General features: G+C 40.4%; 6 protein-coding genes across 8 annotated transcripts in view; 3 read left to right on the plus strand and 3 right to left on the minus strand.

Annotated features, from left to right (window-relative positions):
* LOC137968247 (uncharacterized) overlaps positions 1-349 on the minus strand; it is a 411-nt gene extending 62 nt beyond the window's left edge. The window contains exon 1 of the mRNA XM_068814859.1: positions 1-349. This exon is cut by the window's left edge and continues 62 nt beyond it. Coding sequence (XP_068670960.1) covers positions 1-349 — 349 coding nt within the window.
* A 3,653-nt stretch (positions 350-4,002) lies between these two features.
* LOC137968249 (uncharacterized) lies at positions 4,003-11,602 on the plus strand. Its single transcript, XM_068814860.1, has 3 exons — positions 4,003-5,280; positions 6,679-7,293; positions 9,636-11,602. The coding sequence occupies exons 1-3, from the start codon at positions 4,142-4,144 to the stop codon at positions 11,470-11,472; spliced, it is 3,591 nt and encodes a 1,196-aa protein (XP_068670961.1). The 5' UTR covers positions 4,003-4,141; the 3' UTR covers positions 11,473-11,602.
* Positions 11,603-17,495: 5,893 nt separating this feature from the next.
* On the minus strand, positions 17,496-24,195 carry LOC138012628 (neuroligin-4, Y-linked-like). Of its 3 annotated transcripts, XM_068859451.1 has the most exons (3): positions 24,106-24,195; positions 23,943-24,002; positions 17,496-21,839 (listed from the first exon to the last, which is right to left on the minus strand). In XM_068859451.1, the coding sequence occupies exon 3, from the start codon at positions 21,702-21,704 to the stop codon at positions 19,929-19,931; it is 1,776 nt and encodes a 591-aa protein (XP_068715552.1). In that variant the 5' UTR covers positions 21,705-21,839; positions 23,943-24,002; positions 24,106-24,195; the 3' UTR covers positions 17,496-19,928. The 3 variants fall into 3 exon arrangements, with proteins under 3 accessions (XP_068715552.1, XP_068715554.1, XP_068715553.1); XM_068859453.1 differs by lacking the exons at positions 23,943-24,002; positions 24,106-24,195 and adding an exon at positions 23,371-23,479; XM_068859452.1 differs by lacking the exons at positions 23,943-24,002; positions 24,106-24,195 and adding an exon at positions 22,041-22,915.
* Positions 24,196-24,808: 613 nt separating this feature from the next.
* Positions 24,809-36,428, minus strand: LOC138012629 (tetraspanin-31-like). Its single transcript, XM_068859454.1, has 5 exons — positions 36,269-36,428; positions 33,309-33,476; positions 31,582-31,797; positions 29,101-29,235; positions 24,809-27,503 (listed from the first exon to the last, which is right to left on the minus strand). The coding sequence occupies exons 1-5, from the start codon at positions 36,341-36,343 to the stop codon at positions 27,429-27,431; spliced, it is 669 nt and encodes a 222-aa protein (XP_068715555.1). The 5' UTR covers positions 36,344-36,428; the 3' UTR covers positions 24,809-27,428.
* A 903-nt stretch (positions 36,429-37,331) lies between these two features.
* On the plus strand, positions 37,332-50,567 carry LOC138013120 (speckle-type POZ protein B-like). Its single transcript, XM_068860101.1, has 7 exons — positions 37,332-37,464; positions 42,230-42,439; positions 43,914-44,065; positions 45,062-45,189; positions 48,672-49,028; positions 49,746-49,888; positions 50,255-50,567. The coding sequence occupies exons 2-7, from the start codon at positions 42,273-42,275 to the stop codon at positions 50,400-50,402; spliced, it is 1,095 nt and encodes a 364-aa protein (XP_068716202.1). The 5' UTR covers positions 37,332-37,464; positions 42,230-42,272; the 3' UTR covers positions 50,403-50,567.
* Positions 50,568-56,189: 5,622 nt separating this feature from the next.
* Positions 56,190-65,000, plus strand: part of LOC137967468 (uncharacterized) — a 9,935-nt gene continuing 1,124 nt past the window's right edge. The window contains exons 1-6 of the mRNA XM_068813984.1: positions 56,190-56,429; positions 58,352-58,445; positions 58,895-59,025; positions 59,881-59,968; positions 60,531-60,661; positions 63,043-63,154. Of these exons, the coding sequence (XP_068670085.1) occupies positions 56,260-56,429; positions 58,352-58,445; positions 58,895-59,025; positions 59,881-59,968; positions 60,531-60,661; positions 63,043-63,154 (726 nt within the window). The 5' untranslated portion in view covers positions 56,190-56,259. The remainder of the gene's footprint in view (positions 56,430-58,351; positions 58,446-58,894; positions 59,026-59,880; positions 59,969-60,530; positions 60,662-63,042; positions 63,155-65,000) is intronic.

Here is a 65,000-nt window from a genome sequence, read left to right on the forward strand (position 1 = left end):
CCAGGTCTGCCGCCGATGCGACCGCAGCCCCCCACGAATGCCATCCCAGCTGGTTCCTTTCTTTTTCCACAGTTCTTTTCCACGTTTCTCTCGGCCGGCCTCGCCTCCTTTTACCTTCAGGTGCCCACGTTAGATTAGTCCTCGAGATGTTACTACGACTAGTCCTCAATATGTGTCCTATCCATCGCCATCTTCTCACTCGTACAAGGGCTGATACCGGCGTACTACCTGTTGCTTCATAAAGCTCTTTGTTGCTAAGATGGTTAGGCCAGAATCTCCTCAGCACTCTCAGGCATGTGCAGTGAAACACATCCAGTTTGTTGAGATCAGCTGTTGTCACTCTCCACATTTCGGCTCCATACAGTAGCACGGACAGCACATTTGAGTTCAGGATGCGCAGCTTGGTCTTCTGGGTGAATCTGCCTGACCTCCAGATGTTCTGAAGTCTGGTGAAGGCAATTCTAGCTAGTGCTAGTCACCTCTTGATGTCCACTTCTGTGCCACCAAATTTGTCAAGTACTGAACCTAGGTACACGAAGGATTCCACATCTTCCACTGCCCCATAATGTCCCAAAGTCGCTCTCTGATGATGCAGTCAAATGCCTTTGAAAAGTCAACGAAGTTAATGTACACTGGTGCTTGCCATTCCTGGCAATGCTCCAGGCTGCTCCGTAGAGCAAATATTTGCTCAGAAGCTCCCCTTCCAGATCGAAACCGTGCCTGCTCCTGCCTTATCATCTCGTACACACCGCTCTTCACTCTGTCAATAAGCACCCTGCATAAGATTTTGCTTGGTACGGAGAGCAGGGATATATCGCGATAGTTATCACATTCAGTGAGGTCTCCTTTCTTCGGCACTTTCACTATGAGTGACTTCTTCCAGTCCTCTGGTACACATTGATCTTTCCAGATGGAGTTCAAAAGTAAGTGGAGTTGCTTCACAGCATCGTTCTCAGAGCACTTGAGCATCTCAGCACTGATGGCATCAATCCCCGGACTCTTGCCATTCTTCAGACGGTGGATAGCTCTCTTGATCTCAGCAATTGAGATGCCACCAGTCTCGATGCTTGTGATGACTTCAGGTGCTTGATCTATTCCTGGCAGTGGTATGTCAGGTCGTGGTACATTCAAAACTTCCTCAAAGTGCTCCCTCCACCTTTCTAAGACTTCGTCTTCATTTACAAGCCACTTGCCTTTGTCCAGCTATCTTTCTAATGAGCTGGTACAGGTCACCACTACAGTTGTTTCTGGCCGCTGTTTCAGCTTCTTCTGCTAAATTGTTCAACCTTCTCCGCTTGTCTGCCCGGGCACTGGTTTTCATCTCCTTGTCCCTCACTGCATATGCAGCAGTAGCTCTCTCCTTCAGGCGGGCAGATCGTGTACGTCCTATCTTCTCCTTTAACCTTCGTCGCTCTTCAATCTTCCTGTAGGTCTCGCCACTGATCCAGTCATTCTTCACTCTTCTCTTCTCTCCCAACACCTTCTTGGCACTCTCATTGTAGACCTTCTTGAATTGTCTCCACCTCTCTTCAATGTCTTCTACGTCATCTGTCGCCAACACCTGGAATCGGTTACACACTTCCAGCCGAAATGCTTCTTTGACACAGGGATCTTGAAGCTTTGTGGTGTCGAAGATGATCCTCTCCTTACTCTTCCTCTTTGTACTACATAGCTTCAGCCTAACCTTTCCCATAACCATGTGATGGTCTGAGTTGGCGTCTGCCCCTCTCATTGCTCGAGTGTCCATCAGTGAACCTCTGTATCTACCATTGATGATGATGTGGTCGATTTGATTCTGATCCCTTGCATTCGGGGAGGTCCACGTGATCTTATGAATGTCTCTTGCTTGAATAGAGAGCCACCGATCACCAAATCGTTGTTGCCACAGAACGTCGCCAACCTCTCTCCGTTCTCGTTCATTCTTCCAAGTCCATGTTGCCCCATCACCTTCTCCCATCCTTCATTGTCCTCTCCGATTTTGGCATTCAGGTCCCCCATTACAATTAGTACATCATGCCTGGGTGTGGCTTCTGCCTCTCGCTGCAGCTGCTCATAAAATTCTTCCTTGGATTCGTCCTCTGCGTCATTGGTGGGCGCGTACACCTGGATGATGGTGAGTTTTGCAAAGCGTGAGATAAAGCGTGCACTCATGATTCTCTCATTGACAGGGTTCCACTTCAACAGTGTTCTTCTTGCTTCCCTCTTCAGAATGAGTCCTACTCTTCTATGATGCTCCTCTTCTGCTCCTGAGTACAAGAAGCTCTCACCTATTGCTGTTTTCAGTTCTCCAAAGCCAGTCCATCGTACTTCGCTCAGACAAGAGATTATGAAGGTAAGAGAAGTAATCCCTCATACTGGCCCTATTCCCATCGTAATCCCTGTTAAGTTATTTTTAGATCTCCTGCGAGATCCGGTATTCCCACGAGGGTTAACTGATAGCCAATCACATGTCCTCATTTTTACAAATGTTGACAGCTGAGCGAATTCCCACGCAATGATTCGCGATTTACCATCAAACAAAAATGGCGGAGGATGTTGAGACAAACGCGTATATACATTTTGTGGACGAACGTGACTTGTTGACTACACAGAGTTAAGCGATTGCAATGACTTATGTTTTGAAACCTGTATCTTGGAAGGAACGAGTTATGTAACCGACAGGATTTTGTACAGAATGGCAAATGGAAGACTATGGTCGATAAGTACGATCTCTCTGACTCTCGGTTTCCTTTGCGGGATTAAAATATGATGACTTAATTCTTATATGGTGATAAAGTAGACAGATAGAGCTCTACAACAGTACCAAACATGAAAGGAAAACTTGAATAAAGCGTCCGATAAAAATTTTTGAACCCGTGTTATCGGATTCAAGTGAATTTGCAAAGCACGCATGTTAAATATAGCTGTCTCCTTAAAAAAATATTTAACACGGTTTCGTATATGGCACAACCTTCAGTGTGGTATCATTGAAAACTAGACAGTTAAGCGATTTCAGTTATAGATGTTTGAAACCTGTATCTTGAAAGGATGGAGTTTTATAAGCGACAGAATTTTGTAAACATTGGCAATTCGCAGACTACAGTCAACAAGTAATATATCGCTGACTTGGTTAACGCGTTCTTGATTTTCTTCGCGGGATTAAAATCTGACGACTTAATTCTTACATATTCATAAATTAGACTGATATCAGACATGAAAGGAAAACTTGAACAGACAGTGCGATAAAAATGTATGAACAAGTGGTATCGCATGGAAGTCAATTTGCAAAGCACGCATGTTAAATATACCTGCATCTTTCAAAATTATTAAACTCGGTTTCGTAACTAAAATATAATCTTTGAATTGAAATATCCATTTATTGAATATTGCTACAATTGGCTTGCCATACGAGTGTTGTGAATTTGGATTCCGTGATAAATAAAGTATTGTATTGTATTGTATTGTATTGTATTATCATAAACAAAAAAACAAATGGCTTCTCAGATTTACAATAAATAGTGTTGATGTCACTATTGATGCGTGCTTTAAAATATATCCGTAAATATATCCGTGAATCATAGGTTAACCACGAATAAAGGATTCTTTTCAGTCTTTTGTTATGGCAGCTGGCACATTTTCATGACAAAAAGATAGTATTTTTAAATTCTCTTATTCCTAACGTCAACATTTAAATCGCGCCAAATGGAGCATAACGAGCTTTCATTTTTCCAAAGGTGTAGGTGAACATTCAAAAGACTGGGAAGACAGTTGGTAAACAGATGTGTTCGTAGTTCCTTTTATCACGAGTAACTAAACATCACACAATAGTGCGTTGATTACCAGTCTAGTAATTAAAAAACCCTCAGCATCAGTTATTTGTTTCAAGTCTTTGTATAGGTTTTATGCGAACACCACGAAAATGCGTCGAAAAACACATTACGAAACAGCTATAAAGGGACGGTCTGGTTTGCGTGCGTCAGCATTCGCGTGACGTCAGCAATATAGTTCACATTTCTATGACTTGACCGCAGAATATCGTTTTAATATTGCTGACTTTGTGCTTCTGAAAGGTGCTTGAACCAGCTTTATTTAGCGCAGTTACCCTACTATCGCATCAAAGTAAAACAAGCTTTGAAGGTACACGTTTCCAAGAGAAGCACTGATGTCGGAGTCTCAACTGCAGAAGTTCTTATTCTTGGCATTTTTGCCTTTGGCTTGCTCAGTGACAGTCTCAACAAAGTACGGAGCTATCGAAGGCTTCAAAGCTTCGTATCCGAATGTCTCAGGTCCGTTCAAAGATGTCAGCAAATTTTTAGGCGTTCCTTTTGCTGCACCGCCGACTGGCGAGTTAAGGTTTAAAGCGCCACAACCTCTTCCAGCATGGAAACCGAATGTTCGCGAGGCCAAGAAGCATGGAAATGTATGCATGCAAGCCAAGCTTTTCGATTATGCCATGAGAATGTTCGCCTCGAATTTTTCTTACAGTGAAGATTGTCTGTATCTTGATGTCTATTCCCCAAACGTCAGCTCGAGTTTACCGGTGATGGTTTATATTCATGGTGGAGGATATCAGCTTGGATCGGCCATTACCTCTCAGAGCGACATTCTCGCCCTTCAGGGAGTAGTAGTCGTGATAATTCAATATCGCCTCGGTCCGTTTGGATTCTTGACGACAGGAGATTCCGCAGCTCCTGGAAATTTCGGAATGCTGGATCAGGTGGAAGCACTTAAGTGGGTCAAGGAGAACATTGCCAATTTTGGCGGAAATCCAAACAAAGTGACAATATTTGGGGAAAGCGCTGGTGGATCTAGTGTTGGCCTTCACCTGTTATCTCCTCTGTCTAAAGATCTTTTTCACCAAGCAATTGCAGAGAGCGGGGTGGATTTGAGCCCCTTCGCGACTCAGCCAAGTTCTTTTGGCCTTCGCTTCACTAAAGAACTTTCTGATAAGCTAAGCTGTCCAAGCAGCAATCACAACGTTATGGTGGATTGCATACGTGGGAAAACAGCCACGGAGGTTCAGAGTGCCGCAGAGTTAATCCCTCAAAGATTTACTCGTAAAATTAACTTTGCACCGGTCGTGGATAGCAATTTTCTTTATGATACACCAACGAATTTGAGACAACAAGGAAAATTCACAAAAGTCCCGCTTATGATCTGTTTTACTAGCCATGAGGGTTCTTTCTCTCTCGCTACTTTAGTTAACGATTCATTTCATCTCATGCAGAGCGTAAGCAACGGAGTGAAGCCAGCTTTGTTCAACTCATTTCTGACAAGCTTCGCGGACTCTGAAACTAACAGGTAAGAAAATTCTAGTCCACAGAGACTGAGATTCTTCCAGTGATTTTTCCGAGTGAGCACAGGGTCGTTTCCAAAGAGTGCCGAAACACTTTTGTCCCCAAAGTACTATCCCCTTGATTGGCGTTGCTTCCAGGGAACTTAATTATGTAACGCAACGGTCATAGTTTCAAATCTTTTCCGAGTTTGTCCGTGCAGTCATTGATTAATTCATTTCTTTCAACGATCCGCGCTTATTTTAAGAGCTTGTCTTTTGACTTGTTTTAGACCAAGAAAACGAAATAATTACAAATTGTATTTTAATTGCCCTAAAGTTCTTCGTCCTCAAGGGGAATTTGTGGCAAACGAAATACACCCAAAAAGAGTTTCGCCCGCTCGTAATAACAAAACTAAGAGCGAGCAAAATTTGAAGTCTACTGATCCATATACATATACAGAGAGTGAGGGATAATCGGCGACCTTTGCTCCAAGTTCGTGATTACAATTCTTGCACAAATCATCGAGAAGCTGAGCCTTAATTACTGACGGTTTATTGTTTGTTTGACTCTTAACGGCATTTTCCTTAACGTTACAATCACTTTGAACTGAAGAACATCGGAGTTAGAGTTACTTATTGGGGAGCGGCGCTTATTTACTTTTTTGTCCCAAATGCGGCTATTATTCGAGGGCGGCGCTTGTTCGGGGGCGACGCTTATTCTAGTAAATACGGTATATCAATTGCTTTCTATAAAACCATATCAAAGAAGAGTCCGGGCGACCACCGCCCGCCTTATCAGTACGGGTGAATAAGCTATCAGGCGAAATGACCTCAATCCTTTGCAAAGAAAACTTTAAAAAATTCCCTGAAAAAAACTAAAATCTATGACAATATGCATGATCACTATGATGGTGATGAAAAGGAACACCTACTTATGGCGACTCGACATTATCGCATCTTTCTCCACTTTACCGTCGGATTTTACGGCAGCTTGGTGTAGCTGATATCTCCGAGCATTTACGCCTTCCAACCACGATATGCCACAGAGGATAAATCACAACACCGGGAACTCCATGCCCTATTCTTTGCAAATAGTGCGGGTGCAGTGGGTTCTTTTGCGTCCAACAGGGTTATGATCATTAAAGGCTTGTGAGACGGGGCCTACGATTTATCGTCCTTTTCCCGGAGAAGCCCAGAGAGTCTAACCATTCAGTTCAGATGTCATTCATTACAAAGGCAGCACTTTGCCTTCAATTATTCAAAGACCCCGAGTGTTAGTTCGGTCGGAGCGGAGTTTTGATCCGCTGCGACCTCAGTCCCTCGCAGTAGTCCGAGTCATGGTCCCAAAATTTATCTCTTTCTTGTGGCAGCCGTGGTAAATAAGACATTTCTTAATTTTCTTTCTTCTTTTTTTTTTTTAATAGGAAGGGTACTGCTCACTTACTGGGAAATGCTTTGGAATTCATGTACACCCCATGGCCCGACAACAATGACAAATTCGCACTTAGAAGTCAGCTTGTAGATATGATTGGTGATTACCTGTTCTTTGCACCCAGTCATGAAGTCGCCGATATTCACAGCCAGTTCGCACCCGTGTACATGTACGAGTTTGCCCATCAGGCAACGTTGAGTACTTTTCGTACGGAGCCTTGGATGGGTGTAGCTCATGGAGAAAACGTGCCGTTTGATTTTGGGATTCCGTTGCTTCCGATGTTTTCTGCCCTCACCAGCGAAGCTGACCGGAACGTTAGTTTACTGATAATGGCCATTCATGTGAATTTCGCTAGATCCGGCGACCCCACGCTCGGCAATATTCCCTGGGAGAGATACAACTCATCTCACAGAGCTTACCTGAAAGTTGACCCAAATCCCAAGATGGCAGAGTCGTTTAATCCTCGCCGAATGGCATTCTGGAATGATTACTATCCGAAATTAACTCAAGTTCGGATTGAAAGCGACAAAGAAGTGATCAGCGGTGCCAGCAGGGGTGTTACCATCAGTGGTGTGATCGTCAGCTTTACCTTAGCTATCGTTCTAATGTGAGCAGACTTGCAGAATCTTGTTCAAAGCAATCCTTTTCACGGGGCTTCCCTGTCATATAATGAAGTTTATCAGCCGTAGCATACAGTCTGTGAAATAGAGGCAATGTTTCCCATTTTTCCCCTTGTCAAAACGTATTGCATTATGGGATGGGGCAATAGCGAATTATTTTCCTTTCACTATCCATAATTTTGAACTAATTAAGGACTTGCATTGCCTCGTGTGGTTACGAACGCTGTTCCATTCGCCACATGAAATTACCTAATTTTTAAACTAAAACTTCTGGTCGAATGGAAAGCGCCCTTTGGCAAGTCTATAGAAACGGCGAAGCCATGCATTTCCACGAGTTAGCCACAAGCGCGCAAGCAGAATGGGGCGAGGAGAAGAGCGCTTCCTCGCCCCATTCTTCTCGCCGCCTTCGCCGCCACGCCTGCACTCGCTGATGAAGCTTGCGTTACGTAACATGCAAATTCGTTTTGCGTCAATACGGCTACAGGGCGATTAAAGTATCGAAACACAATCGGGACTTGGGACAAAAGAGTTTTTTTTTTGTTTCATCCCATTTCTAAGCTTTCTCTGAGCCCTTTTCAATTTTTTTTCTTCTCTGTAATTCATATTTTGATTAAAAGCCACTGTAAATTGTTATTTCTGGAGCGCCTTTCTGGGCAAGAGACACTTTCTGTTACTTTTTAAACCAGAAACCTCGAATTGAAGAATGTTATTACTCAAAATGCAAATTCAAAAATTACATGACGTTTTCCGAGCCTACAGGCGTTGAAAGGCTCGGTGAACTTCAAGCTGGGTCGGATGCGATTAGATAATCTTCTGTTCAGTGTGGACAGTATTGGAAAAGCAGCTGTTCGTGTCTGTAACTGTGATTGCAAAGTCAACTTAACTATCCCATCTATACTTGAACCAAATGACACCGATCTCTGCAATCGGGGGAACGCACAGCAGTTCGTAAAACATTTTCCGCACGAAAAGTGAATTCAATGTTTATCAGGAGCATGCCGACCTTGGAATCTGGCTTATTGCCTCAGCCCCCCTCGAAGCATGAGTACCTTTTGTGTAGTCTGTTTTTCATTTCTAAAGGAGACTTGAAATATAACAGAGTGGGGGAGATGAATGTAAGGAGGCAAATTAAAGTCGTGCTACTTAAGCCGTACTCACGAGGCTAAATATGTCGTCGTCGTATTAATGGACATTAAAAAATGACTCTATACTTTCTTTACCGAGAATCAAACCAGTAAAATTCAAGCTATTTTGTTACCTACAGCTGATGATGGAAAGGATTAAAAAGGATTGATATTTGAAACATAATAATCAATTTTTGTTTCTTGTCTGGTCGTGGTGTTTACTAACTGTGAATCGCCATGAACGTGAACAGGTAATTTTGCCCTAAAGTATTTGATATCTTCTTCAAGTCTTACATATGCAGGAGTACATGTGTGAACTACAATACTAAGTTATGTGTTTAACTTAGTCGACCATGAACCGGCAGTAATATTATCGCGACAGTGCCTGTTTGAAGAGGTAGTTTTGTGCGCTTTGTGATAAAAACAAGACTTATGGATGCGCAGTTGTCGGAGGGTTGGTCCAAGAAGCCCAAGAGATTATTATGAAAGGCACCACGAGTCCATCACCCATGATGAACTCTTGACGACACTAAAATTTTGAAGTTCAATTAATGCTGCTAAAATCCCAATATTAATGAAGTCTGAAATTGCGGTGTCAACCTCCCTCGTTGTTGCTGTCTTGTTAGCAGTCCTAATTAAATTAGGTTTTTCAACTCCATCAATTCCGTGTTCCCTAAAAAAAATACACCGGGCGTCCTTCAAATTCTGTGATCCTAATTAATTAACACTTAAACGTCATTCACCTTCTTGATATAAATTGTAGACGAGATAAAATAACTTGTGTTGAGGATCTTGTTTTTTCAGTGCAGCCTCGAGGTTATACTTAGTTCTAATTGGGCCTTAATTGAGAGGTTTTCAAGCGAGTTTAATCACAGTACTATGTTGATATGATAGAATTGTCCCATGTTCTGTGATCGACTTACGCAGTGTTTGTATAGGAGCCATTAAGTTCTTCAACTGCCTTAAATAAACGATTCGTAACATTTTATCTTGATCGCGCTGTTGCATATCTCCGGTCAAAATTCAGATCACCAAGTGCTTCGCAGTTGGTTTCCTGACAAAGCTGAAGGAGGTCATTTGAATATTGAGATGAGGTGAGATCAAGAAAATCTGTTAATGAATAATCAATAACGTTACGTGGCGCAAACCTATCTGTCGTGAAAGTTCCCGCTTTTCATATAATTGTGCGGAAGTCTGTGACTCAGTTCAAGCTCAATCGATTGGCAAAGACACTCATCTGATGCACGGCCGAAGACAAATGCTTTTTGTCGTTGGAAAATGGAATTCTCGGAGGTCATCGCCATTGCTTTTTTCTTGTCCGCTATTGAACTCTGTCGAGTACGATGCAGAAGTGAAGAGGTAATAGTCACTACAAGATATGGACGGATAAGGGGGACAAGTCGTAACATTTCAGGCATCAACATACACATTCAAACTGTGTATAAATTTCTCGGTATTCCATTTGCCGCACCACCGACGGGACAACTACGGTTTAAGCCTCCACAAAAACAATCAGCCTGGAAACCCAAGGTTTATGACGCTTCTTATTTTCGCAACATCTGTATCCAGGATCCAGAGTACAACGCGTTTTTCTGGCCCGGTCTGTCCATTCAACAAAGCGAGGATTGTCTGTACCTAAATGTCTACACTCCAAGTCGAGAGTCGGGATCCGAGGAGCTTTTTCCTGTTATGGTGTACATTCACGGCGGAGGATACGAAGCCGGAACTCCTGCGGTAAGCCCCGGGGATTTGATTCCCCTATGGGGTGTTGTGTTAGTTACTATACAGTATCGCGTAGGTCCGTTTGGTTTTATTACGACCGGAGACTCAGTAGCCCCTGGGAATTATGGGATGCTGGATCAGATCGAGGCTCTGAAATGGGTTCAAGAGAACATCGTTGACTTTGGAGGCAACGCGTCAGAGGTCACCATATTTGGTGAAAGCGCTGGTGGATCCAGCGTTGGCCTCTTGTTATTGTCTGTACGATCTTATGGATTGTTTCACCGCGCCATTTCCATCAGTGGAGTCGATCTCTCGCCGTTTGCCATCGGATCATCAGCAGACCTGGTGAAGCAGAGCCTAAGGGTTGCGAAAACGGTTGGCTGTTCGTTGACCGGCTCCAAAAGTCAAATGATCGATTGTCTACGTTCTGTCGATGCACGTAGGTTTCCAGTAAATGACGTTAACGTGTGGAGACCCATAGTCGATGGCAACTTTCTGCATGACACACCCAGAAGTCTGAGAAATGAGGGAAAGTTCCACAGTCTCCCTTACCTGGCCGGTTTCACGAGCCGTGAAGGGTCGTATTTTTTTCCTAGTCTTGTCAGCAACGTGACCCCCGAAAATTTCCGAGAGTACACCGAGAAAATATTTTATAGCATTGGCAGCAAATACGGACAAAAGTTAGATGACAGTGGTAGTCTTCCAAAGTCACTTCTTGACGCCATAACTTTGCTATACACACCATGGCCGGATAAACTGGATCCCATCAAAATCAAAGAAGGGATATCCGATGAAGTCGGGGACTATACTATGGTAGCCCCAACTCACGCAGATCTGGTCCTGCACAGCGAAAAGGCGCCTGTGTATATGTACGAGTTTGCCCATCGTTCAAACCTTAATCCAAGCCCCTCGTGGAAAGGAATCGCTCATAAAGATGACACTCCATATCAATTTGGTTTTCCGTTGATGAATTTGACAGTCCTGCAAAAGTACGACGAGGTCGACCGAAACGTAAGCGACATGGTTATCACGCTGTTTACAAACTTTGCCAAATATGGAAATCCCACGCCGCAACCGGTACGCGGTGTAAAATGGGAAGGATTTAATTCCACCCACAGGGCCTATTTTCGTATTTACTCGACGCCGGAAATGGCCATCAACTTCCGGCCAACAAAGGTAGCGTTCTGGAATGAGTATTACGAGAGAATGTTGAAAGAGGGCTCCAACACTTGCCAATCAAGATCCAGAGCATCTGTAGGATATCTGAGTTTGCTCTGTTTGATTGTATGTCTACTATTTTTCTTTTCGAGCGAAGTTTGACCGGAAGAAACGTAGTTGTTTAAAGTGGTACTACGACCAAAAAAAAAAAATTTTCTTTGGATTTCAAAACTATGTTAACTACACACTAACTGACCCAAGTTTTAAGTTCTGATTTCAAAAAGACACCTGTTTATTTTAACTGCATGGAATTTTCTTATTTATTGGTCCGCCATTACTAACTTTAAAATCTTGAGAGAGCTGGTTCGAGGAGAAAATGACGTCAAAGACTCACTAGTTTAAGAATGCAATGCGTGTGTACGCGGCTGAATTAATATGCGCAGCACGGGAGTTCCGGGCTTTCAGACTTTTAAACCCGTGTTTTGCATGTATAATAATTGCGTTTACACACTGTAATTTTAAGCTAGTGAGTAAATGGCGTCATTTTCTCTAGATCCAACCCTCTGAGGTCTAATCGGTCAGTTTTGAACGTCAGTAATAGCGGAATGGGAAATCCAAAACTTATACTCTTTTGCCAGTTGGGTGTTAAGCAAACCCGTTTGCAAAATCTGAAGAAAAAAAGGAAATTTGTTTTTGATCATAGTACCACTTTAATAGAGTTTACCCGATACTTGTAAGGATGTTTGACTTGGGTGGAAATGAGCCGCCTTTGCTTTTTGAACTCAGCAGCAAACTGAATCGTTGACAGTATTGACATCTGTGAACTCGAAATCTGTGGACAATTGGGTCACACAACAATCCACACCCTTTTCCCACTTTACATCTTACTGTCAATTACCGGCTTGACGTCCTAAAAACTATTTACAATAATTCCTACTTTCCCATTTTGAAAACCTAGAAAATTATTTGAATGAAGTTGGCATTCCCTTCGCGACTTGTAAACACTGAAAATTCCGCCGTGAACGTGCCGTGACCTTAACCTGGCAACGTCAAACGGAAAAGCGTGTCCAAACTTTTCCGCGCGCTTTACCGTCTCGTTGTCTTTGTATGTGTCAGCAATCATCTTAGTTAAGGTGTCTTCAATATTTTATTACAAAATTGTTTTGATGTCGATCATAAATGTGTCTAACCTCCTAAAATGGTTTATCTTTTATATTTTAACATGTTACCAGAATGTTAGCAGTCCTTTCTAGTCAGTCGAGACGCGTGCTTGTTGAGTTTTGGGTAACATTGATACACCATGGGACAGTTCGGATCGCTTAGATCGGCTCCCTGTTTAGAAGGCTAGTGGTTCTCGTAAAATCGTTCGCGATCGCTCTGGTCTGCGACCAGTCGCCCAGATAGAACACGGGCGATCCAAACGATGGAGATCGCCCCAATCGCTGCAAGCATTGATGATCGTCTGTGTAATGTTCTTATGTAATCGCCCCGATCGTAAGGCCGCCATTTGATGTGACGAGAGGAGATCGATATGAAAACCAACCTTAAAGGTTTTCAGTGTTGCGTAAAGGTTTGGCATGCCAAACGAGCTGCACAACAGACCCTATCGAAGCTTGGGAATCTTGGAAACATTTATTCCTGATAATAGCAAATACTCATGTTTCGTTTAAAAAGAAAAGAGTGCGAAATTCATCTTCTGCACCCTGGCTCAACTCTGAAATCAAACGACTAATGGGGGAAAGAGATCGAATAAAACGTGTCACAATTACTACCAAAGACCAAACCAAATGGATAGAGTATAAAAATTGAAGAACCATGTGAATTATTATGCCTTCTTTCAAAAAGGACTCCTACCACTTCTATTTTGAGAGTAATATTGGTAAAGCAAAAGCCACCTGGAATGGAATCGACTCGATATTATAGAGAACTTGACAAAAACAAAACCCAGGTAACGAAATTGGTTATTAATAACAAAGACACCTGTGATCCCTACGAGGTCTGTAATACTTTTGTAATAGTTATTTTACGGACATTGGTCCAACTCTAGCCTCGATCCGTCAGTTTTCGAGATTTTATTAAACCTTCGCTGAGTTGAAACTAATACTGAATGGTAGATGAGGTATCTAAAATTGTAGCCAATTTATCTACAAACAAAGCTGATGGCCTTGACGGTATATCAGCCCGTCTTCCCGAGGCTTCTTTTCCTTTTACAGCTGCCTCCTTGACATACATTTTTAACTCTTTGATTTCCACTGGTATTATCATTTCCCAGTGACTGGAAAACCGCTAGGGTCACTCCGATCTTTAAGGCAGACCCAGCTAATTATAGGCCCATATTAGTTCTTGCAGTCATCGCAAAACTCTTTCGAAAAAGCGATTTTCAATCAGGTATATAAATAATTTGACGTAAATAAATTACTCTCTAAATTTCAATCTCAGTTTAGACCGTTGCACTCCACCTTAACAGCTCTTATTGATATGACTAATAATTGGTATCTCAACATTGACAATACTTTAACAAATGCAGTCCTGTTTATTGATCTAAAAAAGCATTTGACATCATTGACCATGAAATTCTTCTTTCAAAATCAGAGATGTATGGTCTCAGAGGCACTTCTCTCTAAACTTTTTTAGAGACTATCTATCTGATAGAAGGTCGTAAAACACAGGTTACTGTATTGGATAACATCCATTTTGAAACTACTGAACTACATATACGCTGTGGGGTCCCCTAGAGTTCAATACTTGGACAATTATTATTCTTATTATACACCAACGACTTGCCTAACTGTAACCTTTTATCTGATTTAAGTGCACCAGTGTTACACAATCTAAATCTGCTAAATGGGTAATACCCATATAATCTAAATTTAGATCAGTGGGTGCAAGCCATCTCAGATGATCATCCGAGTCATCCAACCATGCATTCACCGTATTTAGGTCTAAGCACCCATTTTGACTAGTGCTGATAAACTGTGTTTAAGTCTAAACGCCCATTCTAAGTAAGCACCCATCTTAAATCGATTATCTTTCAATATTGGTAATGGGTCTCTATGTAAATATTATAAAAGTTTGCCTTCATTCAGCAGCGTGCTTCGATGGTGTGATGGTTATCGATGATTCCTTAAAGCGTGGCTGACGGACTAGGTTCAACCTTTTTGTCATCCATGTCCGTCGATCATCTTAAACAAAAAAATTCCTTTTCTTCCCTTTTTTTTTTTTTTCCTTTTTTTTCCTGACGAGAAAATTTCTAAGTACAGGGTAAACTTCATGTAATTGAAGTGAAAGAGGAAACGCATATTTAATGAGTTGCTTGGGACTCGACACAAAATCTCGCTACCACCTAGTGACTCAGATATTTGTCTTGATGGTCATTCAATAGAAAGAGCTGACTCTTATAAATTTCTTGGTATACGAGTGGATGAAATGCTTTCTTGGGGTCCTCATATTTCTGAGGATAAACGAAAGGTTTAGCTAAGAAACTTCAGCCACTATATATGCCCCCAACAGTGCTCATAACAATCTACAAATCTCTCATTTTGCCACATCTTGATTAATGTAGTGCTCTCTGGGTTGGCATTGATACTCGGCTGGCTTGAGTAATAAAGACGAAAAATTACAAGGCAGAGCTGCTCGCATAATATTCGGAGCTGACTGGGATGTCAGATCCTCTCAGATCCTTTCGGACCTGGACTGGACGAGCTTCGCTGACAGACGTATACCAAACAAATGAAAACTCTCAGGTTCGAAACATTGAACGAACAGTTGCCAGAGTATATAGAGTGGTTTTCAATTGAGTGTCGAAAGTAATTAGTGAATTACTTTGGTTTTCCATTACTTCACTCGGCGATTGGTTGAAAGTTCTCGCGCCACTTTTTCAACCAATCAGAAGTGAAACCAAAACAAATCGTGGCTCGCGCGTTCACATTTTCCCGCGCTTTGTGTCGGCTACGTGTAATTACTTCGAGTTTTGATTGGTTTACTGGATTGTCTCCGTCCTTTTTGAATGGCGAAAGTAATTACTTTGGTTTTGATTTTACGCACTCCAAAGATTCGTGAATACCAATACTATCCACAGATACAATCTACGTGACTCAGAGCTAAATCTATTCATCCCAAGACCGAACTCTGAAGCTCTTTAACAGAGTTTTCGTCACAGGCGTGCCATTACCTGGAGCAGTCTGTCTAGTAAGGCTAAGCAGGCTTGAACTATTTTCTTACATTAGTTGATTAATTAGTTAGTTAGTTAATTAATTAATTAATTAATTAATCATTTTAATATTAAATTAATGAATTAGGTTATGCTGTAAGACTTTTTAACTTAGATTATTGCGAGTTGTTGGTAAATTTAATTTTTAGCTTTTAGGTAAATTAGATTGGCCTTAGATTGTTATTCCACTATTTTTATTGGAAATAGTAGTGGTAATACACGGCTCCAAGGGAAAGCATTTCTTAGTAACATGGACTCCATGGTGAAATACAATTTTTATTTTTATTTTTTTTTTTTTTGACGAGTCAGTCTAGGCTTACGGAAGTTGTGTACAGGCCCGGAAATGCTTCCGGCCCGGAAATGATTCCTGGACCAGAAATAATCCCCAAATTGGACCGCAAATTATCACTGGACCGGAAATGGTTGCCTCATCAGTAATTAAAAATGGAATGGATTCAAGAATTTAGAGAGAAGATTGAACTTAACATATTTTTTTCCTTGTAAAGCAGCAGTCGTTACATTCAAACGCTTAGCAGCTAAATTTTGCAACTTAAAACTTACAATGCAGCAGCTCATTGCAACAGAACAATTTTCCTGTTAACTTTAACATGTATACTTTTTCTATTCTGCGATTACAACGCCCAAAATGTGAAGGAATTGTGCAACACTCGAAGTAAACAAAGTAAATTTTAATTTAAGTCATTTAACACTACAACTAAAAAACAGTTAACCCGGAACAGACTTTCCCCTGAAAATGAGCAGCAACATCATTTAAGCCGAACTTCTGTTTTTTCCTTTTTTTAGCTTTGTGTTCTTTTTCAGATTTGTCATTAGCCCCTATAGTTACACGGTAAATACCAGGATACGAAGCGAAAGAAAGCATAAGGGAAAACAACAAATTTAACCGCGCCATGTTGCCACAGAAACTCGTCTGAATAATGAGTTCTGTTCTCTCCCGTATCGCTTTTGCAAGACAATATCTTTAGTTTTGTTGTCACGCATCCAAAAAAATTTCCACGTGAAGTGAATCTACCGATTCAAGAACAAGTTTGTCGGAATGGCACGCTTAAAGGCAAACTTTTAATTTCGTTTTAAAAGTTCAGTATCATATCTAAACTTTTTAAAACAGAGTTTTGAAATCGTAAAGCAAGAGCGAATTGCGAACGATGATGTATTTTGAAATGAAAGAACATAAATCTCAAAGGTATCATAATCTCCGAAACTGACACGTTAAAAGTACGTTTTCTACACGTCCACAGTGTAGGGTAAGCATCGTAAATGATTCCTTTCTTTTTCATTGTCTTTCTCTTTTTTTGCCCAAAAACATGCAAGCTAATTTGGTTATTAATTTTGTTACAGGATGTTTAGCGGTTTTCATAGCTGCTTTATGCCAGAGGATTTTGTAGTTTGCTCATATATCTGTGGACGTTTCATGGAGTCCATACCATTCCTGAATTTTTTGGGGTATCATTTATTGAGATCATTTCCAGTCAGGGGATCATTTGCGATCCAATTTGGGGATCATTTCCGGTCCAGGGATCATATCCAGGCCGGGATCATTTGAGTCATGTAGCAACTCTCGTAACGTAAAATTAGTTGGCTCGTTACCCTAGCCAAAAACAAAAGACTAAACAATTGAAAAAATGACTTAGACTTCAACAATAGAAGTTGTTTACCATACCAAACAATAGCAGGTTACGAGGGCTGCTACATTACTGGATCATTTGCGGAACTGTGAAGACCGCCCAGCCGGAAATACATGTGATCTCGAAGTTTTTCTTAAACCAGAAACGGCTATGGACAAAATAAAAGGGTTTTTCTTCGCTGTGAATTGATTGAGTCGTCTCCCGCTCGTGCAGCTTTGATAAAAAAGTTGTTTTCTTGGCTTTCTAATTTCTTTTTTTTGGAACTGAGTTAATCATTCTGACTACACTGACACGAGAGATTCAATGTGAAAGTTTATTTAGGATGCGTCAGTCAGTCATCTGATACAATGGATCTAAAACAGTGTACCGCCTAACGAATTACAATGTATCATGTTACAAGAAACGAGAAATTGTGGTACGCCAGATACGAAAAACCACTAAAAAACCACCCTTTAGAAGTGGCCAAAAAAAAATTGTGGAAACGTGTTCCTCATCTAATGCAGCAGCACATGACCCCGAGGAAAGGGTACAACCACATAAGCCTAGACATTATACAATATACAATGCAAAGGAAAAAGAAAAACCAGAAGAAAAACGAGCAAAGAGGACGACCAACTGACCGAGAATGATTCAAATCTCGTGCCAAAGCCCTAAATACCTCTTGAACAACCCCCACAACCACCCGCGAACCTCAAAATCGTGCCCACTGAATATTAATTTCTGACTAATTCATTCACGCCATTCAAACGTCAGAAATTACATTTGTCAAAATAAATCATGCCTGGCCAAAAGTTATGTTCGCTCATTTTAGCCAGAGTAAATCTTAAAAATCATTCCATCATTTCTATCGCGTTTGATTATATAGACATGAGAACTCATTTCCCTTGCATACCGTTTCACTTGCCGGACCAACAGCCACTTTTTCCCCGAAGCAAAAAAAGCTCAAAGATTGCAGCCATTCTTCGTAGAGCCTAAACAAAGATGGCTGCCACGACGTCATGCCGAGTTTTTACTATGAATACCTGAGAGACTTTTGACTGTTTTCTAAATAATCACTAATTAAATGATTCTTGCTCTTAAAGCCTCTCTTTGACCAATAAGCAAGGACCGAGTAGTAAGTATTCTCGGTGGACACGAGAGATTTGAAATTATATTCCATTTTATTACGTGGCAATGATAGGAAAATCGTCGACTAATCCATGCGTTATCTTGATTAAGTCACTTATATTATAAAAGGAAACATGACGTTTTGGGTTTTAAATTCCGAGATAGGTCAACAAGTGGGTTAAACTGGCACCCAATCGCAAAGTGAAACACATGGCAACTATACCATAAAGTCTTGGGTAAACCAGACATCTTTGCCGTAACGAGCTTACTCGCATAATGGCACGGTTCCGAGTTTTTGAGTACCACTCAAATGTGACAAGAAAACTTTCAAGGAACCGTGAGGCGTAAATTGGACAATGATTACAAGATGCTATATAATCGACCGTATAAAGCTGAAACTGGGCTTTGTGGGTTACCTGACAAGCCACTTTATCTTCAGTATTACGAAATTGACCTCGACGAGAAAGGCGTGAAGTAAGCCATGGAAGGCCGGATGAGTCGGGGAAAGCCACCAGATGTTCGGCACAAGGTAGCAACTGGAAGCGAGGAATGTCTCTGATTACCGCGAATCTCTCTCGATTCAGTCTTCTCGTTTTGAGGCTCGTTTCTGACCGACTACGACAAAGACAGCTGCATATTGCAAAATAGATTCATTTAGGTCCTTATATGTTTATATTGCCCATAAACTTTCAAAGTCATTTTACAGTTAGTGTGTATTTTGTAACATCCGATTAAAAGATGAACATATAAATCTGATAATTCTTTTAATCCAAATTCATAAAAAAAACACAGGGATTAGCCTGTGACCCTAAATACTATTTTCAGATAAGGGACTTCGGCCTCAAAGTTGTAACCCTGGAGCTACTAGGGATGTAAAGAGAAATGCGGAAATTTCTCTCCGAAGTCGAATTAAATTCTCCTCCTTGTCATCTTTCCAACGAAACCTTGTGGTCGCCATCTCTATTTGCACCTATCTCGTTCCCAGAGCCCACGTATACTTTATCCACACAGCCGATGTGCATGCCCTGGTTAAATTATTTTCGGGCTGAAATTCGCCACTCTGCAATCGGCCGTTTTTACACAGTACTGAGCTCCTTTCAATGTAGCTTTCACAAGTTCAATTGCAAAACTAAACCATACGTTGCATGACCTCAGAAGACTCTAAGATTATAAAACCAAAATATGTTAAACAAAAAACGTTTTTTTCCATTTCCCAAAAACTTCAAAGTGGCTTAAAAGCTTCAAGGCCTCGTCCACAGGACGACAACATGCAAAAGCAATTTTTTAAAAAGAGTTTGCACGCAAGCGGAAAATTTACTTATTGCTCGTCACCTGCAATTTACAAAAGTTCCCGCTGCTAGCAAGACAAATAAGTTGATCACTGCTAGTCCTCGCAAAATAAACTGACCGAGACCGCGCATGCTTGCAAATGCTCGCAGAGGCCATTCGATACCCCTAAATAATCCAAATGATAAAAAAAAAAAAAAAAATCAAAAGATGGCTCAAAGTTGGTTCTGCAGCCAAGAAGAGTACATGGTATATAACATTGAAGTGAATATGTATATCTAAATGTTCATATCTTACTGATTTACCTCAAAGGATTATTGCTTTGAAGCTGTAATATACTATTAACATATTATTTTAAATTCTTTTAATCAAACAAGGTTCAAAAACAACAAAAGCACGACTAAACTGTACTGCACTGTTGCACTCTGGAATTCACTGCTTCCACGTGACATGGCAGCAACAAACGGACAAGATTTATTTGCCATCAGTTTCTTAGAATAGTCACCCCAGAATGCCATCCTGGCTGGGTAGTAGTTCACTGCCATACCGAGCGGTTCCTCAATGCGCAGGTATGCTCTGTTGCTGGAGTTAAACCTTTCCCATGATGCACCACGCACGGGCTGGGGTGTGGGGTTCCCATATTTGGCGAAGTTCGTGAACAAAGTTATAATCGTCTCGCTCACGTTTCTATCTGCCTCGTCGTAGGTTTGAAGAACGGTGAGGTTCATGAGTGGAAAACCAAACTGATAAGGCGTATCGTCCTTGTGTTGCACGCCCAGCCAATGAGCTGCGGGGTTGAGTTTTGAAAGGTGCGCAAACTCGTACATGTAAGTCGCTTTCACCTCGCTGTGATAAAGCAGGCTCGAATGCGCAGGCTCAGCTACACATGAGTCAGTGACAGTATCAGCGAAACCTCGTCTGACTTTGTTAACGTCGTTCTCATAAGGCCACGGAGTGTTCATAAAGACAACAGCATCTAACAGAGTTTCTGAGATTTTTGAATCCTCCTTCCAAGTTTGTCCGTACTTGTTGAGTATATACGTGAGCGCTTTCTTCGTCTTGAAACGAATATTCTTAGATGTCACGTTATTTATTAGTGTTGAGAAAAAGAAAGAACCCTCTTGACTAGTAAAACCCGCCATCATAGTCACGCGATTGAATTTCCCGGATTTTCTGAGTTCCTCAGGTGTGTCTGTGAGAAAGCTTCCATCCACTACAGGTCGCCAAATATTAGCGTTGTTTCCAATCAGCAGTTTACGAGCTTCTACAGATCGAAGACAATCGATGATTTCAGAGCTTTCATCGGTTGAACACCCAAGATTTGAGGCCAGCTTTTTCGTGTGTGAAATCGCGGCTGTTTTGTCGCCGAAGGCATACGGCGAGAGCTCACAACCACTCATGGCGATTGCATGGTGGAAGAGATTTTTAGACAGTGGTGACATGATTAGGAGGCCGACGCTAGAACCCCCGGCGCTTTCACCGAATATAGTAACTTTTGACTTGTCGCCTCCAAATGCTTGGATATTTTCCTGCACCCATTTCAGAGCTTCGAGCTGATCTAGCATCCCATAATTTCCAGGTGCCATCGAATCGCCGGTTGTAGCAAAGCCAAGCGGACCTAAGCGATATTGTATTGTAACTAACGCAACACCCCACAAAGGGATGACATCTCCTGGCGATACTGCAGGGGTTCCAATCTCGTACCCACCACCGTGAATATAAACCATGACCGGGTACAGGTCTTCCGCGGAAGTGCTATTGCTGCGCACTGGCGTAAAAACGTTTAGGTAAAGGCAATCTTCGCTTTCAGGGTGCGAAAAATCCCGCCAGAAAAGATAGTCGGGAGGTTGAATGCACATACTCCTGTAAAAGGACGCGTTGTAAACGTCTGGTTTCCAAGCACGCGGTTTCTCAGGAGCCATGAAACGAAGGTGCCCTGTAGGCGACGCTGCGTACGGGATCCCGAGAAATTTGTTTACAGATTTTATGGGCTTGTTGATGTTCGGGAAATGGCGGATGACACCTTGTATTGATCCATATTTCGTATCAACGACAGGCTCAGCTGCTGCAGACTGCACCAGAAAATGACCACCTCTTGTAAACACGCAAGAAATAGTCGCCAAAATGACACTCTCATACCACATCGTGATTAGCAATGATCTCGTCGGTTGATAGCTTAGTGTGAGGATCACAGCACTTGAAAGATCGGTGACTTAATAGAGGAAGTTAGCAGGCAACAAATCCGGGTCGAGCACATTGGTTTTCAATAGGTCAGCGCTCTGCGAATAAATGATCGCAAAAATATGCGTATTTGAGTTCAAGACCTCAAGGGGCGGAGTAATGTTAGCTGAGATCAGAAGAAGCAAAGATGTGGCTGATATACTTAACATTGCGTAAGCCGTAAATTAGGAAAGACGATTGAAGACTTAACGGTTGAATACATTTACGCATCGTTTTGTACGGATATTGCCATAACCTACCTGAAATCCTCAAAATGCGGTCACTTTCTGAGTATTTAGAAAAGGCAGATACAAAAGTTAAGGATTAATGGCAAAAATAGAACATATTTGGGAAAAGGATCAAGATTGCGTCTTGGAGTGAACAGTCTTGTCACGGCCTCTTAATAGAATTTGGAGTTGAAGCGGTGAAAGGATTTTGCCCTTCAGAGTTCCGGAGGCAAATGCAAATTTGGTGATGTTATTGTCTTTAAAAACAGCTTACTGCGGAAAAAAATTCGACGATTATTATTAGCATTTTACGAAACTAATTCTTGAACTTTCATATCTGCAATATCTTTCATCGCTTCAATGCAATTAGTAAATCACTGACAACCAAAGTACTGTGTTAAACAATGGAAGCATGTTTCGATCATCCAAGATGATAGTGAAAAAAAAAGAAGAAAAAGCTCATTTCCTGTGATGACTACCTAATAAGTCTTTTGGTGCATAAGTCAGTTTTACTTAATTACTTAATAATAATCCGCGGTAACATCTCACACCGTGATGTATCTAGTACTGAAATTATGCCTTGGGAAAATAGCTTTCACTGGTTCGTTGTGCATTACAAGGGAAACTAAAGATTCTCCGGAGTAATAAGAGTAAAACTCTAAAACAATCACAATATATAGATTATTCCAGGTTTTATGAGTAATTGGCGCAGTTTTTCTATCGGCTTTGACACGACTGAAATGCGACCGTGTAACTTCAGCGCTTTAAATTAAGCCTGTTTGGAATTTTCTCGCTGTTTAAAAGGCGTTTCTTTTGAAATTGAACAGGCTGCAAAGCGAATATCTTTTCCTTAAAAGTAATGTTCATCGACTAGTTATCTGAGAGTCTCTTCGTTCAATACCCACAATTTGTCCGCTACGCAAAATGTCAAGGAAACAGGTGTCGTGAAAATTATCTGTCACGTGGGATTCGTGTATTCCGAAGCCGAACGTTTTTTTACTCACCTTTCTCGTAATCCTATTTAAGGAAAATATTGACAGTTGATAAATAACGAAATACTATATTTTTACCGTATGAACAGGAATTAAAGAGTATTTCTGGAGAATCAAATGACCTTGAAATAAAACACCGAACATTCATGATTTTCACTCCAGAAGAAAAGGACGGTTTTTTCATCTAAAAGCTTTGCATGGCTTTGTGACTTTGCTTATTGTTAAGTCCGAAAAGTTCGATGTCAGTGAACAACAAACTCATGTTTTGGAAGACTTCGTTTGCGAAATCCATCCTTTAGGCAATTTTTAGAGTAAATCCACATGTTTGCAGATAGGCAGATCGCTAATAGATAAAAGTAATCATAATTTACCACATCTTTTCTTTCTTTGGCGTCAACGGGCTTTTCGGCTTAACTCAGCAACTGTTACAAACACACCTTTCAATATTCATTATCCAAAAATATTTGATCCTTAAAGATAACAAGATTAGAGCATAGAATCTGAAATCACGGCATACATGAATGCGAAAATTTCAGGGGTTTTTCTTCCTGAATGCTAATGTTTTTCTGTCAAATTATGTGTACTTCGTTCTCGCAGGTAAATAGGGAGAATTTGCGACAAAAAGATTCAAGCTAGAAAAATACAGGTCACAAAACGATATTTAAAAAACTGATATATTAAAAACGATTTATAATGTTTTCAATATTCTTGCATGAAGTTCTGTGATGTGGAAGGAAAGACCGGCCTGCCGGCAGTTAATGATTCATTCATCATATTCAATCATATGTTGCAATCAACACACATCCGATAAATGTTCAGTATTGTCCGCAGTTTGAAGTGTTACTTGAGTGAAACCAATGCAAAAATTATGACAACACGCATAGCGCAGTTCTTGAAGACCAAAGTACTACTAAGTACTAACGTAACTTCGCGTTTCACTTGCCTTTTAACTGCTCTAAGCTGATTTCCATAATACAACAAGCGACGTTTCGTTTTTCTCTCTCTAGCAACGAATTACAGAGAACCAAATCAGTAAAAGTAATTCAGACACAAACTAGCTAAGGAATAAACTTTTCTTCCGGATTCCGAGTTTTTTTTGTCCATACTTAAATGAAAGGTGTTTGAGGTAGGCGAAGATAAACAACATTTATCTCTTGAGAACGAAAATAACAACTACAACAGTTTGATGCCCAAACAACGGAATTATACCCAACACTGTACTTCAGATTTCAAATACGTGGATGAATTTGAAAGAACTTTTAATAATACAATAGAAGCATGTTGGAATTCAAGGAAGTGGTTAATTAAGGATTTTAAAAGAATGCGCACGATTGATTTACGAGGAGGTTTCATCCTTTCCTACATAGAGAGCATACTCTCACGTTGAGACGAGAAACCGATTGCAACTCGTTTAAAAAGTTTAACAGAAACCTATAATCACGAATACTCGTTGAACACTGCGGGATTGCTTCGAATGGCGATTGGTCAAAATATCTTGCATCTTTCCTTTTTCGCTTATTTTTGGCCACGCGTCACGTTTTCAGTTTGGAGTGGTTGCTTTGTGCTCGCGTTTCACATGTGGAACGTGTTGGGTTGTGCACCTGCGGTGATGGACGGTTGATTGACACAGCCACCTCTAACCGGAACTTCTGCAAGCGTCAAGAAACGGTTAAAAAACAACCTCGTTTTTTGTCGTTTGTCCATCACGACAATGGAGGCAGAGAAGAGAGCCACTATGAACGAGGTTGAGGGAAAAATACCTCATTGCTGGTTGTTGTAATCCCCCGCGCGGAAAAATGAACAACAATCTCAATCGCAAGATAAATATTTATTTCACTATACAAAACAGTTCGTGCGACAAAAACGACCACGATAATCATAAATGAGTAGTTATGAAAACAATGAAACTTTGGGAAAACGAACTACAGTGTAGGCTCTGAGACAAGTACGAAGAAACTCACAGAAAATAGAAAAAGATAGTTACGATTTGTCTCTGGTACGGTTTCTGGGTCGATTAAGAGCGATTTCGGTGGTTTTTGGTTCCTCTTTTTTTCCCTCTATGTATTCTTTTCAAGGTTGGCGACCGAGACGAAGCCGCCAAACGGAATCTCCGAAGGAAAAGGGCCATTAATTCGCTCCCAAGGCTTCGATCACCTAGAAATTCCACGTAGATCACGGACGATACCTCCGCTACCCATTCATCTTCTTCATAGTCGAGCCGCATTCGAGCCGCCAAACTCTGCAAACATTTCCTTCGAGAGCTATCGGATGAGGCTTTATTCACAGGCCGCGTTACCGAAACCGTTGGAAGATCGCTTAGCGACCCGACCTAAAACTCACGATGGGTCACCACTGTGCCTATTGACCCATTGCGGGTCGCTAAGTGATCTTCCGGCTTGTGAATAAAGCCTCATCGGATGGCTCTCGAAGCACATCTTTGCAGAGTTTGGCGGCGAATTCCTTCTCAGTGTACAAGCGGCTCGACTGAAGAAGATGAATGGTTAGCAGAGATATCGTCCGTGTCCTACATGGAATTCCGAGGCGATCGAAGCCTTAGGAGCGAATTTATGGCCCTTTTCTTTCGGTGATTCCGTTCGGCGGCTTCGCCTCGGTCCCCAACATTGGAAAAGAACATATAGAAGGAAAGTAAGAGGAACCCAAAACTACCCAATCGCTCTTAATTAATCGCCCAGAAACCGTACCAGACACAAAGGCACACATACATTCAACTTGGGTTACCTGTGGTATCAGTGGAGCGGTAATTTTTGAGTGATAAACCAATTTTGAAACAAACCAGCATCCTGCCAATCCAAACTCTCCATTTTTCATGGGGCCAGGAATTTCTCGTGACAAAATTCACACAACACAAGACAAAATACACACGAAACAGATGAGACAGTAAATGACATGAAAAAACTGACACCGACTTTGTATCACAATATCAACCATAAAAATTTATGCCTCATGCAACACTAGATTTAACAAGTTACAACTTCTTCGGCAGCGGGAGGAAATAAGGCAGGCGCGGCTCCGAATTCCAAAACAAACATTTAAGTAAGTAAGTAAGTAAGTAAGTAAGTAAGTAATTTTATTTAAACACATATCGCATATGAGCGATAGCTCGTTTAAATGCAAATGTGTCAAAAATTACAATGTGATAATTAAGATAATCTTACATGTACAAGTAATGAGTGAAAAATAAGAAATAAGAATTAAATCGACTGAAATGAATAATAACCTATTACAATAATCAATAATTCAATAAAAGAAAATATTGGTAATTAGACTGTCTATTTACAAAAAATACAGCTGCAGTCATACGATGAAGACAATTGTATGTTTTGCAAGTTCTTCCGAAATGTAGAAAGGGATTCTGACATCCTTATTTTGTCTGGTAGATTGTTCCATTGTTTACTAGCCTGGTACGTGAAAGAATGTTTTTCTGTTCAACATTCTGGCAGTACTGATTTCTTTGCTGATCTTTTAGAAATTGGTGGGCATATGCTAACAATGCAAACATATTCAACAAAGATTTCCCTACATTGCTCATATGAAGAATAATTTCTCAAACCTCCAGGCTCTTGGCAAGTAAATTCATCTAATATTAGAATACGTTTTTTTTTTACTTAATGTATTCAGTATTAGATTTAGAAGAAAAATTATCTGCATTACAGAGAAATTACATTAAGGTGGGAGAGCCATGTGTGCTTACCAACCTAACAAGGAAGCCTGCCAGGGCTATACTGGCAGAGAGTTTCATCTTTCAGAAGATTTTACAAAATAATCAAGCTGCGCAGGGAAGGTGATTATTATTAATTAAGGCAAGACAGCCACTGATCCTCCATGTTGGAATTTTGGATCATGAATGGACAATTACTTTATACAATAAAACAACACCTTAAAAAAAGAAACTAATATAAAAGAGTAAAGGAAGACTTACATAAGCAAGTATAGATATAAAAATTTGAAACACTCTTCAGCTATCATTTCTGCATTCCAACAAATATTACTGTTTTTTGGTTAACAACAAGCACTCAAAGCCGCTGGAATACAAAGTGCAGTAGCTTTCTTTGCTTGGCAAGACAGAGCAAGAACAGGGACTGTGGAGAGGGAGGGGCACCCCCACTTTCCTCCTACACCTTGCCCCTCACCCCACAAACTTCTGTGACCACTACTAAAACCTCCCCCCCCCCCCCCCCCCCCCCAATTTGAAATGTGCTCAGTGGCCCCCGAAGAAAGATATTACACGATCCAAATACGGAGTAAACTAAAATCCCAGCATCATTGTTGAACTAAGACACAGTCTGCCAATGCGTAAATGATCAGGTTGACTTTCAACCGGCCTTCAAAAGAAAGTCTGTGTGAATGATGTAACAGTGATGTAGGCATCAATACTTTGGTAATACTTGACACTCAATAAGATCTTGGGTCATAGAAATGCACTAGGATTGGCTCTTGGATCTTTCAGATGCCGATAGCGGAATGCCATATAAAAGCCAAGAAACTAGAAGAGAATAAGAGTGTTAAACAATCTCTCTAACGACATGTGCAAATTGCACATCTCGAATCATGTGACAGTACCAGAGGGACACCAACATGCAAATGAAAGTTTTCCAATGAGACAATTCCCAAAACATGGTGGCAGGATCTGTATTGGGACAAACAGCCATAAATCTTGAGAGGACAAATGATACATTACTGACAAATCTGGCTTTGAGACTTTTTTCTTTGGGTCGCAATTTTCCTCCACACCCACCAGACTTCATTTGCCAGTATCTTACCCACATATTTGTTTTGTTTTTTCCTTTTCTCTATAATTCCTTTTAGTCCATTTATGACTGTTATATAATTTGCTTTCTTCACCACCAAACCATGCCAATACCAAGATGCAAGACTGGAATATTTAACCAATTGAATCGATGCATGTGTGTTTGTTTGAATACTTTGCATAATAAGTAGTTGAATTGTTTCCTTTGCAAATGAAACACAACCAGCTAATTTCATTCACCTCTGAAGTGTTTTCCAGAGGCAAAAAATGTACAGTCATGAAAATTATGATTGTATCATCGGTTCAAACACCTAAACTCAAATATTCATCGTTGCTAATAGAAATCTCCCTATCCAAAGCAAACAAATATCAGCATTGTTACCCAGAATTTCCCTTTTTCTTTGCTGTGCAAGCCACACAAACTTGGCAGAACTAGCAGTAATTTGGACCGACCACCGTGATGTGAGAGGCATGGGTCTATCGTAGTCTCGATTTTACATCACAAACTGCTTTGCCTTCCTGTTTTCAAAGAAATTTTGCATTACAAAGCAGTTTGTGAGGTAAAATCGTGAATAGACAAATGCCTCTCACATCACGGTTGTGGGTCCAAATTACTGCAAGTTTTGATAACTTTGCACGTCTTGCCCGGCAGATAAAAAGCAAAATTTTGAGGTAAGAATGTTAATTGAATTTAAGTCTCAAGGTTACTTAGCCGAGCATGAATGCTCCACTAATTGGGGAGAGACTACAAATCAAATCAAATGCTGGTTTTTGAGGAGAGAGGAAAAACAGAGTACCCAGGGAAAAACCTCTCGGAGCAGAGCAGAGACTTAACAAACTCAACCCACATATGGCGTCGAATCGGGGAATCAATCCCAGGCGGAATGACTATTCTGGGGGATCTAGGGGGTGAAGGGTACCATAGCTAAAACCTAACCCTAACCCTTTACAAAAATGCTAACTAGGCCTAAACATTATCTTTTAAGCATAGTGTTTACGCCTAAGGTTACAACTTTAGCATTTCTGTAAAGTTTTGGGTTGTTTCAGCCATTGTACCCATCACCTCCTACTCCCACCCCTACCCCCTTTACCCCCTTGAATAGTCATGCCAAACCTGGGCCACATTGGTGGAAGGCGAGTGCTCTCACCACTACGCCACCCCTGTGCTCTCACCACTACACCACCCCTGTGCTCTCACCACTACACCACCCATGCTTTGCTTCTGGTGGAGGGATTAATAATGTAGATGCAAAATGCTTTAGTTTAATAGCAGCACTTTCATGGTTCCCTTATTCGCTTGAGTAAGTGTTACCTGCACTGACAAGGTACTCACCAGAGTAAAGCTAAAGAAGAGGCCAACACCACCAACCGCATTCTTTATGGCATTCAATCCATGTTCTACGAGATATTCATCACATGTTTTACAACGTGGGCATGAATAAATAGTTTTATTTTTGCAACACTTAACCTGAAAATAAAAATAATGAAGAATTATTATTTAATGTTCATTAATTAATTGAAAGCTACATTTACCATAAGCAATTTGTTCTTGTCAAAGACATAAAGTCACTTTTGTGCTTTTTGCTTTAACATTCAAGCAATGTTATGCGTGACCAGTGTCCAAAAGACTGAAATGAACATTCTAATTCCTCTTTGGAGCTTCAGAGATTTCAGTGGAATCTTGAAGATTTTTCTGAAACTTGCTGCAAAAATGCATAATAACTGAACAACAATTCATCAAACGCTTGAAATAGTTTTCTCTTTTTCATTTTATAATAAAACGAAAGTTCATGACTAACTATTTTTATATATCAAGGAAACATCCACAGGAATTCAGAATCCTGAGATCAAAGTTCAAAACTGGCACACAGATTTGGCTTCCCAGAAGGACCTCAGGGTCACTGTTACCACCAGGCTCACTTGGAGCTTGCATATTTCCATCATAGTGGCTAAGGCTAATCGGAAGCTTGGCTTTTTGCGTCGCCACTGCAGCGCCGACATAGGAACTGACTGCAAGAAAAGGCTCTACCTTGCCTTTGTGCGCAGCAACCTAGAATATGCGAGTGAAGTCTGGGCCCCTCAGTCTTCCATCACCAATCTCATGCTGCTTGAGGGGGTTCAGCGGCCCGCCACACATTTTATTCTGGCTGCCATCCGCACCACTAACTCAGGCCTGACTACAAGTCGCGTTTACTGGCTTGACGTCTTTTACCTCTTTCATATTACTTAGAATGTAGAGATCTCTGCTTTATGTGTAAATGTTTAAACAACTTAGTAGATTTCCAGTACCGTAACTATATATCATTTTGCAGTGGGCGCAGGAAAAGATCCGCTCAACTTGACCTAAGACCACTTCGCTTTCGCACAACGCTCTTCAGAAACTCATTTTTTTAACAGAATTGTTCTAATCTGGAACCACATTCCAATCTCTATAAGGCAAGCTTCATCCTATGCGTTACTTAAAAGCCAGTTAAAATTATTCTACTTTAATAAGTTAGAGCAGGACTTTCATCCTCTTCGGCTGTGCACCTGAAAAACGGTGTGCCCCTACTGTAGGTCAATCAACTACATCAACTGCTGTTAATCCATTCTACCATATTTTTTTATCAATTTAGCCATGTCTGTAAATGTAGCATAGCTTGTATTTGTAAATCGTACTTTTGTAACGCTGCTAAATGCTAATGGGGCCAACTTTTTTGGGACTTCGTGTCCGTCAGTTTTGCCCCTCATCTAGTCGTTACGCTTTTTCTTTCATCTCTTAATATGTAATAATAATGTTTGGGAGCAAGATGAAAGCATCTAAATAAATAGATAAATATATTTCAAAACAACTGGCCATGCATGACATAGCTTGACTGTAAGACCTTCAGACACTTCTAGTGCCATGGAAAATTTTCTTCAAGTTCTTTTTCCGTTTTGCCCACCTTGTATTAGAATGGGAGACTTCACTGTTTATAAACAACTCATTTGATATGCAAATTTTGCCAACCACAGAACAAAGAATCGTTTGCTTCGAAAGCCAATAAACCTCTGGTTGGCACACTAATGACAATAGGTGACATAATGGTGAGTATTGCTATTCCAGGGTTTCAATAAGGGTGCATTCGAGTCACTGTATTCCGGAATAGGAATACATGAAATATATGTTAGAAATCCTTCGTTTTTACAGAGATTCACGTTAAAATTGTCAAACATCGGCTAAATTGCTATTTTAAACATATTTTTATTATCCTTGATGCTTTGAAATGCACCAAACATACCGTTTTAATCATCACGCCACATATTCCTATTTAAGAATAGGGTCAATCGAACGCGCCCTAAATGTGAAGTTGGCAGAAGGTTTGAATAGTCAGAGTAACTGACTGCACCAACAAGGGGCCACACGGTCCAGTTCTCTAGGGGGTCTGGTCCATACCATTTTTAAGCAAATGCTCCCAAAATCCACTTAATTTTGTCATTGTCAAAATGAGCTTAATTTTAGGTTCAAAAAATCCATTTTAATTATCTGGCCCCAGTTGTTCAAACGATGGAAAGTGCTATCTGCCGGATAAATCACTATCCACTGGATAACTCAATCGGTTTTGCTAGTGTTTATCCTCTGGATAGTGATTTATCCCGTGGATAACACTATCCATCATTTGAACAACTGGGGCCTGTTCTGTAACCAACTCCTGTAAGTGAAGAAGCTGACACTTTTTGTCAGCTGCCGCCACTGAAATTGAAATGATGGCAAGCGAAACGGACGAGGGGTGGGGGGGGGGGGGGCGGGGGAGGGGAGGACTTCTCCTTAGCTTTTAAATTGAAAGTGACTCACATCAACACAACTTGGGTGACCATCTATTCCAGTTTGGATAGTGGCATTCTCAAATCCACAACAATTCCCAAAGTTTTGTACTTCTTCCTTAGACTTATCACTCAATGATCTCCAGCCTTTCTTCAGCAATGCTTGCTGTTGACTTGATGTTATGGCAAGAGCAGCCACGGACACAGAGAAAAGAATGAAAAATATGATGACCATAACAGCCATGTACTGAGTTTTAGTTAAAGATGACAACACCTGAATCTCCTTTTACAATCACTGAAAACATGCAACTACTGATGTTAACACTGTAATGCGAATGTGGGAAGGATGATAATAAACTAGTTACTTGGTAAAGAACAAGAGGACGGCTGAAAAATCAGAGTCCTTGACCCACTTGGATGCTCTACCTATTGAGCTACATGTTCTGAAGTGTCACACACTTCAAATTTCACAACACAACTATGGTCAAGTACTGCCTAGGGACGTTTTGAATTCCCAGAACACCTACCTCACCGGGGATGGGGGAGGGGGAGACTCCCATATAAAAAGGACAGGGGTGCTCGTCATATCTTTTAGGGTTTAAAAAAGCGGTTTTGGACCTCTTCAAAAGGTCCACAGCGGGAGCTTTAGCGGTACCTTTTAGGGAAATTAGGGAAAATTATGACAGGAGACATTTGACAATTGCAGTGCAATGCGTCTAACTGTGGCCACCCAACAAACTTTCACATAAGTTTGACAACTACATGGAAATATGTCAACTAAACAACCCGTGCAACGGTGTTTGACTTACAGCCACACAACCTTTGCAAGGATACATAAATATCAATCAAAGTCGCACACCCTTATTGGCGGATAATTTGTAAAAAAACTTTGTTCGGTGGCCACAGTACGGCGCGTCGCACTGTAACTAATTTTTAATTTTGTCTAATTAAAACCAATAATTTGGTACCTCTCAGGAGTGAAAAAAATTCATGCCACACCCAGAAGACAGCATCTTGGTACTTCTTAGGGGTTCTTTTCAAAATTTCTGATGAGCACCCCCGTCCTTCTTATACGGGAGTTTGTTTCTATACAAACTAACCCCTTCACTCAACCAACTAAACCACCTCATGACTCGCTGCTCAGGAGTCGACAACACCTACTGCTTGGGAAGCAGACCATCACTGTTACCATGTGACAGTGGCTCAGTTGTTTGAACACGGGGCTGCCATGTGGGTGGTCTTGAGTTTGACTCTGGCCAGACTGACACTCAGGGTCTTCAAAAAATAACTGAGGAGAAAGTGCTGTCTTTGTAATTACATCTGCAAATGGTTAGACTTGCAACTCTTCTTGGATAAGGACTATAAACCGTAGGCCCTGTCTCACAACCTTTCCTGTGGGACATTAAAGAACCCACACACTGTTCGTGAAAAGTAGGGGAAGGGGGGGGGGGGACTCCCGGCGTTACTGTCTGTCCTACTTCACATACATGCATGAGTTAGGTGAGTGGGTGGGTGAGATCAAATATGGACTGGTAGTGGCTGCAAGAGGTGCCTTTACAAGCTCACATCCAATCTTACCCTAGAGAAAGAATTCTTAACTGCTGTGAGACTTTGTGATATGTGCGGTATGAAAAAAGCTTAATCATATCATATCATAGGCTCAATTGCTGGCCGCTGTTTCGGGAAATGAGCCCGAACTTGAGTGAGCGGCAGAAATCGAGCCTAATTATATCATAAACAAACAATCCTTCAGGATACAAAAAAGAGTATAATCTGATGATGCTTGACAGCACCATAAATTCCAGCCATGGACATCAACATCATGAACACGCCACATGCTACAGCGCCACCGACTATAGGCCAGCTTGTAAACACAGCACGAAGCTTGGCACCCACTGGAATGATAATAAGAGTCAAACCCACGATCTGTGAAGAAAGACGAAGAGCTTGTTTGTCTTGGTATTACACTACCATTGAAATACATCTTGAGTGCACGTTGCTTACCGGGTAATTTTGGGTTAGAAACCTCTGGAAAGGAAAACGTTACAAAAGCCATGTATCTTTCCTCCAGAGAAAAAAATTTATTGTTTCTCTTAAGGGGTATAATTGTCAATAATTTCTGACTCTGTCTTGTTACCACACTGCCGCAATATTTGAGTGACAAGAGGCTACAAGTAGCCTACAATTTGTTCCAAGGATTTTTAGCTGATTTCCTTTTAAGTTCACAATATTTCAGTGTTTTTTGTTCAGAAATCTTACTCAATATCCAGTTTGATTCCGTAGTCTGAAGTCCACATTCAGTGACTCAACGCTAGGGTAATTAAGTGCGATAATAGATTATAGCTGTTGCATTTTAAAATATTTTAATAGTTTTTCTTAACCCATTGACTCCCAGGGGTTCCCCATTGACAAGAACAAAATCGTCTGGCGTTAGACAGAGTAAAATACTAAGTCTGGCCATTTTAGGCCGGTTTGGATGACAATACCAGGAAAATATTAGCCCAGTGAGATGTGTTACCAAGACATACAATAACCATGCTACAAAAACACAAAATCTTGTTTCCAGTCACGCACACAATAATAATATTGTCTTTCACGTAGCCTTCTGTGGTTTAGTGGCCGTCATGAACACCGAGTTAGTTTCTTACTTGGGGTACTTTCTCTGAAAATCTTGCACATGCGCAGGACAGTTGTGACCCCCAAAAAAGGGTCCAAGGCAAATCAAATACTTTGTTTTTTGAACAAGGTAAAAAGTTAAGACTAATAATATTACTTAACTATTTTGTCGCACTTTATTTTGTTACCTCATCATTGAACCAGGTACACTGTCAATATGATGATGAGTTCAGTAAATTGATCAAACTACAGTGAAACCTTGATTTAAGGAAGTGCCAAGGGACTGGGGAAATTGATTCGTTATATTGAGGGTTCGTTACATTGAATACCTTGATATAATCAATCCGCGGAAAAACAGCCAAAATCGTTGCTATGTCGAAGTATAAATAATTATTGTTTTCAATGCGTTATGTGGTGCTACCCAGCATTTCAGGATCTGAACGATTACTTCTTCCTAGTGTGAAATGTGTTTCCCTGCGACCTCGGGCAGCATTTTCAAGACCTCGGTCACAGTTTTTCGGACCTCCCAGCTGGCAAATAACATATATATCTTCAGACATTAAAAGATCACCATTGCTATGGTTATGTAATAAATTGCGCCCTTGTTCTTCACCTAGGACTACAAAACATAAAAGTGAAATGATTTGGTATTTCACAGATGTTTATATAATAAACAGAACATTACATGACCGCTTGGCGATACGAAATTTCTTTTCTCGTGTTTTTTCAACACTTGAGGAGAAGTTTCCTATCACTGCATGTAAATATCCTCTATTTAAAACATGGAGGACAAATTTCAGTGGAGGTAGCCGGAAAACAGAGAAACAAGGGAATTGGACTGGAAATTCTGGCTACTTACACCTTTTACCACAAGAAGCTTTCAAAAATATAAAAGTTGATAGAATTAATAAGAAAAGGAAGATAGAGCGGATCTTTAGCAGTATCGATAGTGTCAGTGTTTGCATTTATAATGAGCTGTTACTGTAACTGTGAAGCTGTTCTATAGCTGCAGGGATTAAAGGATTTTTTTATCCTTGGTGGTCTGTTTCTTGCATTTATTTTTTGTCACGTGTTGAGCGGGGTATATTTTATGTTTGGGCTTCTGGATTGTGTTCATTACAACAAGGATTTCGTTATATCCACCATGAAAATGACATGTTACTGCTCAGTGGAGAACCTTGAACATTTATTTCACATACTTTGGCCTGTGGTTGGAAGCAACATGATCAATGAAGGTCAATCAATGGGCCACTCCATTTAATAGACGCACCTCCCCTACTGAGGGTGTCTTTAAGAGCTTACCCCCTTAGGATATTGAAGATCAAAGTGCTGACACATCCCCCCTTCAGAAAAAGGGGGTTTAAGGGGAAAGATTAAAGAAACCGACTGGGTTACCCCATCAGAAATCACCACCACTTACCCCCTCCCTCCCCCTGGATTTCCAAGCCCCTCAATAGGGGGGGGGGGGGGGTGCGCATAACAAACGCCTTGGCCCAATGTCATGAATCCCAAGGCTTTAAGATTCTTAATCATAATCCTATAAAATTGGTCATATTTTAACAAGATAGTGTGTCTAAAAGGACCTGCAAAAATGCTTTTAGAGATATCTTTTTTCCCTTGCCTTCCCTTTCCCTTTTCGATTGCCCTGAAGGGTCGAACAATAAGCTTTGTGACAATCGTCTTCGAATTCACAAATTAAAGCACACCTATGACCCAAAAAAGTTAGGATTTTGATAATTAAAAGCTTCCTGTAAGAGAGAAAAACAATTTTCGCTGTAACAAGCGAAAGTATTAGTCAACTGACAACCGGACACAACATGCTTTATCGATTGATCAATCAATTGATCGTTCGCTGAGCTGCGTCATTTTTTCGTAAGTACAAGCTGTCATATCAGCTAAACGAATACAATTTCATGTGCTTTTGTTCGATCTTTCACAAGAAATTTTTATTAATTACAGATAAGCTTACATTTTAAGACGCGAGATCATTTTGAAGAACTTCTCAGGTAGACCGGATGCTGATGAAGGGATCGATCCAAACTATTAAACAGCATGCAAGTGATACAGCTGCTGCGACGCAATCACGTTGAAATTTAACTTACCATGTATAGAATGTTTAACAAAATCAGTCCAAGCTTATAGCATCTAAACGATAGCGAAGTCTGCGAGCTTCCCATTTCGTTTAGGTTGGAAGTCTTCCGGAAGTTCTTGCTAAATTCACATGATAATCAGCTATGACTTGTCCAAGATGGCGGCTTTTCCTTACATAACGTCATTCCTGAAATCACCAAGCGCAAAGTACTCAGGGGAGAGGTAAAATAATGACCATCCCTCCCTCCAACATTTCAGTGTTGAAAAAAATAGGGTCACTTGTGTCACGCACTCTACAAAGGGATTAGAGTGCGTCACACGAGTTACCTGGCAGTCTGAGAATCAGGCTAACATAGTGTGTGATATAATAAATAAGAGAGATTTTACGGGGATAGTAACAAAGTTCAATTCACCTAAAAATTGTCATCAATGATGACTGCACTCCTTTAGACGCAAAGTACAATTCTGAATTGTAACCCACAAATTATTAGAGGGCCACCATTACAAAACACTGGGTTAAAAGAAACTGTTGACCTTTGTCAATAGCCTCCTGCGCAGACATTCTTGTACCTCGTCATCTTCGGAGGAGGCTAATAATTTGCGGGTGACAATAAACTATTGTCCTTCATTAAAATCGATTCTAAATTTTTTGGGTGCACTTAGGGTGATTTTGCATGGAACAATACTACAGTGCGATGAAGAGCAGTGTAGATGTTATCTTCGGTTAACGTTCTTTATTTGTGTGCGTTCCTTTTTTAGTTGCGGTTTTCGTGTTTTACTTGCGTGCTTCCATTTTTTATTTGCTTGCTTTCTTTATATTATTTGTGTTTTCTTTTTTGTTTGTTTTTCAAAGAGACCAAAAAGTGATCAAACAATCGAGTAAATCTATAAATTAAAGATTTGTTCATTTCATTGCCACGAAAAGAGAGGAAGACGAGAGAAGATGTCGGTTAGTTGTTCTGGTCATCAACGTTGTCGTTAACTGTCAAATGTAAACATGACTCAGCTGGCCAATCAGAACACTTGTTGGAATGCGACTTGTGTGCTCTCTTATTGTTGTGCGCACAAACAAATGGCGCCGATCGCGCAACGTTCCCGGATAACACAAGAGAAGACTTGAAACTAGTCTAGGAAGTGGTCACTTAAAGAAAGCGTCACGAACGAAGAATACACGTTCAGATCCTATTCATTTGGTGTCTACATCAAGGTAAGTACTAACATCAACTTGAAACAGGCGCCTTATTTGAACGCGTCCTCTCGAAAAACTCGAGGGCTCGTTGCCGTCCGGCTCTCACTCTCTTTGACGAGTTCCGGTACTGCTAAGGTTAACGTCTCGGTCTGTAAAGATATTTTGGTTCATTGAAAACTTCTATTAACAGGTTGTATATGCACCTATATTTTACGGCAAACGACTCATTTTTGTCGTTTTATCGATTTCTATTCGAATTTTTATTGACGTCTTCCTATTGTGGTTATTTCGACAAGAGATTTTGCGTGAAAACTGAGCTGTTGCTTTTCTGCATGCGTTATTAAAATTAAGTAAGCTAAAAACTTAAAATGCAAATCATTAAACCTGATCAAAGACCTTTTTTTGTCTCGAAAATTGCACCAGTATCAAACAGTTTGCTAATGACAAAATTTCATCCGCGTCGAGAAATTTATCGTCGACTCCAAGGGAATTGTCGCCGGCTTGAAAAACAAGGCAACGAATGAACATAATTTATCGAAGCTTGTGTTAATTTCAAGATCATTTTTAGGTACTTAAACTAATCCTAAACGCTGTAAGATTGTTTTCAAATTCAAACTGAAAACACCAGCTTTAACGTTCACAGCAGATTTGCTTGACTGAGTATTTGCTGGGAATTAACATTTTAACAGAATTAAGCTTACGTAGATTGCCTTTCAAATGCCCGTTTGAAATTCTTCAAACTTCGTGTTTTTTGCTTAATGTTTTAATAATTTGTGCCTCTTTGCATGGTTCAAGTGAACTCAACATATGACGAGCTTTAGGATGCTGCTGATTGATTCAGAATGACATCTAAGATTATTCTTTGCAACAGAATTCTCAGAGTGTTAGCATGGTTTGCAGAAAGTTCGGGGGGTGGGGGGAAGGGCTGTCATTTCTTGTAAAAAATTTCCGGTTCAATGGGAAACATTAAAATTAGAGACAAATCATTACATTACAAAAATCAAACCATTATAGCTGTAGTCCAATTTGTCTGGGTGTTTTCCTATCTCTGAACTAGATCATCAACATAATTAACAGGTTTCTGGAAAAAAAACTAATGAAATAAGATTTTTTGAAGGGTTCTAAGTCATTGTCCCTCACATGATTGGAGGCCATATTGGTTTTCTAAAACAAAGGGAAATGTTTCGGATCCACATATGGAAGTCCGTTTCTAAAGATTTGTCGAGATACACACACATAGCTTCATTTCTTTGTTAAGGTGAATCATCTTTGTCAACAAAATAATTTGCTTGGTGTTCGAAAGGGCAATAAATATGCGGCTAAATGAAATTTGATTTGCTGGTCAGCAGTGTTGTGCTATGGGGCAGTTAAGACTCCTGTTTTTGTTGTTATCTCAATGTAGCAGATCATTTTGGATCTTAATTCAGTGGGCTCACTTGTTGTTGTTGTTTATTTTTACTCTTGCCCATCCTCGATAGGTAAGTGTAGATTGGTAGGCATTTTATTGGCTGCCTTGTCAGTGTGACAGGTGCCTGGTGATCTGTAGTAGGGTTACCATTTCTGCTACCTTGTTGTGTTTGAACGTATGTGCATCCAGCACTACCATCTTGGATACTATAAGTCTCGAAACTGACCTTGCCATATAGTTCAACCATCTTTCAAGTGACAAAGTAACATAATGGATGCTGTTATCGCTGTCTGAACAGGGAAGGTATCTTTTTATGCTCTGAATCTGAAAATGGAAATTATCTGTTATTTGCTTCTCTGCTTTGCCATCTCTTAGCAGCGCAAAGGCCCTGCTGCGTAGAAAGTCTGTTCCCTGACATCTGTGTAACCTTAAGAATGACAACTGTTGTGTTAGCTCTGGCTTAATCTTCTTGAATTCAAATTTGTGGAATCCAATTGCCATGGTTCTTAAGCAGTTCTTTTCTTTCTCACCTTTTTTTTGTTTCTTTAAAATGTGTGCAACTTGGGATTTATGTTAAAGAAGCTGTAAAGACCCATATCCTTTAATGCAATAAATTTATTCTTTTCTAGTGGAATGTGTGCTTTTACGTTTATAGAGAGTTTGTTTTTTCATTGGTTTTTGTGGGCAGCACTTTCCTTCTGATATTGTCAGGGTCAGAAATTAACCTTTTTTATATGGGCGCCAACTGGTAAATTGTGGTTGGCAAAACTTTTCGCCTGAAACTGTGCATTTGGAACTTTTTTATGGATTCCGGAAAGCAATGACCATGTGTCAAGCATTATTTTTCGCTTTCAAAAGGGGACATTTTGGAGAGAAAATGTATCCGACCTCGAATGTAATAAAGAAATCCATCTGCCCCTTAGTTTGTTGAAAATTTCAGCCACGGAAACACCAGTCACCCTCTGGCGCACACAGGCCGCCATGTTGTTACCGTGCTACCTTCCTTGCATCAGTCCCTTGAATCTCTTTACTGCGCCTTTTTTTGGCCCGCAATACGTATTTTATGAGAAACTGCCAAAAAACATGGCTATGTCAGAACGTTTTGTGTTCCCCTGTGTTATCTGTTCCCTGAACACTGGGCACTAGTGCTGTGTGTTCCCCCTTCCCTTCCCATAGAACATTTCAGTGCTGGTATTTTTTACAGGTCACAGGTCATTGTTTTACCAATACAGAAAGTATCCTAAACGTGCACAAAAGCTAAGGTTAGCTTTTATGCATGTTTAGGATACTTTCTGTATTCATATTCTGCTATCATATTTATCATTATGGTGTGATTACTTTCCGTTATTTTCATATTTCTTTTTGTTTTGTTGTATTCTGAAGTCTGTCATCTTGAAGGGAACACATGGCACTGAAATGTTCTATGGGAAGGGAAGGGGGGACACAGCACTAGTGCCAGTTGTTCGAGGGAACACAAAGCGCTGTGACACTGGCTTGCGACATTATGGAGATTGTTAACAAGAAAACTCCTTTCATTTTTATTTCAAAAACATCGGCAGGATAAAAAGTAAGTCACCTGTTGGCAAACATCTCTGAACTTAATAGTAGGTCACCCATTGGCGACCACTTGTGAAATTCTGGTCGCCAGTACTCAATTTTTAGTCGGGTTGGCGACCAGGAAGGCCCAATTTCGGACCCTGATAGTTGTTCCAATAGTACCGGTTAAACTGAAAGACTGACAGGTTTTTGGTGAAAAGTAGTTCCACCTCTGACATGTCCTTGATTCTCCTAAAACATTTTAAAAGTGTAATCAGTAATACGTCATTGCATAGAGAGATGAGGAGGAGTCATTTTCGTGGTTTTGAAAACAAGCTGCCGACCGCTAGAGTTCCGCCGGCCACTTGATTAGATGTCGGCGGTACCCGTAACTCTGGTCATAGCAATCATTTCATGACAAACAATCTCATCGTTGCTTCTTATCCATATATCTTTAAGATGGCAGAGTAACAACAAACTCAATGGTGCAGCAATGTATATGTAATCGGAAGAAAGCTTGTTAGAAAAGAAAGCTCAATTTTGTGCTGTTTGCATTAATTGTGTTTGTCACCATCTTGAATGGAAAATAAGTGGCCTGGCTAACCTCATTGCCTGATTTTGGTCGCACGCTTCCAGCTGCACTGTGCAGCATGACAGAGAAACAAAGCATCAAACAAGTGTTAGCACTAAAATAATATGCTGAAGTTGCAGTCCGGAATTTGCACAATGACTATAAGTGTTAGCACTGTAAACCCACTTTTTTCTTTCGGATTAAAAAAAGTCAGGATCCTCAGGTACATGTAGGTGAAGAAATTTGGCCAGTGCTCATTTAATCACTTAAATAGTTGTCAGACTTCATTATCGTTCATGCGACCCTATGATTACAACGTTGTTTGTTTTACTTATTGATTCCTGAATAAGCTACAGTCGACTGATTTGGTAGATAAGGCTTCCTATTGAAATGAAAGTCATTAGGAAATGCAAATTTTGCTGTCTGTACATTAACCCATTGACTCCTGGGGGTTCCCCATTGACGAGTAAAATCGTCTGGCGTTAGACAGAGTAAAGTACTAAGTATGGCCGGTTGAGACCGGTTTAGGGGTGAATGGGTTAATAAGAGCGCTAAAAATGGCATTTCCGAGCCTCAAGATTGGACTGTATTGTATTATATTGGGTATCAATGTCACTTTCAATCCTCCATGAGGTCTTTGTTTCAAATGCTTGGTCCTGATACTTTTCTACCTACTCTTCCTCGGTCCTGGTGATATTCTGGTCTACCCAAACAGCTACTGTATGCCAATAAGGGTCCATTCCAGTGTATCCCTGCATTAGAGTTACTGTAATATGTGGACGACCGTGCTTGAACAACTCCTTTACATCTGTGTGGATACAAGGTGGTCATGTTCCAGGTTATCCTGACCTCTTGCCTACTACTCTGTGCCTATACAGAAAGGCCGTGGTGGATTCTCTGCAACTGGCAGAGGTTGATGGTCATACCACTTGTGGGTTCACTCTATCCTATAGTTTCTGCACATTAGCATTATGATTATAAAGGCAACTTCATTATGGCCATCTTCAAAATAGACTGAAAATAATCCAGAAACAGCTCCAGTTGGTTGGTAGACCCAGACTTGAACCTGAAAATGTGTGATTGCAAGTCCAGTTCACTAACCATTCATCCACCCTTTTCTGATTTGCCAAGAACACCGTAAGCTTTAACTATGAAATTCCTGATCAGACAATGCGCATATGTATTTTTTTATTGCTTACAGGCAACTTATTTATTTGATCAGAGAGTATTTTCCATCCAACAGATGAATAATTCTGGTTTAATTTCAGACTGTCCACCCTGGCTGCAGTATCTTGTTGCGAGTCATCTAAGATGTCTTCCTCATCGCCAGTGGCAGAGAACTGGTGTTACACTCAGATTAAGGTCATCAAGTTCTCATATATGTGGACAATAAACAATTTCAGCTTCTGTCGTGAGGAAATGGGGGAAACACTCAAAAGTTCTACATTCTCAGCGGGAGCAAACGATAAGATGAAGTGGTATGTGGTTTGAAAACGTGGATAATAAATTATTGTTCTAGTATAAAGATGGTGAGGTTTTTGTCACCTACAGTGCTGGAAATAATTTTTCTTTATTCACAGGACATATGTCCTTTCAAATCTTCATTTTGGTCGGACATTTGACAAATTAGACCGGACATAATTTATTGACTGACAACACCTTGAAGAAGATAACTCAAGATGTGCTGGTGAGATGTTCGGTCATCGTGTGCGATCATAATGTGAAATTGGCCGGACATATTCAAAATTTGGTCGGACAATGTCGGATGACCGACTGTTATTTCCAGCACTGCTGATATGAGACTTTCCTGTTTTTTTTTTATGGGGGGATCATGCATTTCTGTGACTAAGGCTGTCATTCAAATGGATTCATTGGGTTCTAGAGAACATTTACATGTACCCTGTAGATCATGCTCTTACTTTTGCTTTGAATAAATGGGTGAAGTTAACTGTTGACTGATTCAGCTCCCTTGTTTGAGTATCGTACTAGTGTGCGGAGGGTCACGAGTTGGACTCTGGCTGACCAACACTTAGGGTCTTTAAGTAACTGAGGACAAAGTGCCACCTTTGTAATTACGTCCACAAATGGTTAGACTTCTATAAGTCTTCTCTGATAAGGAATACAAATCGTAGGCCCTGCCTTGAAGCCTTTGTTCATAATCTCTGTGGGATGTTTAGCACTTTGACTCCCATGACGGACTGAACCGGCACTAAAGTATTTTACTCTGCCTAACGCCAGACAATTTTAATCGTCAATGGGGAACCCCTTGGAGTCAATGGGTTAATTAAGATCCCACACACTATTCGATAACAGCAGGGCACAAAGTTACTGGCATCGTGCTCTGGCCTGAATGTGTTCCTAATAGCCTACTTTCGATATACAGTGTATTACACTTCAGTCCTAAACAAAAGTCATCATTTCAATGCTCTGGGGAATAAACTCATGCAAATCGTTATAATTATTTATTCCCCTAGCCTGGAGATGATGCCTTTTGTTTAGGACTGAAATTTAATGGATACGGCTGCACTTAGCAAGTTAACCAGGTTAATTTTTGAATTACCTGGTTAAATGATTCCCTAAACTTATCCTGGCTAGCCCACCTTAAACTACCTACATGTAGCAAGGTGGTTTAAAAATACCTAACCTGGTTAAGAAAATGTATTGTTTTTGCATTAATTTGCATAACCAGGTTAAAAGCTGGTTAACACCGAAGAGACGAGGCTGCATTTGTAACTGTTTTAAACTGGTTCATTTCAATTAACTAATTGGATGTAACCCGGTTAAGTAGCCTAGTACGGCAGCAGCCAATATATCGAAATTGGTCTAATAGCGCTATATAAGGAGCTTGACCACCTAGACAGGACTTATTGCAAATGTCTCTTTAAAGTTTGGAAGTTGCTTCAGAATGATTTCCTTGTGGTACCAAAATTGACATTAAATTGTGTCTTTTAGGTGTTTAAGAGTAAACCCACGTGGTTTGGATGAAGAAAGCAAGGACTATTTATCGCTGTATCTCCTATTGCTTGCTTGTAACAAGAGCGAAGTTAGAGCAAAGTTCAAGTTTTCAATTCTTAATGCCAACAGGGAAGAGACAAAGGCCATGGGTAGGTGTTTCAATTTCCATTGCGTAATTGCAAAAATTGTGTTCATAACTGCGAAGATCACAGCTTCACTTTATTTCATATCCGCAGTTCATGTAATATGATCCATTTCATATACCATTTCATCGTTCAAAGATTTTGTAGCAAATGACAAACGAACATGAAGCTCCTGAGAACATGACCCAGTACATCTTTTTTGTTGGACATTGTTTTTATACAAAGTTGGTGCAAAGGGATTATCGGAGGAGGCATGATAGGATGGGGTTGAGGGTGTACTGGGAGCTTTGTCGTCAGAAGTGTGTATGGTGTGAAGGGTGCTTATGTATGGTACATGTATAAGGATGTTCTGGATAAGTTGAGGGCGTCAGAGGATGGGAATGTTGAGATCTGGTTGAAGAGGAGGAGCAACACAGAAGATTGAACACACCGGTAGTCGTCCAGATGTTACTGCGGTGGATCGAGTGGCTCAGGAGTGGACGTTTGTTGATTTTCTCGGTGTTTCAGGAAAGGAACGTCATAACTAAAGAGCATGAGAAAATCATCAACTTCTCTTCTCAGGCAAAGGAAACCAGGAAGATGCTAAAAAGCCTGTGATTTACCAATAACCACTCTGTACTATAGAATGCAGTCCATTGAATTTATTTAGTAAAGTAAAATCTTCTTGCTTTTTCGGTGGGCTCTACTGTAAGTCATGGGTCATTGTTTTTCCCACTTCAGTATTATTTTTGGGACTTGGGGAGTGTAAATTGAACTGGAAAAAACATACGCCATAACTTACGTGTTACAGTGTGCAGTAAAATCCTTTATTTATTTAGACAGAAGCAACGGTAAGCGGGTTGTTCACAGGGCATTCAACATAAACTAAACAATCGACCATCCAGCTCTTTTCTGTTTACTCAAAATCCAAGAGTGTCGCTCTTTGAAGAGATAATATTTTAAGCAACCAAGTCTTTTTATCATCGCAAACTGAGTATAATACTTCACTTTGTTTGGATGCAGAGAGCCAACGAGCGTACAGATTCGTTCAAGGCAAAGACTGGGGATTCAAAAAGTTTATAAGACGAGACTTCCTAATGGACGAAGCTAATGGCTTGCTTCCCAATGATACGCTTACATTGTTCTGTGAGGTGAGTTTAGACGTAACTGGCTGTTGCGCTAGCCTCCCATGGGTCAATACCATTATTTTTCCGTGAATGAATGTGTTGTCTTTTAGCAGCCACTTTCACTGTAACTTGGCTCTTAAATATTGACGGGGTTCAAGTGCAGAAAGCACAACTCACCTCTCCCCAGTCCTTGCTCTGTTTCCTGCTTACCACGCTTTTAACACATCCTAATTTCAGTCAGTAGGGCCATCACTAGTACCCATCATTTGCACTAGGTACCCATCATTTGGGAATTAAAAAAAAAACAATGTGATTTTGCATCTGATACTGCTTCACACATTACTTTGTGTGTTGTTCTTGCCTTGAATGGTACAGTACCGGACAGAAGTAACCTAAGAGAAAAATCATCATGGAACGCGTTCTTGCGTTCCCCTAAATTTCTGGAAATCGCGTTAGAACGCGTTCTAAGGAAAATTTGAGAACGCAAAGAACGCAGTCTGATTTTTGTGTATTGTACACTGTAGAATACCTGTACGTTCACAATAACCTGAAAAACGCGTTCTTGTTGAAAACGAACTTGTCAAAAATGGGCAAGCTACCATTTTACGCGAGAAAACAAATTGCTGGGCATAAACATCAGCCCAATTGTACGAAAACTGAATGCTTTGGACGGTATCATCGCGTCCAGAAAGGACGAAATCCGATCTTCATTCGGCTACTTTGATATCATGGACAAAGAATTGAAGAAAAACGGTGGACTGTCTTCCATAAAACTACAGAGAATTTTCTTAGCACGCTGCAACATCACAGTCTCTGCACGAGCTCTCAAGTGAGTGCGAAGAAAACATGGACCTGGAGTGGGACTTGCAAGACGTACCGCTTGAAAATTGTAGTCGACGACGATGGCTTTAGCGATGTAATCTTTTCATATGAATGTTCCGTGAAGATTGACTCCGTGAAGATTGACCGTTCCAGTGGCCACTGTTTTCATAAAATTGAGATCCACGTCGCACAAAGGGTCAAGGTTTCCAGCATTGCATGGCGTCCTTTTCATCCGAAATCCCCCGACGAGTGTATTCATCGATCTGTTCAAGGGAGCCTCAACCCTCCCGGCTATCGCTTGCTGATTTGTTTGCGCTGAAAACTGTGGCTTAAATAAGGACGAATTCAATTCTTAACTGTGAGTGTTTTTTTTTAATGCATTTAAGTTCACGTCTGGGCTGGCATCTCCTCACGAGGAGCGAGCAACGTTTGTAAATTCGAAGCCAATGTGGACTGCATTGGCTATCAGGAAATCCTACCCCGAAACTTGTTGCCTTTGCCTTTTTTTTCTTGAGAAATATCGCGCTGGCCACCGTTTCCTGCAGGATAAATGATGTCAAATGAGCGATAATCAACTGGTGCCTTGTGGCGTGTACCACGGAACGCTGGAGCGGTGGACCACTTAAACTCGGAACGCCGGAATGCTTAATGGCGACAGTGTTTGTGTGGACGTAGAAACGGTGTGGAAAATAACAAAATAATTCACCTCAAGGTCATTCTCTCCGCGTGAAAGAAAAGGCTTTGTACTAAGTACACCATGTGTAATACTCCCACAAATGAGAGCAAGGAAAATGTATTCCCCAATCCAACCCGGTAAAATTGTGAGGCAATTCAGACGAATTGTATGTTTACCCTTGCAAATTCACGAAGATTTGCAGACATCTGCTTTTATAAGACCCTGTGTAAGTTCCATCCTGGACATGCAACATCAAAATTGCTGCTTTTTTTTTGTTTTTGTTTTTTTGTTTTGTTTTTTTTTTTTTTTGCAATTGAAATAAATGGGCAGAATAATGGAATTGAAGGCGCGTTTACACGACAGAGGAAAAATGACACGGGTCCGATAAAAAGTGGAACGGTTCCAATCATTTTTGTAAAGAAACAGTGAACTTTTATCCGTTCCGCTACGGTACCATAGGCGCACCGGTGGTTCAGTTGGTCGAGCGCCGGGCTGCCATGCGGGAGGTCATGAGTTCGACTCCGGCCGGACCAACACTCAGGGTCTTAAAAATAACCGAGGAGAAAGTGCTGCCTTTGTAATTACATTCGCAAATGGTTAGACTTTCAAGTCTTCTCGGATAAGGACTGTAAACCGTAAGGCCCGTTTCGCAAGTATCTTCTATGTTCATAACCTTCCTGTGGGACGTTAAAGAACCCACACACTAAATGAGAGGTTAGACGTGCAAAATCTTTTGTTTGGACATTGATTGATTTGGGTCTATTTGAATAATTATGAAAATTCATTCATTACTGGGCAACCATGGAGCTTGCAAAGTAAAACAGCTGTTATTGTTTCGTTATTGTTGTTCCTCAATGCCTTTCAGTCTCTTTACTTTAGTGAAAAAACTCTCTTTGCATTGTTATCACCAATTCCCTCAGCCTTAGCCCCAATCAAAGCCAGAGAAAAAGAAGTAGGATTCATTTTGCGATAGGATCTCACTACAAGTACATAACGTCCTTTTTTAAGATACTGTTCCGCTGTTCCGTGTTTAGTATTCCGCCGTTCCAGCCTTTCGGCGTCATATGATCCACGAATCACCGGCAAGCGTTTCTTCTAGAATGTTTGTTTGTTAGTATTTTCGAGAAGTAATCAACCTCAAACTTGTCAGTTGAATTAAATTATAACTACTCATCGTCCAAAGGTTTTTGTACATTTTTTGAAACACTGAAGCAACGAGAACAGATTTAGGGCATCGACACGCGAATTCCTCGTGGTGAAAATCAGTTAGCTGTTTGATGTCAAAAGGTTTTATTGAAAGAGAAGTGATATTAAAATTTAAATTGAGACCGCATTTCGCTCTTGTTTATTATCAAGTTGTCAATAGAAGGCAATTACGCGGCTTTTTTTTTTTTTTTTTTTTTTTTTTTGCCGTTTTGACAAGCGAGGGGCCAAACGTCAAGGGGCTTCTAGATCCAAGATTTAAATCGTTTCTAAACGAAAATATAACTGATTTGTATTTGCTTTACAACAGTTCTTGAACTCCAATACGGTAAATAACAGGAACGCATTCTATATTAAGGATAGGAAATTAACTAAATGGAACGCCGCCTTTTCCCGAACGCGTTCCTCTTCGTCTGAAGTTTTGGCGTTCCCGTAGCGTTCCATTTCGCGTTCTATCTGCGTTCCACGAACGCGTTCCCTGTTAGGTTACTTCGGTCCGGTACTGTAACATTCAACACAGCAAACTAATAATAATATTATTATTTTCTGAACCGTGACAGTTTAAATATTGCTAAAAAGAATCTTGCATGTGAACTCCTCATACCAAAACTCTGAGGCCAGCTGATCACAAGGAAAGAGCCAGACATTTTACCAAGAATGTGAAAATGACTTCTGTTCACGACTTGTCTTTCTTTGAAACTTCTACTAGTTAAAGCTCCATCTCGTAAGTCCATTCTTAAATGTTAAGTTTAGATATATCACATTATTTCATTGTTGCTGTACTTGTTTCTTCATTCCTTTGCAGGTTAGTGTGGAAGGTGACTCAGTCAATTTATCTGGCTCATCTCATACGGCAGCTCTCAAAGTACCAGAGTGCAAGCTATCAAAACACATGGGATCACTTTTAGACTCTGGAACATTCAGTGATGTCACTCTCTGTACGCGGGGCAGAGAATTTAAGGCCCACAAAGCTGTACTAGCAGCGCGGTCCCCCGTATTTGGGGCAATGTTTGAACACGAAATGGAAGAAAGTAGAAGAGGTCGCGTGGAAATTAGTGACATTGATCCTGATGTATTTCATGAGATGTTAAAGTTCATTTACACTGGTAGCACGCCACAGCTTCAAGGAATGGCTGATGATCTCTTGGCTGCGGCAGACAAGGTTGGATTTTCAGTAAAATGTAGCTGATTCTTTAGCCATCAGGGTGTATATCAGTTTTACCCATTCCTATATGATCATGTATAGGAGATATTATGAACGTGAGTGCGTTTCTTGATTTATGACCATGAGTGGTGTTTTGAAAGTTCTTGAAATGCATGAGCAAGTTCGTACAATTTTTTATCTGTTATATACTCAACAGAATCACAATATTGCTTTGTTTCCATAGCAACTTCCATACATGTATTGCACTCTATAACCTCTTTATGCATTCGTTGTTGACCAATCAGAAATTCGATATTTTGTTGAGTTTATACATTTAATAAGTGGCCTTACAGAGAGCATTGCTATGAATTGAACGAGATGAGGAACGGATTTAGGGCAGCTGGTGACTTTATGCCAATAAAGAAAGCTTTAGTATTCTTGAGAGCTTCAAAAGTTGATCTTGTACATTTGTACATTTCCATGCATATAGGTCCCTTTTGCTGGCAAATTGGTGTCAAATTTCCAGAGTTAATCCACCATTCATTCCTTTATTTATTAACAAGGCACATATCCATAAAAGACTTTATGCAAAAAGTGCTCAGTGAAGCAACTACAATAGTCAGTGAAAAACTAAAATATTCACGGGATCAACAGCTTGAAGATATTTTTGAGAATGGCCATGTCTGTGATTGCATTAATTAACATTTATCTCTGACTGAAGATTTTTCTTTTCAGTATGATCTTGACAGACTCAAAGTTATGTGTGAAGAGGCATTGTGTTCAAATTTAACAGTAGACAATGTTTGTGACGTACTTATATTAGCGGACATGCACAGTGCCACGCAGCTAAAGGCTCAGGCTCTCGACTTCATCAACAGGTGAACTTTGAACCCCTTGTTTTGTTATTTACTTTCCATGTTGTAAACGTCACCCCAGTTGGAATTACCTAACAAATGTAAAAAAAAACACAACAGCAACTATGCGACCATCTGTGCTTAAGGTGGAGCTACAGTGTAGGTCAACGATTATGTAACTTGTTAGGGATTGACAAGCATGCATGACTTCAGGAATGCTCAATACCGGTACTCTTAAATAAGAAAACTCCATTCCAAGTTCAGGATCACACCACGTCCAAAAACTAAAATAATTCTTTCCAGTACCCTACAAGACTCTTAGTGCCAACCCGTTAAAGAAAATAATATTATAACGCAGTGTTCACCTGGAGAACCCATTTTTTCCCACAGCCGTGCAACTGATGTGATGGAGTCAAACGGTTGGAAGACTCTTGTAAGAGATCACACGCATCTTATAGCAGAGGTTTTCAAGGCTTTTCTAGCCTCAACACAGACACCCTTGATAGGACCACCAAGAAAGAGACAAAAGACGTCGTAAGCTTTGTGGATGCCTGCATTCTTGTAAAAAAGATGATATTGAAATATGTAAAATTATGTATATCTCCCTTCAGGGAACAATCAGTTTTATCCAAGACAGACGAAAAAACTACAGGTTACAGACTACTTACATGTGTAATAAAATGTTGGCGTAAAAACTTGTACCCTACCTTTGATTCGCATCTTCTCTCTCTTTATTACTTTTATGCTTCCCATCTCTTGCTGCTTTTCAAAATGTGTTGGGTAATTTTGCTTTTTCTTATCCTTTGTTATGCATTCACCAGTCATCCTTATATTCGTTTGTTATAAAAAAGCACTCCTTTCTTTTTATGCTTTTTGTGCTTCCTCTCTGTCCATCCTTTTTTTACTTTCTCACTCAAATTAAAGAGAGAAAATTGGTTGTTCCCTGAGTGTGTTAAAAGAAATCCATATTCTTGAATATACCAGTTTAAGCCATGTACATTGTTAATAATAATAATAATAATAATAATAATAATAATAATAATAATAATAATAATAATAATAATAATAATAATAATAATATTGTCAGAGTGAAGTGTTTGAGTGTTAGGTATCTCATCATGAAGAAATGGTTTAGTCCCACAATACCAACTTGTACAAGAGTGAGATCACTAACATGATCGCAGCACTTAGAACAACTGTGTTGCACAAAATAGCTTTCATTTGGTCGGTTTGATTTTTATAAGTCCAACAAAAGCACACGAGAACATTAGGTGAGCTTGGTTTGCACTCTTGAGCGAGTAAAAAAAAAAAGCTGATGGTTTCGAAGACTTTTTTCTAACCTTAAATTTGAGCAAAGTGCAGAAGCTTATTAAAAGGCTTAGACGTAGAAAGCACCGACTTGATGAGGTAATAGCCTTCCGTATATACATGTATCTGCTAACTCTAACCATGATTGTTCATAATCTAACCTGATATGAGTGAATGGTACATGAAGCCAAACTATTTTGCCAATGATATGCTCAGAATCACATGATTTTTTTTTTCGTGCAATTTGGAATAAATAAGTACTTGTAGTTTTTTTTAAAGGACTACAATTTTGCTCGTCATTGAAAAAATTTACTCTTATTTATTCCAAATTGCACTCGAAATCATGTGATTACCTATACAAATTTTTGTGACAATAATTCAAAATATGATCAAGCAAAATGTAGCTTTTTTTACATTTGACGTTTTGGCCTAATGAAGATCAAGAATTTTTTTCAGTAAAAACACTTGTCCTGCAACAATAGTATTGTTTAGTGTAATGTAAATAGTAAAATCTAATCCTGTAAAAGCAGACTGCGACAGCGACCTTATTACTGAAGTGACAGATGACTCCATTGCTACCAGCTCACTTTGTTCTTCTTAGGGGAACTTGACCATGCAATGCACAGCAATATACATTGCATTTGCATTTGTGCGGCACCTAAAGCAAACCAATGCCCTTGAAAGTGGAATTGCTATCATGCTTATATTATTGGTAATGGTCTATGAGAATTAATACCGCAGCTATCAGCAAATCTTTCTGTGAAGCATTTCACGGGGAAACCAATTTGTTCTAGTTTGGTGTTCTTACGGTGTACTTGGTTACCCCTGCACTGACGGGGGGATTGTTCGTGTCCATTTGTGACTCGACAGTGGCAAAGCGAGCGTTTTCTTGTGCATCTACTACTATGTAAATAAAGTATTATATTGTCAAGTCAACCCGCATTGACTTTAAAAAGAAGCCTGAGTGGCAATTTCCATACTGGGGTTTGTGGATGAAAATTTTCTTTTTTTTACGTCATTTTACTGAAGGTAAAGACCTATTTTTAGAAAGCCAAGTTTTTGCAGTAATTAAGTATTAGCAGCAGTGGCTGTGTAGTAAGACGGCACTTCTGCCAAGTAACAGTTATGGCCAGAAACGCGGGTAATTAGGTGGACGCTTAAGTTTGAATCCAAGCATTTGCTACCCACTTCCATCCACCTTGCTGCGATCAGAGCCTCTCTAAAACTCGCCAGAGGGGCGAACAAGATAGGCTCTGCAGAAATCGTGTCGAGTCTTTTGAGTCGACGTAGCCCAAGTTTCTGGGCTAGTCACTCCGGTCAAACCGGTTAAGGCAGCGCGCGCATCATATTTTTGACAAGACGAAGGTCAAGATCGAGCCCTTCGTGAAGAACCTTAAATAACAATGACCACAACCAGGTTTTCTGAGCCCGCGAGACTGAGTACCCCCAGCAAACCATTGTTGTTTTAACGAAAACCGCTGGTCAGCAACCTGGTTCTGGTCATTGCTGTCTAAGGTCTTCCGCCTTTCGTACGAAAATCAATATGGCGTCTGGGAGTGCGATCGAGAGTTGGCCTGGGTTTGAAACGTCTCCAAGCAACGGCTTGCGCATGCTCAATAAAGACGTTACACGATTTCTGCAGAGTCCTTTCCTTCTCGTCGAGTTAAGAAAGGCTCTGCTGGCAGGGTGCCTATTTCTAGCAATGTTTGTAGTTTAACGACGTGATGAGGGTAAATGCAGCTATTTGTCTTAATGAAAGGACTGGATATTAGGCGACACTTTTTGACATTGAATGTGTGAATTCCCAGACGATAATGATGTTGAAGTTGGGGAAAAGAACACGCAGACACTTGTCAAAATCGTCCTGCGTCCAATTACCTGCATTTTCTGGACGTATCTGCCAAACAAGGGGACACGCCGTGGAAGTAGCCCGCGTAGCAAGCGCTTCCGTGGAGTTTCATAGAAGAGAACTTTTGAGCGAACAAAAAATGAAGAGGGGGGAGGGGGTGGAGAGGAGAGGAGAGAAAGAAACTCCCCACTCTCTCTCTCGCTCTCTCGCCCCATTTTTTTCTCAGTCAAAACATCGAAAAGCCCGCTTCTCAATATTTCTCTTCTGTGGCCTCCGCGGAAACGCATGCGCCTTAGGCTACTGTGGAAGAGAGAGAGAGAGGTACCTCGTTCTTCGTCACTCCCCATTTCTGTAGTGTGTGGTTATCAGTTTACTTAACACGAAACATTTTTTTTTGGAAAAATACTTAGTACGAGGAAAAGGTCAAGAGAATATTGGTTAGAGAAGAGAGGACCCCATTATGGAAACAGATGCACTTTTATTTGTAGCTTTATGTACATGTAGGTATTTAACAATGAGATGCATTATGTCACTTAAAATTTCAACTCCTTTGGATATTTATTACCTCGGAATTTGAATAAACAATGCTTTAAGAATATTATAAACTTGTTTTATCCTTTGATTGTAGCTACTGTCTGTTCAGGGTTTGAGAATGCAAACTAGCGCTCACCCCACCACACTACGTCTCTTATCTATCCATCTGAAGGTATTTTGCCTCTCAAACTTTGCCACAGCGCCCGCTTGGACTATCTTTAGCCTGCCACTGAGCTGTTAATCACGAGTGATCCCTTGACGATTGAAAACTGTCACGACAAATCAAATGGGTTCTTTGAGCTTGCGGAACAGCGTATCTCAATTAAACACCTCTTATAAAAGGTCATTTTACACAATAAAGGGTTAATTTGTCTCAGGTTTGAAATCAAGTGAAACTGTTTTGCCTTGCAGTTCTGAGCGCAGCGGGGTTTGAACCCGTGACCTCGCGATACCGGTGCGACGCTCTAACCAACTGAGCAATGAAGCCACTGACGTTGGGAGCTGGTCGTTTCTAGGTTTACATGTTCCCGTGATAATAGAATTAATGAACGAAATAATACACTTGTGAAATGCATCATACATTGCGCTGCGAATTTTTTCAGGCTTCTCGACGCAATAGTAAATTGCGCTTATAACTGCAAGGCAACACAGTTTCACTTGATTTCATACCTACCCGCAGTGCAATGTATGATGCATTTCATAAACGTATCATTTCGTTCGTTATCTAAGGTTTGTCTATCAAATCAAATAACAGTACTAACTTTGTCAACTGACTGACTTTTCGACACCATAATTCCTTACCATTACTGTTTGGCTGCTATTAGGGAGCTTTTAAATTAAGCAACGACAACGGCGACGGCAAGGAGAACGTCACAAATTTGCATATTTAGTGGCCAAAAACAATAGCTTTGCACGCCCTGCACGTGCGTTTTTCATTTTTGCCCATTTCTTTGCTGTCGTCAGCAAAACGACGACGTGAAATAGCCAAATTTGATGTTTTATGAAGAACGTCGGCACTTGAGGATAATTTTTCCTTTTCTCCTGTAAATTAAATCAAGCACCGTTCCGACCAGTGTCGTAGACCTCTTTCATAATGGCGACCAAATAAAATATTCTTCTGTTTTAATGCTAATGAGCCTTTCTAGCTTCGATACTACCATTTTCGTCACCAGAGCCTTGGATCGACCCAAGGCTCGGGGAAACTCTGGTAAGAAGAACATGCGCCGAAGGGTTCTTATAGCTAAAAATTTGCTATTTGCATGCATGAATGCACCAATTAGAGACGCTTAGACGCTTTTGATTGTTCTTCATGAAAACCAATGAGAAGACTTCCCCACAGCTCTTCTCTCAAGAGATCTGGGGTCGAAATTGCGATACGACCATCAAATTTGAAAAGAATTGCTGTTTGTTTTTTTCCAAACGAGGGCAGTAGGTCTAATTATCATAAAGTCAAAAGAATGTAAAAGTGGTCTATTTTTGAAAGACTACCAATACAATAACCCGAATTTATATTTTGAGATGACGCTCTCGTTGCCGTCGCTGTTGTCGGTGCTTAAAGTGCTACTATGACCAAAAAAACAAGCTTTATTTTTCTTTGGATTTCAAAACTATGTTAAGTAAACAGTGACTGATCCAAGTTTTAAGCCTTGATTTCAAAAAGACACCTGTTTATTTTAACTGGAATTTTCCTGTTTAATTGTCCGCCATTAGTAACTTTAAAATCTGGAGAGAGCCTGATCGAGGAGAAAATGACGTGAAAGACTCAACAGTTTAAGAATGCAATGCGTGTGTACCCGGCTGAATTAATATGCAGGACGCGAGTTTTAGCCTTTCAGACTTTTAAACTCGTGTTTTGCATATATAACAAGCTGCGTTTACACCTGAAATTTTAAGCTAGTGAATGACGTCACTTTTCCCTAGATCCAACCCTCTGAGGTCAAATCGGTCAATTTGGAAAGTAAGTAATGGCGGGCCGTGAAATCCAAACCTTACACTGAAAGTAAATAGCCTTTGGATATAAAATCAAAGCTTAAAATTTTGCCAGTCAAGTGTTGAGCAATTTCACTTTCAAAATCTGAAGGAAAAAAAGAAGATATTTTATGATCACAGTAGCACTTCAAGCTCCCTATTCTATATTTGGATGTTGCTTAGTCAAACGGCAGAGGGACAGGAATCGATTGAGTGAAATTGTTTCTGATCCAGTCTTATTTAGATGTTTGCTGCGATTTGTTACCAACAATGACAGAACTCGTCGTCAGGCAAAATCTTCTCTCAAGCGGTGATAACGATGAAAGGTTTCCTTAAAAAAATTCGACCAATTACAGGCCATGGCATTGTTACGCAATACTCTCTCTTTCTCCTTCTAGATTGCGTGACAGGCTAAATTCATTCTATACCCAACTTCGTTCGCAAGGTCTCTGGGAACGAGGTTGTTGTCTACCCTCCATACTGTAATGACTTACAAGTGGCTTCAATTGCCTGACGCAATTAAGAAATTATAAAAGTCACCATCTTGTCTATTTTCGTATAGTCCAATAATAGCGATTTTCCTTGTCAAGACAAACGATATAGAGTGGACCGAACTTAAAAATTATGAACATCCTCAAGTCGAGTCCACTCCGTTCCAACGTGTACTTAATCTGCATTTGAAAAGGTCTGGGATGTGTAAAAGCGGTTAATTGCTTCATTAGTTGAAAATTTAAATATGCTGGCTGAGATGAAGAGCGTTTTTGGTACTCTCGTTGTAGTGTTTTTTACTTTGGTTTCTGTTGAGGCAGTCAAGAAATGCATGAAAATAGATTCTTGTCGCTGTTCAACGGATACAGGAGAGATCAACCTTTGGAGTCTCGCAGGGCAAGCGCCGAATCATCCAAGGTATGCAACTGACTTTCCGTTGGTGCGGCAAAATATTTTCAAAGACGAATTGGGTTTGAATGATTTTCGTGTATCCTGTGGCATTGTACTAAATTTCACGATAAGTGCGACTGAAAGATTCTCGTTTAAATACCTTTTTTGCTAAAAATGTATTTTATATTCTTCCACTGATTTATTTCATTTTGAGCGATCATGAAGCTCCTAGGTCACTTCTCGCCCCTGACTTCTAACCGTCAAGGAAATGTCAAACCTTTAATTCATGATTTCCAGTCATCTTGTAATCTCACTTCTGTCTTGTCGATTAACTTTTATACTTGGGAAACTGAATTGAAGTTGAAGTGTTAAAGAGGCGAAATTGTCTGGGCAAAGTAACAAATTTTGTTTTTCGCTGAGGAAACGTGTTCACAGATAATTTTCGAGCGCATGGGCTGGTGGCTGGCACGAGGCGTAAGGCCTCTTTTTTCACGTGAAAAGTGCGAAATATAATCTGACTTCTTAACTAACTTTCCTTTCTTTATTTTTTCAAGCAAAATCGACCTTGTCTTAATCATAAAGTTAACGTTACCAATTGACACAAGGAATCTAAAATTTTCAAGTATTAACGCATGCTGGCCGTCATTTGCTTGTTGTAACATGTTCCCGGCGTATTCTAGCCTTAAGAGGGTACTTACGAGTCTTGCTAAGTTACGTTTTAATTCATCAAGGTTATCTGCCATCAAAACTGCAGAAAATCGACGCCTAAAACGTGAAACCGGCTCCGAACAAAGGCGAGTCGCTGTTTTCCAGACGCTAATTCTCTGTCCTTTTGTCGGTGAAACAATAGGATAGAGAGGGAGACGCTCTTTTCAAAGCCCTCTTGGGATTTTAAGAGGAGCGAGTGTTTTTTTGTTTTTTTTGCATCGATTGTTCGATGTAAAAAAATCGGTAAAAGTTAACAGAACCTATATTAAACGACCAAGGGTTTTCCGGGTTCCATAAAGCACATTGTTAGATTTCAGATGACCATGGGCTAATTTCGTATAATTATCGTGCAAGAACAAAAGACCAGTTTCGAGGTTATTTCTTTGTTCTCAACAAGAATTTTTGACAAAAAAAATTATTCCTTTGAACATTGACCCTTGCATGTAATTCGAATATTTGCCTTTTGTCCTGTTATATGCTCAACTGTCAAAATGTGACATTTTCGGAATTGTGATGAAGGACATGTTAAATGTTTTCCCAGTACAACTTTAAGACTTGTTTGTTTTCTGGATTATTTAAAACATCATTTTGTCAAGTCCGCGAACGTATCCGTACTATCGGCTCTTGTTTTCTCGCGGCAACGGCAGCCAGGACTGCGTGTCTTTGTTCCCAGGCTACGATTCGTCTTTTTCTTGCATTTGATACTGGCTCAAAAATTCGATAGTAAAGAGAAAAGAACACAGAAACACGAGACGATAAAGGAGCTTGGGTAAATCCTGTTGCGACGTTGTAAAACGAGTGACGAGGGTGTTAAAACGAACTCTCAAGCACTTCCCAACAAAACCTCAAACCCACCAACCAAAAGGCTATTGAATAACCGGTCTCGTTGAGGGGAATCCGGGTACTCCGGTTTTCCTCCCTCATCAAATCGACTTTTAGTTAATAAGATCCGGGCGGATACCCTCGAAAGGGACAACCTCTGATATCTTTCCCTTTCATTGTATTAAAATGAATAAAGTTTCGTTTTAACAGGGATATGTAGCCTACTTCTGCGAACACACTTTCAGATGGTTTCGTTGCTTTGTCCCTCTCCTCCCTTCGCCCAGGCGAAGCCTAGAACCACCGTCGTGGCTCTGCTGGACGCTCAAAGAGAGTTCAAAATCCCAGCTAAGGCTGGAAAGGACGAGAATGTTAAACAGATTTATTCAACTAAAAAGTCCTAAAATGTTTTTGACCAACAGATTTAACATTTCCTCGCCATCTACCGAAACCTACTATCTATGGAGCCCCTGCACGAATTGGGCAACTCAGGGCCACCCCTGCGAAGATGCTGCAGTAAGTTGAAGATACTTTTGGAGCTTTCTAATAGAACCACAATAGGTTTACTGTGTGCCTGAAACAAACCATGGTTTTTCGCCAGCTTTGAAAACCGACCTCCGTTTATTAAACGACTTCAGTTTGATCTTGTCCTTAAAAAGTTTAGGCAAGTGAGGATAATATAAAACTTAACAAGATAGATCATTGTTAATGGTCTCCCGCCATTTCACTTCGATCAAATCATTTGATACCACTAAATTTCCTAGTGCGGAAAGCCTACAGAACCGGCTTTCTACGAAATTCGTTTTTGTAACCAAAAACAAAAACTCTGTAGTGTGGTAGAAACTGGTAGAGCTCCCGGATAAGAAGGAGAAGGAAGTTGCCTAAATTCTTAAAATTTAATTAAGATATTCAGAGATTTGGTTACTAAGAGGATAAAAACAATGCTTCACTTGCTTTTCCCACAGGTTTGCGAGGTTGGCCGAAAAACAAGGCCATCTTCTTTTGCAAACATTGGCGAGCTCGACTTGTCGGATTGTGTCCTTGACGAGAAGAATGGACAATGCTTGTTGACATATGCTGTAACCGGAAGTAAAATGTAACTATGCGAGATTTATTAATTACTCCGGTCCTAGAGGCTTTCCTTTAGCCGCGAAGCGTTGAAGACGAGTCGCGAAGCGGCGAGAAGAGAAAAACCTCTGGTTACCTTGGACTTGAATCTCACTTTCATGCAGACACCAGGGTCAGGCTCGGATTGGTTGATATTTTTACTCGCAAATCAATATGATTGGTTTGTTTGATTTGTAATACCGAGGGGAAGCGTAATATTTAAGTTGCCATTGGACCCTTTGTTAATTATCAATTTGACACTTTTGACAGTTGGCGTGTGCATGAAAGTGAGATTCAAGTCCAAGGTAACCAGTGTAATGTGAAGTGCTAGATTTCTATCCCATATGAACCATGTGAGCGTTAGCCCTACTGATGGAAATGGGCCCACGCAAGGTAACCAGAGGTTTTTATCTTCTCGCGGCTCTAGAAAAACCTCTGGGATCAAGGTATGTTAATCGATGAGTGCTCGGATATGTACTCGGAAAAAGTCCGAGCGCTTCTAACAGAAATTTCAGTTTCCAGTGTCGGATGTGCTTTAGGCGAATCGTTAGAGCAAGGTCAATAAGTTTAAGCGATGGCATTTTCATAGTTGTTTTAAAAGAGATGGTGATATGGATGAGCGACTGGTGGCGATACCCCGGCTAAACGATCCGAAATCGTTGCCGGTCCAACTGGCGCGAAAGTTTTCAACTCGCCACTTATAATTGTAATCGCTATCGCGAAATCACTTCACTTTAAAACTGGTTTAAATTCGATGGGATTACATACGTCTTTACTTGGAAACTAAGCACGAACTTATATTCATCTTTCCTGGAACGTCACCTTATATTTTTACTCTTTAAAGAAAAACTAAAATTGCACTGGAGTGTGATGCTGCGGAAGACGGAAAAGTTGATCCAATGATCACGGACTTCCAAGGTTCTTTAACTTATGTGAGTATATTCCTTTTTTTGTAACCCGCAATCCGCTTGGTGACTTGGGCTGTCAGTTCTCAGTCAATAGAATGGCAATATATTTCGAATATGTCTTGTAGCTGTGGACGCAAATGGAAACCGACATTTGTTCGCCCGTGTAGTTTCCGTGGGGTTTCGATGTTTTGGCCGCGTGAAAAATGGGGCGAGAATATAAAAAAGCCGTGTCTCATCCCATTTTTCGCGCGACCAAACCATTGAAAAGCTTGCGTGTTTCCTCCCTCCGAAACGCCTTGCCATGTAGGCTAGACATTCGCTTGTGAAAAAATAACTTTTGTGAAATCCACATATTCCGGACCTATCCCCAACTCTTCCTTTCCTTCTCAACATTTTCTCTTATTCCTATTTACCGATTTAACTCCGACAGCTTTGTTCAAACTTAGTCCTTGGTCTTATCGTAACAGTGATAGTTTAATAATAATTTTACTTCAGCTCTTTGACGAAAACAAACGAGATGCCAGAGCGGGTGGTGATGATTTCTTAGGCAACTTTTCTTTCTTATTTTTATCAATACTCTTTTCAGTCAACTTCACTGCACAGTATCTGCGCATGCCCAGGAAAGTGTTCTCTGTCGGCCAATAAAGATACCGGTGTACAATATGACGTCATCTCTGATGATGAAGACTTAAGCATAGGTGCTATCGTTGGCATTGTGTAAGTAAAATGCCTTGATTTAAATTGTTGACAACTTCTGTTTGCAACTCAATTAGATTTTAAATTTCTTATCTGGATATTCCTTCCATCTGAATGAGATCAGTGTTTCGGAGCAGGGATGGCGCAGTGGTAAGGGCACTTACCTTCCACCAAAGTGGCTCCGGACCGATTCCCGAATTCTACGCCAAATGTGGGTTGAGTCTTGTTGGTTTTCTACTCTGCTCCGAGAGGTTTTTCCCCGGGTACTCGGTTTTCCCCTCTCCTCAAAAACCAACATCTGCAGGCGTAGCTCAGTTTGCTAGTGCGCGGCTTTCGGAGCAAGGGGTCCCCAGTTCGATCCTCGGTGATTTCAACGTCCTTTTCGACTTTCCTCTGATCCGTGTAGCTATAGCTTTAAATATCCGTGAAACGGAGCACTGACAGTGGGAAGGGGGTAAAAGGCGCACCGTCGGCTTCCATTGATACCAGTTTCGTTACTGAAGGAATTACCGACGTTAAATAAATTGACTTTACTTTACAAAGCGTGTAGACCGACTATTTTAGAGATGTCACTGTAAAGATAAGGGTGAAGGTCCTTATTTTAAAGAGGGTAACACGTGACAGTGAACTAGAGTTACTGATTAACTTGTGGCCCTCGGTGCGCACCTTGTCTCCCCCTTCCTCCATCAATGCTCCGTTTGACGAGTTTTCAAAGCTACAGCTACACGAATCAAAGGAAAGTCGAAACAGACGTCGATCGAATGAGACGGGGATCGAACTGGCGACCCCCAGGCCAGAAAGCCACGCACTAACCGATTGAGCTACGCCTGTCTCAAGCGACTGAGCTACGCCTGACTGTGGGGGAAAAAAATTCTCTTCGAATTGTCGCTTCATTAAAACCGGAAATAAGTAATTGCATTCTGGTTGGATGAAAAATAAGTTTCTAGATGTAGCGAAGAAAAAGTTGTATTTTTGGAAGAAAGAGTAAATGATAAAGGATAAGTTCAGGAGAAAAATCCCAAGTAACAAGTGTTAATATTCTCGCTGGGTAAGGCTAAAGTTTCTCTGCTTATTAAGAGACTACGGAGGGACGTTATGCACGATAAATAACGAAAAGGGAGTCTCTTTAATTAAAGTAAACTCGACTCCAACAAAAAAATAACTTTAAATCAAGCTAAGAGAGTATGAGGTAAAAGAACGGATCCCCATGCCCTATCGTCATCATCATCACTATCATTATCATCACAATAATAATAATAATAATAATAATAATAATAATAACAACTTTATTTAAGTGTCAAAGTTATTTAGCCGAGCACGAGTGCTCTACTAATTGGGGAGACTACAAATCAACTGAAATCAGAACAAATCAAATCAAATCAAATCACAGATCGCTTCTTGAGGAGAGGGGGTTAACGGGAGTACCCTACTTTTTTAAATCTATTAGTTTCCTTTTAGTTTCACGTAGCTACTTTAAGTTCCCGTTCGCAATGCCGTGCATATTTAACACTACATTACGTCATTACAACTGGCCAATCAGATGCCTCTCTAAAAATAGCTGTGGAGATAAAAGTAGATTTTAAAAAACTATCCGGCATTGGAAGAGACCCATGTATGAGGGATCCGTTCTCTTACATCATCCTTTCTTGATCAAGCGAAATAGAGCGGTTTTCAATTGAGTCTCGAAAGTAATTAGCGAATTGCTTTGGTTTTGCATTACTTCACTCAGTGATTGGTTCAAAGTTCTCGCGCCAGTTTTTCAACCAATCAAAAGTGAAACCAAAGCCAATCGTGGCTCGCGCGTGCACATTTTCCCGCGCTTTGTGTCGGCTACGTGTAATTACTTCGAGTTTTGATTGGTTTACTTGATTGTCTCCGTCCTTTTTGATTGGCCAAAGTAATTACTTTGGTTTTGGTTTTACGACACTCGATTGAAACTCGCTCTAATGTTAACAACCAAATTTGTTTGAAACTTTTTCAAAGTTAGCGTTTGTATCCGAAATAAATGACTTTCAGAAACGTTTAGGTTTGTTTTCAAATTTTTTGGGCACCACCGTCTTGAATACAACTAAGGTTTTTTACGGTTGTCCCATATGATTACTCTAGCTATTTGTGTCAGAACATCAGGCAACCTATAATGCATCACGATGATATTTGAAAACAATATATGCTTTTTTAAATTCATTTATTTCGGATACAAACGCTTTCCTTGAAAAAAAATCAAGCAAATTTGATTACTTCCTCCGATTTAAATTTATTGGTTTTTAGGAGTGGAGGCTTCCTTAAATTCTTGTTTTTCTTAGCCAGCTTTTTTATTCTTTTAGTGGTTTGTTAAGTTTGTTACTGGAAATGAATGCCAGCGACTGAATTTGACGAATGCAGTCTTTCACTTTCATTTGCAGAATTGCAGGGGTGGTCTTTACAATACTTTTGGCGTTTGCCATTCTCATTTGCTGTCTGCGTCGTAAGCTGCCATCTGGGTTACCTAAACCCAGCATTTGCACCACAGTTAAGGTAAATCAGTGAAATATCCACCCTTTAAGAAAAGTAAATATTTTGTTTAGATCACTATCCAAATTTTTATTTGGAATGGACTTAAACAAGAGTGAATTAGGTAAGAGTGTTGTTATGGCATGAGTGGGCTCCCTAGCACAGTCACAAATGAGTCTATTTTTAGAATACCCGTTCCCGCGAAAATCAGTTGTTATGTCCCTGAAAAAACATGGCAGAAGCAGACGCGTGACATGGCTTCTTCTGATTGGTTAAAATTGGCGGCCCTTTGTTTGTTTCGCGTGCAAAGTGTATCTAAAAATAAATTCATTTGTGACTGTGCTGAGGCAAGACCGCAAAGTGATAGATCAACACTCTTATCTAATTCACTCTTGACTTGAATGATAATCAAGGGAAACGATCAAGTTTACGATTTAAACAAAGGTTTGATTTATCTCTGAAGATTGAAATAATGTTTGATACGAAGTTTTGCAAGGAGTAATAAATGAAACCCTTGAACCTAACGTATTCTGTTCTTCATAACCAAAAAGTGGGTGACATTGACTGACGTTTCGACAACCTGAGCTGAAGTCACCTTCAGACTTAACGAGTCAAGTATCGGCCACAAGATGACGTAATAGAGAGATTTAGAATCACCTTTGCGTGAAACGGCAAACGTCGGCTTGCCGTTTCACGTTTCACGTTTCACGTTTCACTTAAAATAGAGAGAAGGTTGTGATTTCAGTGACCTTCGCGTGACCCACGTCAACTCGAGAATTAATTGTCACTAAAAACCAAAAACAAAACTCGGAGTCTTTTTATACATTGTTTGTAGAAAAAGACGCTATATAAAATGAAAATCATTACGCGTCAAATTTTGATAGTTTCGATGAAGCTGTACATGTCTTGTCGGTCAACAGAGAGTCAACGTGAGAAAAATGTTATGCTAAACTCTCCATTATCAGGTTGTCGAAACGTCCGTCAATCTCATCCTAAACAGTCCTTCTCAAGACTACACTCACGCGGACGATCGCCCTTCGTTTAGTTATGATATGAGTCCTGAATCCAAAACATTTACGATCATATTCTGTTTTTGTTGGGAAGAGTGCGGAAAGTTCTCGCATCATGCTGAAACAGTGTAAACAAATTTATTGAAATTATTACAAATACATGAAATGATAGAAAAGTGTAAAGGCCCGTTTAAGGGGGATCAACATTTGCTTCAACATGCATTCCACACTTTGTTGAACCAACTGTTCGGTGGTTTGAACAGGTCGTCCAACATTGTTGAAAGCGTCAAAAATGCGGAAAGCTTGTTGAAAAGCGTGTTGAATCAAGTTCAAATCGGTTTAAACTTTCATTCAACATCGATTCAACTTTTCCTTTGTTCTCGAAAATTTTGAATGGTGTTCAAGCCGTTTGTTCATCAATTGTAGAACACGCGCATGCTCACATCAGGCCGCAAAAGTCAATACGGCGTAGTTTATCTGGACGAGAGAGACTGGTTTCTAGTTTTTAGTTCCTTCCAATCAAATTTCGCGAAAGTTTTGGTTCTTTTGTTGGCGCAATGTTGGAACCGTTTGAACGGCCTCCACACAACTTTGTTTTTGCGTCCAACATTTGCCCAACATCCGTTCAACTTTTGTTGAACAAATGTTGGTCAAATTTTGAAACCGTTTAAACGGGCCTTAATGCCCCCGTGGAAAGGATAGAATACAATTGCTTAACAACGGGAGAAAAAGACTAAAAAATCAGAGTCCCAGTAGGGATTCGAACCTGCGACCTCCGTAACACCAACTGGATGCACTACCCATTCGGCTACTTGAACTCACTGGGAGCTGGGTTGGGCTGAGATTTTGATTGTTCGGAT

The sequence above is a fragment of the Montipora foliosa genome, chromosome 8, assembly GCF_036669935.1.
Source record: "Montipora foliosa isolate CH-2021 chromosome 8, ASM3666993v2, whole genome shotgun sequence".
NCBI lineage: Eukaryota > Metazoa > Cnidaria > Anthozoa > Scleractinia > Acroporidae > Montipora > Montipora foliosa.

Coding starts and splice junctions, on each gene's coding strand:
- LOC138012629 (XM_068859454.1), bottom strand. CDS start 36,343: ATGGGAAGCTCGCAGACTTCGCTATCGTTTAGATGCTATAAGCTTGGA. Junction 33,477..36,268: donor TGTTAAACATTCTATACATG/GTAAGTTAAATT, acceptor CTTTCTTCACAG/ATCGTGGGTTTGACTCTTAT. Junction 31,798..33,308: donor ATCAGATTATACTCTTTTTT/GTATCCTGAAGG, acceptor ACTAAAACTCAG/TACATGGCTGTTATGGTCAT.
- LOC138013120 (XM_068860101.1), top strand. CDS start 42,273: ATGTCTTCCTCATCGCCAGTGGCAGAGAACTGGTGTTACACTCAGATT. Junction 42,440..43,913: donor GCAAACGATAAGATGAAGTG/GTATGTGGTTTG, acceptor TGTGTCTTTTAG/GTGTTTAAGAGTAAACCCAC. Junction 49,889..50,254: donor GCTCTCGACTTCATCAACAG/GTGAACTTTGAA, acceptor TTTTTCCCACAG/CCGTGCAACTGATGTGATGG.
- LOC137968249 (XM_068814860.1), top strand. CDS start 4,142: ATGTCGGAGTCTCAACTGCAGAAGTTCTTATTCTTGGCATTTTTGCCT. Junction 5,281..6,678: donor GCGGACTCTGAAACTAACAG/GTAAGAAAATTC, acceptor TTTTTTTAATAG/GAAGGGTACTGCTCACTTAC. Junction 7,294..9,635: donor ACCTTAGCTATCGTTCTAAT/GTGAGCAGACTT, acceptor TCTGTGACTCAG/TTCAAGCTCAATCGATTGGC.
- LOC138012628 (XM_068859451.1), bottom strand. CDS start 21,704: ATGTGGTATGAGAGTGTCATTTTGGCGACTATTTCTTGCGTGTTTACA.